At 37.8% G+C, this 71,097-nt stretch overlaps 6 protein-coding genes and 2 long non-coding RNA genes across 17 annotated transcripts in view; 4 read left to right on the plus strand and 4 right to left on the minus strand.

Moving 5' to 3' along the window:
* Positions 1-304: 304 nt before the first annotated feature.
* On the plus strand, positions 305-12,931 carry chkb (choline kinase beta). Of its 2 annotated transcripts, none has more exons than XM_046863839.1 (12): positions 305-352; positions 1,646-1,942; positions 2,847-2,955; positions 3,058-3,171; positions 6,443-6,576; positions 6,664-6,768; positions 8,401-8,459; positions 8,653-8,740; positions 9,036-9,144; positions 10,014-10,105; positions 10,253-10,334; positions 11,241-12,931. In XM_046863839.1, exons 1-12 carry the CDS (start codon positions 339-341, stop codon positions 11,295-11,297), a joined length of 1,260 nt encoding a protein of 419 aa, XP_046719795.1. In that variant the 5' UTR covers positions 305-338; the 3' UTR covers positions 11,298-12,931. The 2 variants fall into 2 exon arrangements, with proteins under 2 accessions (XP_046719795.1, XP_046719796.1); XM_046863840.1 differs by having other exon boundaries at positions 8,674-8,740.
* A 1,623-nt stretch (positions 12,932-14,554) lies between these two features.
* On the plus strand, positions 14,555-18,261 carry LOC124396012 (kelch-like protein diablo). The gene is given in 5 exon segments (XM_046864943.1): positions 14,555-14,675; positions 15,767-16,486; positions 16,606-16,906; positions 17,224-17,277; positions 17,280-18,261. Coding segments are annotated over 5 exon segments (1,449 nt in total). The 5' UTR covers positions 14,555-14,585; the 3' UTR covers positions 17,564-18,261.
* Positions 18,262-18,963: 702 nt separating this feature from the next.
* On the plus strand, positions 18,964-28,128 carry cpt1b (carnitine palmitoyltransferase 1B (muscle)). Of its 2 annotated transcripts, none has more exons than XM_046865181.1 (19): positions 18,964-19,258; positions 20,701-20,873; positions 21,060-21,199; positions 21,487-21,658; positions 21,793-21,894; positions 22,000-22,137; positions 22,355-22,432; positions 22,523-22,630; positions 22,735-22,819; positions 23,930-24,125; positions 24,400-24,585; positions 24,774-24,879; positions 25,602-25,718; positions 25,874-26,038; positions 26,136-26,270; positions 26,531-26,683; positions 26,778-26,891; positions 27,012-27,104; positions 27,825-28,128. In XM_046865181.1, exons 2-19 carry the CDS (start codon positions 20,733-20,735, stop codon positions 27,906-27,908), a joined length of 2,313 nt encoding a protein of 770 aa, XP_046721137.1. In that variant the 5' UTR covers positions 18,964-19,258; positions 20,701-20,732; the 3' UTR covers positions 27,909-28,128. The 2 variants fall into 2 exon arrangements, with proteins under 2 accessions (XP_046721137.1, XP_046721136.1); XM_046865180.1 differs by having other exon boundaries at positions 18,965-19,258; positions 20,725-20,873.
* Positions 28,129-29,350: 1,222 nt separating this feature from the next.
* sephs1 (selenophosphate synthetase 1) lies at positions 29,351-35,148 on the minus strand. Of its 3 annotated transcripts, none has more exons than XM_046865202.1 (9): positions 34,831-35,148; positions 32,616-32,865; positions 32,317-32,420; positions 32,045-32,152; positions 31,803-31,957; positions 31,603-31,693; positions 31,282-31,381; positions 30,988-31,200; positions 29,351-30,359 (listed from the first exon to the last, which is right to left on the minus strand). In XM_046865202.1, exons 2-9 carry the CDS (start codon positions 32,806-32,808, stop codon positions 30,145-30,147), a joined length of 1,179 nt encoding a protein of 392 aa, XP_046721158.1. In that variant the 5' UTR covers positions 32,809-32,865; positions 34,831-35,148; the 3' UTR covers positions 29,351-30,144. The 3 variants fall into 3 exon arrangements, with proteins under 3 accessions (XP_046721158.1, XP_046721159.1, XP_046721160.1); XM_046865203.1 differs by lacking the exon at positions 34,831-35,148 and adding an exon at positions 33,961-34,777; XM_046865204.1 differs by lacking the exon at positions 34,831-35,148 and adding an exon at positions 32,972-32,995.
* Positions 35,149-39,930: 4,782 nt separating this feature from the next.
* Positions 39,931-40,734, minus strand: LOC124395359. The gene is made up of 2 exons (XR_006927614.1): positions 40,159-40,734; positions 39,931-40,048 (listed from the first exon to the last, which is right to left on the minus strand). It is a non-coding gene; the product is annotated as an uncharacterized LOC124395359 (long non-coding RNA).
* A 3,437-nt stretch (positions 40,735-44,171) lies between these two features.
* LOC124395358 lies at positions 44,172-49,235 on the minus strand. Of its 2 annotated transcripts, XR_006927613.1 has the most exons (4): positions 49,006-49,235; positions 46,286-46,376; positions 46,145-46,198; positions 44,172-44,690 (listed from the first exon to the last, which is right to left on the minus strand). It is a non-coding gene; the product is annotated as an uncharacterized LOC124395358 (long non-coding RNA). The 2 variants fall into 2 exon arrangements; XR_006927612.1 differs by lacking the exon at positions 49,006-49,235 and having other exon boundaries at positions 46,286-47,983.
* Positions 49,236-54,608: 5,373 nt separating this feature from the next.
* bend7 (BEN domain containing 7) lies at positions 54,609-63,738 on the minus strand. 4 transcript variants are annotated; one of them, XM_046864629.1, is made up of 9 exons: positions 63,321-63,735; positions 62,045-62,125; positions 61,696-61,965; positions 61,156-61,287; positions 60,788-61,071; positions 60,471-60,696; positions 56,213-56,326; positions 56,072-56,125; positions 54,609-55,718 (listed from the first exon to the last, which is right to left on the minus strand). In XM_046864629.1, the coding sequence occupies exons 1-9, from the start codon at positions 63,382-63,384 to the stop codon at positions 55,684-55,686; spliced, it is 1,260 nt and encodes a 419-aa protein (XP_046720585.1). In that variant the 5' UTR covers positions 63,385-63,735; the 3' UTR covers positions 54,609-55,683. The 4 variants fall into 4 exon arrangements, 3 of the variants coding, with proteins under 3 accessions (XP_046720585.1, XP_046720586.1, XP_046720587.1); XM_046864630.1 differs by having other exon boundaries at positions 62,045-62,160; XM_046864631.1 differs by having other exon boundaries at positions 62,045-62,163; positions 63,321-63,378.
* A 1,275-nt stretch (positions 63,739-65,013) lies between these two features.
* The window catches only part of prpf18 (PRP18 pre-mRNA processing factor 18 homolog (yeast)), an 11,393-nt gene continuing 5,309 nt past the window's right edge, over positions 65,014-71,097 (plus strand). Inside the window, exons 1-6 of one of the 2 annotated variants that reach the window (XM_046865087.1) lie at positions 65,014-65,198; positions 67,570-67,647; positions 67,832-67,858; positions 70,365-70,475; positions 70,563-70,676; positions 70,767-70,913. In XM_046865087.1, the coding sequence (XP_046721043.1) occupies positions 65,133-65,198; positions 67,570-67,647; positions 67,832-67,858; positions 70,365-70,475; positions 70,563-70,676; positions 70,767-70,913 (543 nt within the window). In that variant the 5' untranslated portion in view covers positions 65,014-65,132. The remainder of the gene's footprint in view (positions 65,199-67,569; positions 67,648-67,831; positions 67,859-70,364; positions 70,476-70,562; positions 70,677-70,766; positions 70,914-71,097) is intronic. The other variant, XM_046865088.1, reaches the window with a different exon arrangement.

Consider the following 71,097-nt stretch of genomic DNA (forward strand, 5'->3'; position numbering starts at 1 on the left):
TTTAAATATTTCTCCCAAGATATTCATGCGATTGACACCAAACGTGGTCAACATGATGCCGAGACATTGTAGATGATAAATTGCAAAGGGATTTTTGATACCTCGAACGCTGTTCCCATGGCAACGCGTCAAACTTTACTTTCATTTTCAGGCGTATTTAAGCTCTTGGCATGCACTTTGGGTGCCTTTACATGCTCGAAAACACTGGAAATTTGGCACACACGTCACAGTCGTCTGCTATTAGGACCGGTCAAAGGCTGAAACATAGGCGTGGCAGTAAGGCTCTGTAGCGCCCCCTGTAATGCAAAAACAAACATCGGTGCACAGATCGGGCAAACATGTACGAGAGTTGGTATGTATATAGATCTCATCGACCCGAACAACTTTCCCAATCAAACCTATGAGCTCTGCCCAACAGGGAGTCGGCCATTTTGGGTTGTTTTATAAGTGCGGTGAACTTTTAAATACTCCTCCTAGGATATTCATGCCATTGACACCAAACGTGGTGAACATGATGCCGAGACATTGTAGATGATAAATTGCAAAGGGATTTTTGATATCTCGAACGCTGTTCCCATGGCAACGCGTCAAACTTTACTTTTATTTCAGGCATATTTAAGGCTTTTGGCGTGCTTAGATTAACTTGAAATTTGACACATACATCAAATTTATCGGCTGTTAAGTGTGGACAAAAAGGTCGGACAACGGTGTGTCTCTTAAGTGGCTCACTAGCGCCCCAGTTTGTCTAAAATGTGGGGTTTCTTTTACCTACAGTCCCCAAATGGTCAGTAACAACATAAAATAGTCCACTGATATTTACCCACTTGATGCACTTGCCCACCGTGCATTGTTTTCTGGGAGGCACCGTATAGCGATACACAGTAATAATGATACATTTACAATTTTACATTGTTGAAATACTTGGTGTAAAGTAATAGACTGCTTAGTGAAAAATATAATTAAATGTTATTAAAAATATAATACATATTCGAATGTAAAACTCCCACTATCATTTTTTTATATTAAACACTATAAACATTATTTCTCGGGCTATATTCTCGCCTGCGTGAAAAAAAAGGCGGTGCTTGTCTTCTTGCGGCATCCAATCACTGATTGGTATTCGCGAAGAGTTGGACATTTGCGCGATTTGATTGGACCAAATTCGTGTCAGTCATCCAGCGCTAATATCTGATGACCGACAAAACCTTAGGCGACGGTTGAAACCCAAACGGCTTTGTGTTTGACTTAGAAGTGCACTTCCGGTAGCGTAGTGTATAACAAATGTTATATCTGCTAAGTAGGACGCATATGTAGGGAACAAGGAGACAATTGGGACTGAACCAAAAGCCGGAAGTGAGTAAATCGGTGTGGTATTAGATAGAGTGTGTTGTATGTGTAAGTGTGGGGCTATAAAGCGGTTTTTTATGAGTTTGATATTTGTACTGGAGTCATAATGATTGTTATATGGATTATTAAATGTTATAAAGGTGACGTGGAGTTTTATAGACCCGGTTATTTTAAGGGATTATAATTTGGCACATGGCAGCCAGAGCAACTCCTGGATTCAGATGAACTTTGCCTCAGTCTACGTGAAGCTCTTTAACGGTTCTCCTGGTGACCCTAAGTGATTTTCTCTCCTCATTAGCAGTGTTCAGTTGAGCCTTTTCCGGGACATAATGCAGGCCGGACAAAGCTTTACAGCGTGTGCAGGAGATGGAGCCTCATCCAAATCCGCTGTTAACGGTCAGGTGGAAAACCCTGCCATCAGAGAGCTTCTGGACGCCAACGGGGAAGAGGATTCCGAAGCGGAATCGTACCTCGAAGGTAGGACCGAGGGGTTGGACCGGGAAACGAGGAACCGAGCGTTCACGTGGTGTCGGAGCTTTCTGTCCGGGGCGTGGAAGACCATCACTGAGGAGGATTTCGAGATCAGCATCGTAAGGTATGGAAACACAAAGCCTGAATAGGGCTGGAGCAATATATCGTTTGTATCACGATATTTTTAATTCCTGTGAACCAGATGGGAATCAGTAGACATTCAGAATGTCAATATATATATAACCTTATTCCATGTTTGGTCAGGAGATCTAAAGGGAGAGGTCTGGAAAACAGAGTCTGATTAAATGTATAGTATAAAATATCGAATCGAGGTTTTAGCAGGACACCGAATGTTCACCAAATGTAGTGTCACCTTTGGAGCCCGGCCTGGGTGTGGAGTCTGCAGGTCAGAATCTGGTGACCTCTGTACCTGGACACCTGTAATTAGGACGAGAGATCTTCTCACTGTTTACTTTTTAACGATCACTTTTCACAATGAAACAGTTTAACCGTGGTTCTCAGAGTGGGTACATCCTGTGAAGCACATCCAAGACCTCAGTATTGCTCAGTATGCTTGTTTCTTAGGACTTGATTACATTCTAGTAATGGTTTAAATCGGGGTCTCCAACCACCAGGCCGCAGACCGGCACTGGACAGTAGATCATTTGGTACTGGGCTTCATAGAAAAACGTTTAAATTTTAGTTTTTGTTTCATTTCATGGTCGGCTGTTTGACGAATTTATCTAAGCATTGAAATAATAAGCTCCTACTGATTCTGCATTAGAATGGGGTTACATTTTAATTTTATATGTAAAAATTAAATGGATAATTAGATCATGTATGATGGTAATACAACACGTTCGTTATTGCACATAACAACGAATTTGTATTTTAAGAAACAGGTCTGTGCATTTATTTTATTTTTTTGGTATTTAAAAATGCCACATCACCAGGAAGTTTAATTACATTGTGCAACATACCACATGACAAATAACCTTGATAACATCAATATGTGTGTTTGTTGGCAGTGGTGGACTCAGCAATTTGCTCTACAAGTGCAGCTTACCCGATCATGTGAATCCTATCGATGCCGAACCTTCACCGGTGCTGCTACGCATCTACGGGGCCATTTTACAGGTGAATCGAATAGTTTAGCAATAACATTTTAATCACCGATAATAAAGACATTTTTGTTAGTTATATAGATGTGTACACGGTGTGTTTTTGTGTATTTGACAGGGAGTGGACTCCTTGGTGTCTGAGAGTGTGATGTTTGCCATTCTGGCAGAGCGTAAGTTGGGTCCTCGTCTCTATGGCATCTTCCCAGAGGGACGTTTAGAAGAGTATCTTCCTGTGAGTCCGGTTTCACACAAACCACAGGGAGAAATTCCATTCGGTGAACTGTTCAATCAAATCAACACACACACACACACACACACACACACACACAGACGCTTCACAATAAACTTGCACACAATGTACTATGTGTGCATTCACAACTATTGCACCAACAGTTCAAAGGGCTTTTTTTTTTTTTTTTTTTTTTGTTTGGCTGGCAGCAGATGTAAAGTCTGCTTCACAACAGTTTCACAACAGACATTGTCTCAAAGCCGCTTTACAGAAATCAACAGTCAAGCTGAACGGTGTGCATTTATCCCTTGATGAGCAAGACTGTGGCAAGAAAAAAACTCCCTTAGAAGTAATGAGGAAGAAACCACTTGAGGACTCTTACTAAGTGCACTTGTGCTTTCTCTTCTTATTTAATAGCTTTTTCAATTGTTTCATATGTTACATTATAGATTTATTTTCTCTCCATTTCAGTATAAATGAGCAGGAATAACTTTTATTTCATAACACAGGTTGTTTTTATATATATATATATATATATATATATATATATATATATATATATATATATATATATATATATATATATATATATATATATATATATATATATATAAAATATATATATATATATATATATATATATATATATATATATATATATATATATATATATATATATATATACACACACACACACACACACAGTACAGACCAAAAGTTTGGACACACCTTCTCATTCAAAGAGTTTTCTTTATTTTCATGACTATGAAAATTGTAGATTCACACTGAAGGCATCAAAACTATGAATTAAAACATGTGGAATTATATATGGAATTATATACAGTTGTGTTCAAAATTATTCAACCCCCACTGAAATTGATTGTTTTGGTCGGTTTGACATTGATTATGATCATTCAGTCATCCTGCTTACAATTAAATCAAAGAGGCACGTGTAGGTCAGACAAATATAACATAACATTTATAATGAAATAACCACAAATGTCTTTTCTGAGCTCACATCATTATCAGTTTTATTCAACCCCCAAGTGACATTCAATCTTAGTACTTAGTACAACATCCTTTTACAGTTATAACAGCTTTTAAACGTGAAGCATAGCTTGACACAAGTGTCTTGCAGCGATCTACGGGTATCTTCGCCCATTCATCATGGGCAAAAGCCTCCAGTTCAGTCACATTCTTAGGCTTGCACTGCAACTGCTTTCTTTAAGTCCCACCAGAGGTTCTCAATCGGATTTATGTCTGGTGACTGCGATGGCCACTTCAAAATGTTCCAGCCTTTAATCTGCAACCATGCTCTAGTGGACTTGGAGGTATGCTTGGGATCATTGTCCTGTTGAAAGGTCCAACGTCTTCCAAGCCTCAGGTTTGTGACGGACTGCATCACATTGTCATCCAATATCTCCTGGTACTGAAGAGAATTCATGGTACCTTGCACACGCTGAAGCTTCCCAGTACCTGCAGAAGCAAAACAGCCCCAAAGCATGATTGACCCCCCGCCATGCTTCACAGTAGGCAAGGTGTTCTTTTCTTCATAGGCCTTGTTCTTCCTCCTCCAAACATAGCGTTGATCCATGGGCCCAAACAGTTCTAATTTTGTTTCATCAGTCCACAGAACACTATCCCAAAACTTCTGTGGTTTGTCCACATGACTTTTGGCATACTGCAGTCGACTCTTCTTATTCTTTGGGGACAGCAAGGGGGTGCGCCTGGGAGTTCTGGCATGGAGGCCTTCATTACGCAGGGTGCGCCGTATTGTCTGAGCAGAAACTTCAGTACCCACATCTGACAAATCTTTTCTCAGTTCCTCAGCAGTCACACGGGGACTTTTCTCCACTCTACGCTTCAGGTAGCGCACAGCAGTCGAAGTCAGCATCTTCTTTCTGCCACGACCAGGTAGCGTTTCAACAGTGCCCTTTGCCTTGAATTTGCGAATGATGCTTCCTATGGTGTCTCTTGGTATGTTTAACATCTTTGCAATCTTCTTATAGCCATTGCCCTTCCTGTGAAGAGTAATCACCTGTTCTCTTGTCTTCCTGGACCATTCTCTTGACCTCACCATGTTTGTAACCACACCAGTAAATGTCTAGAAGGAGCTGAGTATCACAGTCATTTTAAAGCTGCCTAATTGGTGCTTATTAGGCTTTATTGCTGCTCCCTGATATCCACAGGTGTTTTCAATACCTGATTGAAAACACTTCATTGAACCTCTGTTCTTCAGAGTGGTAGTCTTTAAGGGGTTGAATAATTATGTCAATGAAGAATTCACAAAAGAAACATTTACTACTGTATTACAAAACTAATTGATGTCATTTTAGTTGCATATGGTTCTTTAAGAAGTCCTTGTAGGATTTCATTCTGAATACAATTACAAATGTACACTAAATTCCCTAAAAGCATTTACAGCATTGGGGGTTGAATAATTTTGAACACAACTGTACATAACAAAAAAGTGTGAAACAACTGAAAAATGTCATATTCTAGGTTATTCAAAGTAGCCACCTTTTGCTTTGATTACTGCTTTGCACACTTTTGGCATTCTCTTGATGAGCTTCAAGAGGTAGTCACCTGAAATGGTCTTCCAACAGTCTTGAAGGAGTTCCCCGAGAGATGCTTGACACTTGTTGGCCCTTTTGCCTTCACTCTGCGGTCCAGCTCACCCCTAAACCATCTCGATTGGGTTCAGGTCCGGTGACTGTGGAGGCCAGGTCATCTGGCGCAGCACCCCATCACTCTCCTTCTTGGTCAAATAGCCCTTGATGCCTTCAGTGTGACTCTACAATTTTCATAGTCATGAAAATAAAGAAAACTCTTTGAATGAGAAGGTGTGTCCAAACTTTTGGTCTGTACTGTATATATATAAGTGTAGCTAAGATCTGTTGAAACAACCAACCACTGGAGATCTCCTAAACTGCTGTGTTTAGATACAGCATCATTGCTTCACATCTAATCCAGATGATAATTAAGGCTTACTGTGAGATTCGAAGGTGCTGTATGTCCTGGAACTGTAATTGGACTTGTAGGTGTAAATGCTATGGCATTATTAAAGAATAAACTAAACGTAACCTGTATTACACAAATGTTCCCGGTTAAATAGTGATGACTGAATTCACATTATTTTTAACAGACAGATTTAAAGAACTGTCAGGATGTATTGAAGCCCCTGAGACAATATACAAAAGTCTAGCTGTCCTGATTTACTAATCTTAATGTGCATTTGAAAAAACGTTAACTCAAGTGTGTTTCCGCGGCCCAGAGTAAGCGCCTGTGCACGGAGCAGCTGCAACACCCAGGTATCTCGGCTGTTATAGCCAACAAGATGGCCCGTTTCCACCGTATGGTCATGCCCTTCAATAAGGAGCCCAAATGGCTGTTCACGACTATGGAGAGGTAAATGCAGCCCTCGGGCCAATGATAGAATCATTTACACTGATTTTCGAAAGGTTTTGCAAAGACTCGATTTCTTTTCTGCCTTAGGTACATGGAGCAAATCGGCACTATTACGTTCGTGCGTGAAGCTCACATCAAGAAGTTCAAGAAACTGATGAAGTACGATCTTCCGGCCGAGCTGGTGAATCTGAGGTGAGAGGAAAGGAGGGAAGAATGAACAAACGGAGAGAGAGAAACTAAACGAATGGTTGAGATGGCACTGTGTGATATGAGAACTATGCCACCAAACCAGCTCATTAATAATTGTGGAAGACAAAAACCTATAAATGGTACAATTTTAAAAGCTTAAACTGATCTAAAATTGAATAGGCATAGGTTATTACACTAATTTTTTACATAATGTGAGAGTGAGTGTGTGGGACGGATTATGCTATGTGAGTGTGTGTAGATTCTGCTCATACTCGGCCTTCTCATAGACTCGCACTGAGACTCATTGTATGTGTACCATGCAAGAATCGAACTATTGTTCACGATCGCTGCTTATAGTGTGTGAGTGGAGTAAGTGTTCATGAGTGTGTGTAGCTCTGTTTCTGTAGAAAGCTTTTCAAGAACCCAAGGGCTTGTCAACATCAGCCACACTTTCCATCAAGTGATCTTGTGTTCATTTCAGTTCCATGGCTGTATAAAGTTCTTTCTGTTTCCTCTGAATATTTTTGCTGACTAGGCACTACTTGTTTGTTAGCGAACGAATGATTATCAGAAATGTTGCACTGATATTTATTTATCAATGACATTAAATATCTATATATAGATTGTAGGGGCCATAATTATGATCTTAATAAAATGTATGAAGACTTATTTATTTAAATGTCATTTTGTTTCTGTGAGATCGTCCTCTAAGTAGGCATTAGAAAATACGCTTATAAAAGGATATACCACCCCTGAGAGGTGGGGGGTGCTGGTGCAAGAGCATACAGATTTTTGATCGCGCACATGGAATAATGAGCACAAACGTACAAAGTTGTATCATTTGTTTGTTTTGTTTCTTTACTTTAAGGTGGACAAAAAAAAAAAAAAAAAGCGGAGAGATAAAAGTGGTGACATTGTTTTTAACGACTACAAAGACAATGAATATGTAATGTGTATATCTAAGGCCAGGGTTGTGAATGTGTACATTTATTTATTTATATAAGTTGCACTACATAAGGGCATCTGCCAAATACCCTACATGTGAATGTATTGGCAACAGTGTTTGAATATTATTATTTGTTGATATTGATTGAGATTTTAAAAGTGTATTTCCAGGCAGAATAAGTCATTTCAAATCCAACCATTTCAAATCTGTCTAAGAACAACAACAAAGCAACGTCCATGTCGATGCAAATAACGTTCCCGTTTGCACGTGCAGCTTGCTTTCTATAACAGCAGCACCTAGAGTTCAGCAGCTCTATTGTAAGACATGCATGTTGGAGTCAACATTCCTAATTCTATAAATGTAATGTTTATAATCGTGTTTATTGCGCAACGTGTATTAATTTGGAATGGTTTGAACATTACACATTAACATGAAATCGAGTGATTTTTTTTTAAACACCAGCAATACAAGTGTTCCTTTATCAGATGTTCTGTTATCATTTGATACTGTAATTACTCATCCTAATTAGCACCTTCTCTGCCTTTTTTTTATTTTTTATTTTTTTGCTCCAAACTGTGTATGGTGTCATGACAGCTTACACACTGGTATGTGAGATGATGTGCTAGAAAGTGCTATTAACATAATAATAATGTTTTTTTTTTTTTTTTTCTTTTTCTTTTTTTTTTAAGAGCACTACTGGAAGAGACTCCATCACCTGTGGTTTTCTGTCACAATGATGTACAAGAAGGTGAGTCTCTCTTTCTCTCTGTAGAACAATAGTAGAACAATATCTATCATGCATACACTTATTTTACCATACATTTTATTCACCGATCTATCTAATCTAAGTGGGTGCTACATGTGTCATTCATTAAACACTGCACTGTTATCACCAACATATACAATTCACTTTCCCATGATTTACCTCTTTCTTTTTTGAGGAAACATCCTGATGTTGGAAGGCCACAATCAGGATTCCTCTGATCAACTGATGCTTATCGACTTCGAGTACAGCAGCTATAATTACAGGTGAACCTGATTTAAGAAAAATTCTCCATGCAATACATCACCACTTTATTGCTAAAATGATTGCAGTGTATTGTGTTTGAAATGTATGCATGTTTGTAGACTCCAGAGTTTGTTAGAGAACATTCTCAAATAAACAGTATCAAGAAGGCCAAGGAGCTATCATGATAAGTCCAAGAGAATGAGTAATTATGCAAGGCACTGTATTATATTGTTGTTTATTATTATTATTAATATTATTATTATTATTAGTTTTTAACTTGTCTCCAACTGCTCTATTTTTGTCTATCTGGTGCAGAGGCTTTGACTTTGGGAATCATTTCTGTGAGTGGGTATATGACTACACATATGACAAGTGGCCTTTCTATAAAGCAAACCTGGAAAATTACCCAAACAGAGAACAGCAGGTGAGTCTTTATCATGTTGTGCATTTTTATTTTTAGCAGCTTGATCATCTCCTTTGTGCTTGTGTGTGCCTTCATGATTATATAGAATAGACTAATTAATTGTTCAATTTTTATTTATTTATTTATTATTCCTTTTTTTTTTTTCTTTTTTTTTTTTTTTTTTTTTTTTTCTCAGTTAGTGATTGGATAATCCTTAAATCTTACAATTTGATTCATTGTTGATTCAGGTTTTCATTAAGCAGTAATAAAATTCTAGACTAAAGTGCTAGCTCAATGGTTAAGATTCTGTTTTAATGATTAGAAGGTGATGGGTTCCAGCCCCCCTTGCACTGGAAAGCTGCCACTCTTGGGGCCCTTAGAGCAAGGCACTTAATAAGTAAAAGTAAAAAAAATATATATTTTTATTCTTAATTTAAAAAAAAAAAATAAACAGGGCTCTCACAATAATGTGGCAAATCTTTTTATATTTAATTTTTTAGCTTTTGAAGTGTGTGAATTGCCCCACCGTTTTCCCCCCACACACCTTTTATATAGGACAAATGCATTATTAATTATGTATTATTTGCAATATTTTTAACAGAATTAAGTTAATGCTGTTTTTAGTCTTAGTGGGTTTTTTGCCACTGAATTTCTTTATTTTAAATAATGTTCAATAATGTTCAATATTTTAAATAAAAATGCATATATGATTTTGATCATGCTGACATTTTCAAATAAAGAAATAAAATCATTAGAAATGTTTGCTACTGTTAACAGACAGATTCGGTCGATACAGGCTTTTTAAATCGATAATTTTTATCACGTATTATTATTATTATTATTATTACACGCTACTCCTCTCACCACACCCTTTCCGCTTCACTTTTCAGCTGCACTTCTTCAGAAACTATTTGTTTGAGAACGAAGATACTGCACATGACAACCAAGCCAAGATGGAACAGATGATTATTGAAGCAAACAGGTATGATTTGGCTCTTTAAGTAAAGTAAAGCTGCTGCTCTGTATTCTCATGCACTTGATCATCTTCTTGAAGATCATTTATATTTATTTAATAATCCCATTAAAATAACTAATTATCTCTTACTCTTATTCATGTCCCCATATGCAGGTTTGCCCTTGCTTCTCATTTCTTCTGGGGTCTGTGGTCCATTATTCAAGCCAGAATTTCCAAGATTGAGTTTGGATACATGGTGGGTCATTTGCAATTCATTATTTAAAAAGCCAAAAAGAAAAAAAGAAAACCTAGTTTTATATTTATTTGCAATATGTTCTTCAGTTCAGACATTTTGGCCATGGTAATTATTCAAAATTATTCAATAATAAATAAATATATATAAATGTATATATTTATGTACATTTATAAATGTATATATTTAATGTGTGTGTATATATATATATATATATATATATATATATATATATATATATATATATATATATATAAAATAACATTTTAATTTTGATCATGAAATCATACAATTTAGTTTAGAATTTTTTTTTTTTTTTTTTTTTTTTTTTTTAAGAAAAAAGCTCATCTTAGAGAATCAGGAACAAAAAAAAATATTAAATCTGAATATTAAATCCTGACCCCTGGTTCTTATCCCACAAACTTTAAACTTTGTGTCATTCTGAACTCGATAGTGAAGTTGCTTTGATGTCATTGAACGACACTGTAAGGCAATAGAAATCTAAATAAATGATATAAACAAATTAATATAATATATATATATATATCGACCGTGTGTTGATCCTGTAACATTTAGCAGGAGCTGAATGTGAAGATGAACGTGCTGTAGCCCTGGTGGTCAGGTCTTTGGAGAAGCACGGTGCAGCGAGTTCTGGAAATTTCTTCCAGTGTCATACGCTGTGATCTGGTGATTTATTGTGTTGTACTGAACGATGTTCTGTGTGATTTAAGGACTCAATGGTGCAATGTTTAGAGGAGTGGTTAAGGGATGTGTGCTTTCTGTAGCTTTTCTAGGAATAATTAGCCTGATGTTTTCCATGTATAAATGTGGAACATTAAATATATGTATAAAATGCATCATGTTCTAAATCTCACTGTATCTGTCTGCTTTTTTTTTCTTCGGCTTCAGGATTACGCCCTGCACAGGTTTGATTCATACTTCAAGCAGAAAAAGCTCTTCGCCTAATCAGCGTTTGGAGAAGGTTCCTGGATGGGATCACAACTTATGAGCTCACCTTTTATTATTTTTAATTTTTTTTTAATTTTTATTTTTTTAACTAATACTGAAAATAACTTTTGCTGTGAAATAGGGGTTGGTTATATTTTACTTCATAATTTCCTCAACATTATCTGCTTTAATGTTCTCTAATTATCTTGCTTTGGAACACCAATCTCCACAATCTCCATAGCAACAGATGCAAATCTAACCCAAACTCTTGTGTGTACAGTACATGATTGATTTTGTATTGTTTTTTTTTTTTTTTATTTTGTTTTTTTTTTTAACACTGATGAACCTTCTGAATCTTGAAAGTTAACTGTGAGTCTGTGTTTGTGAGAAAGTTTGTTGTTTGTGGAGAACTGCACAGCCCAGCGCGTACCTTAACCACATCTCATTATGGATATATTTTTATTTCTTCCGGCTAGTCTCTTTCTGATCGAGTATTAAGAAGCCCAAATCATGTGTTTCCGCATTGATTGTGTTGTCAGTGATAATATAAGGACCAGGCACACATTCATATAATTCTGTTGCTTTTTCTGGCTACTACACCTACATGTAGTAGTACATTGTGCTTTGTCCAGTAGATAAAAACAAAATCATGTAAATTTAAGCACATTCTTGGCTCTTTGCTTTAAGTGACTCAAATGGTTGAAGCTTTCATCAGAAATGTGCAGGAAGTACTTATGCAACTGGTAGAATGAACTAAAAAGAGACAAAAAAAAAAAAAAAAAAAGCAAACTCCTGAATTTGTCAGGGTTTAGTGGATTATTGCTGCATTAACGATTAACTTGCACTGAAAACTGCTGTGGTTCCTACAGAAGTTGTAACTGTTTCTAATTGTGGTTGTGAAGGAGCATGTAAAGGTCCTGCACTCAGATCTACATCTGCAAGTCAGTGTTTACACCACAATACTTTTAGTAAAGTAATTCGAACTGAAGTGTTATCTTTTATTGGAAGTTTCTTTTCTTTTTTTTTTGTCTTCTGTCCTGTCTGCTTGCATTCTACTTAGGACTGAACTGCATGCTTTGTTGTAACTTACTAAGATTTTTGTCAAATTATTGTAGTGTTTGTAGCTCTTTATTGAGGTGGTGTTGTTTTTTAAATGTGCAGTGTTTGTTTGATTATTTATTGACCTCTCAGTCATTCAAAGCAGATCAATACTGGATCAAACAAACATATGTAATTCCCAGAATGTTGACTGTCCATTATTTCTGTTTTTTGACTGTTTAAGAGGTTTCCATTTGAAGAGGAAGCAGTTTGGCTAATATGCATTAAATAAATAAAACAAAGAATACTGTATTACTCTATATCGCATGTTAGACCATACTCATACTCTTAGTGTGTCCCTTTCTTTACTTTCCATCATTAGGTCTAATGATTTTATTGATTTATCTCATTTATGTTGGTCTTCAAGGACTTTAACAGTATAGAGCTGGGTCCATTTTCATTTATTCTTATGGTTTTTTTTTTGTTAAAATTCCTTGAAAAATGCTTATTTTGGTCTGTAATACACTTGTGTTCTGTGAATTTGCAGTTTTGCTTTATTAGGGTACTGCAGCCACTGAAACTCTAACTACAAAATAAAACTATTTGAAAACTAACTTTTTGTGTGAATGTCATTCATACTGTTTTTTTTACATCAACAGTTTATCATCAGCTTCATTCCTGCTTTTCATTCTATTAAAATATTATATTATAAACTAAAAAATCTAAGCTAATGAGCTGCTTAAAATGCAATTTAATGTCACCACTAGTACTGTATATTATGCAGGTTCTTTATATTCACATGTTTAAAGCACATGTATAACAAATTGCTGCACTAAGTCCAATGCTTCAGACAATACTGTTAACACATGCACACTTTTTACAAGACTGCAGGATAGAGGTACACTATATGGGCAAAATTATTGGAACACCTGACCTTTCCTGTCGTAAGTAGTCCTCAAAACTGTTACCGCAATGCTGGAGGTGATACCACAAGATGTATTTGGATGTGATATAATACAATTTTACGTTCACTTGAACTTTGAAACCCAAACCTGTTCCAGCATGGCAATGCCCCTGTGCATAAAGCGAGCTTCTTGAAGATCTAGTTTAAATGGTTTGGAGTGGAAGATCTTGAGTGGCCTGCTATAAAGCTCTGATATCAACCCTACTGAACAACTTTGGGACGAATTGGAACACTGACTGCACCTCAATAAAGTGTATGTTTTAAGCTTTAATTCAAAAAGGCCCAGAAAAAATCATCAGATTTGCTAATAATCAGTTTCAAACATATCAACAGTCACCACAAAAGCATGATTGCCTTTCTATTTTAGCTGACATCAACAAATAGTCAGCAGTAACTGTAAGCTAAACCTTAAGCACCTTTCAGGTCCCAAAGCGACTGTAGAGCTACACTGAAATGGGAAAACCTTGTTTATAGATCCTTGTGATAGAATAAAATGTAGGGGACATGAGTAGATCCACATTAGTGTATTAGGTAGGTGGTTAGGCATGCTGGTGGGGATTTTGCCTGTGGAAGGAAGAAAGATTAGATTTTTGAGGCAGCCGCACTTCCTGTGTTGTACAGCCGAGATGAACGGACAGAAAGGAAATGCAGCATCTATAGATTGGAAAGTAGTTTTCAGGTTTTTAACGGAAGCAAAAGGCTTTATAAAAATAGTGGGAAAAATGTTTCTTTTATTTTTCTGTGGGTTTTTTCAGTCTTGAGAACTGTGCTCCAATATGGCTGTGTCTGGTCCTGTTTCAATCCAATGCTATGGGCAGTGAGCTTCCTAAAATAGCTCTGCTCCTCCTGCTTCAGCTCAATAAACACACTGTGCAACTCAGACTAAGCTGAATAATGGAAAGAAACCTTCAAAACAAACAGGCCTAGTTTACAAGAGAGACCAGAGGATCGACTGACCTCCAAAAAGGGGACTGAGTAAGGCAGACTGGCTTTATTGTGACAGTGGCTCTTAATCTTTATCGGAGCCTGCCAAGATATCACTTAAACGGGAACTTTTTGTTCATCATATGCACTAGAAAAGTTAAAAGTAAAAAAAAAAGACTATGCATACTCTCTGGAAGACTCTTTCAACACTATTCCTAGGTCTGCTCTCATGGATAAAGTGCAGTTTTGACTATATTCAAAGATGTTTTGGGTTCAAGAGTGATTTAACATGGATTATGAAAGGTCAGAACAGAGTTACAGCATTGTCTCATTCTAATGTTGATAAAATAAGGAGTCCGCCTGATGACAACCAAACAGACATGTGGAAAAGGAACCCGGAAGCTAGGACATATTGTTACCATGGAAATGGACCCATGTTTACCATCCAGACCAGCATGTACCTTTTTTATGTGAGTCTCCACACAAATATACTTTCAATTTCTTTTGAAATTACCACTTTCTGTCAAGAATCTCTCTCTCTCTTTTGTTATATATAGACCATATGAGTTCAAGCATAATGGCCTATTTAAACCTTATCTAACACTCTTCATTTTAACACACTTAAGGCTTCAGTTTGTCCTTCTTTGGAAGCCTGAAAAATTCTATGCAGGTCTCTTGAGCTATGCAGTGGAAAAATATCATTGGGAGTTCACAATTATGAATCTCTGACAAGGTTACAGCCGTCTGGTGAATAAAAACAACACTGCTTTCTTCTAAATGTGTTCTGCAACATAAGGAGCATTTTGGATGCAGTCTTTACTATAAAATCAATAAGTATAAAATGTGTGGAAAATAAGGATTGTGATTGATCATATACAAATCTATAGTATGCTGGTCAGATTTTATTTTTATAAACGTTACAACTTTTTATATAAAGAGTTTTTCTTTGCATTGTCATAGCCTACATAATGTACACAACCAGGCATAATATTATGACATTATAACATTATAACTGGTGAAGTGAATAACACTGATTATGTCTTCATCAAGGCACCTGTTAATGGGTGGGATATTAGGCAGCAAGTGAACATTTTGTCCACTAAGTTGATGTGTTAAAAGCAGGAAACATTAGCAAGAGTAAGGATTTGAGTGAGTTTGACTAATGGTCAAATTGTGATGTCTAGAAGACTGGATCAGAGCATATCCAAAACTGCAGCACTTGTGGGATGTTCCTGGTCTGCAGTGGGCAGTATTTAGCAAAAGTGGTCCACAGAAAGAACCATGGTGAACTGGTGACAGGGTCATTGGCGTCCGAGGTTTATTGATGCACATGGAGAGTGCGCTGGTCCGATCCAACAAACGAGCTCCTGTAGCTCAAATTGCTGAAGAAGTTAATGCTGTTAATGTCTCGTGGGTCAGGACTGTTTTAGCAGCACAAGAGGGTCCAACATAATATTAGGCAGGTGTTTATATTGTTATGCCTACTTGTTTGCCATAAAGTTGTGCCTGTTTAGTGTATATCCTTTGCTCAGAGCTGTATATTTTTTATTGTATCTCTCAGGTTGACATTGAGAGGCTGGCGGACTGCAGTGAGTACTTCAGGGCTCTCTACAACTCCTGCATGAGAGAAAGTGCAGAGCATCTAGTAGACCTGTCCCACGTGCCCTCCATAGTGTTTCACAACCTCCTACAATTCTGCTTCCTACAAAGATTCTGCATTCCCCACAATCTTCTAGAGGAGCATTTACGCATCAGCACGTATCTGTTGGTCCCTAGTTTTACTCATCGCCTGCTGTTGTCTCTGTCCGAAATCCTCTCTGAGCAATCATTTCTGGATTACCTACAGCTGGCTGAGGAATTGGGAAGTGTTGAGCTTCGTGAAACCGTGCTGATGTACCTGAGCACAAACCTTTTAGAGCTTCCTCACTTGAGCAGGGACTTGGACCTCCATCTACAGCAGGAGATACTTCAGATCAGGTCGAAAGGCTCACCTCAGCTGTGCTGCCTCAGGAAAGAGAATCTGATTTCACGAAACAATCAGGAAACAGAGTCTGCAAGGAAGCTTTTCAGGCTGGATGCGGATGAGGGGAAATGGAGTGCTGTGTCAGATTTGCCATTTAGTGCAGATAAGTGGTGCTTCACCACAGCAGTACTGTTTAACTACCTCTACCTCATTGGTGGGTTCCGGCACCACAAAAAGAGGGGATATGAGTTCAAGATGGCCTCCTTCCGATATAATCCTTTAACAGATAAATGGGTACCGACAGCCCCTTTAATCAAGGTATTGTGTCAATTAGGATCACTACAAATATAAACATATGAACCCCATATATATTGTAATGTGTCCTCAGTCATTTATTTCCCTTTGAATGAAGATGAGCTGTGTGTGTATTCTCTTAGCACAGGCGCCACTTCAGTGCAGCGGTGTGTGAGGGCCATATCTACGCTGTAGGGGGCTGGTATCTGGACTCCCTGGTGGCTCCTGACTCCAGCACAGGAGTGTATACAGCAGTGGAGCGATATGACCCTTGGACAGATTCATGGGCTTTTGTCTCTTCGCTCCCTCTCTCTGACTTTCAGTTCACTCTTTCTCTCTCCCATGATTCCCCTCTCACCACCAGCCTAGGAACAAGCCTCTATGTGCTGGGGAACATCCAGAGAACTGGAGAGAAACTAATATTATGTTATGATACAACTCAAGGTATGTCAAACCTTAATTATCTTTAATGTAAAGTCATAATATTAATAATATTTTCCACATTTGCTGCTCTTTTGAAGGTCATTGGTTCATTCCTAAGTTTAGGCAACTATATGTGCAGAGTATATGTTCTTCATATGCTTCTTAGCTATTAAAGAATGTGTGTGAGATTCACTGAAATGGACTGGTGTCCTATCAAAGGTCTATAGACTTAGGTGTCCCTGCTCCAGTGTCTTTGACCAGTGAATAACAATAACTGTAGATGATTGTATAAATGATGGATAAATCTTGTCCTCCTAAATACTTTATCTCTTCTTCAGACTGCTGGAGTGAGTTGCTCCCTACCCTCACACGCACCGATGCAGATATGCCCACCTCCACTTCCTGGGATCCACCAACAGGCTGATTGTAATAGGTGGAAACAATGTTGAAACTGTGGTCACATCATTTTGTGTGGAGAACCGGAAATGGGGTCTCATCAGAAGCATGGAGAAAACGGCTTTAATTGGGCAGGGCACAGTGTTCAATGAAGATGTCTACATGTCAGGACATCAGGAGGACACAATCTATCGGCTAAACATACACACTCTGTCCCTGTCCACCCTTCCCTCGCTTCCTGTCTGTACTTGCTATGAGAGCTTTTTCCATCTCTTTTTCTGAATCATTAAACGAGAAGCATTCGAGTCAAACCACTTTTAATTTTATAGCTATACAAATGGATGCTAGCGCAGTGGTACTACATGCAGTAGTATGTGGCTAATGTGTCCTATTACTGATAGTCGGCGCACATGTCGCGGGTAAGTCCAGAGATGTTAATCAAGATTGCAGACAAGTTTGCATGGAACAGTGTGTGGTGATTAAGTTTATTGAATTAAGGCGTAAAACCCGCCGATAGCTACAAAAGACTTCAAGCAGTGTATGGTGATGAGAGGCTCAGCCCCAGTAAGACATTTGAATGGTGCAAACGTTTCAAAGATGGCCATACATCTGTCAGTGACGATTCCGGTTGTGGTGGTTCCCTGGTACGAAGTGAAGCAGGCTATCCTATGATGGTTCAGGAGGACAGCTAGGATGGTTCATAAATAAAGCAGAGGAGGATGTCAAAAAATAGATGCAGTTTCCTCTCCTTGAAATTTGTTAATTAGTTCAAAAACTCAAATGTCCTGGTTTGGCTTGACTGCCTCTATACCCTTCCAGTGCCTGTGTATTTGGTACTTTGGTTAATACACTATTTCCAAACGTTTACAGACACCTGTTCATACGTGTGTTATGTACTTTTTGAGCATCGTTTTGAGCATCATTTAGTCCCAATTTGCTCTTATAATTCTCTCCACTCTTCTGGGAAGACAGATTTCAGAATGTGTTTGTGGACATTTGTGTTTATCAGCCACAAGGGTGTTAGTAAAGTCAGGTACTGATGTGGGTAACGTGAGAAGGCCTGGGGTGCAGTCAGCATTCTAAATCATCTCAAATGTGTTCAGTAGGGTTGAGCTCAGAGCTCTATAGAAGGCCACTCACACTCTTCCACTCCAAACCATGTAAATAATATCTTCATGTTATTCATGCTGGAACAGGATTGGGTTTTCAAGTTAAAGTGAAAGCAAAATGTAATTATACCGTATCCAAAGACACCTTATATAATTGTGTGCCTCCAGCTTTGTGGTAACAGTTTGGAGAAGAACTACATATGGCAGGAAAAGTCAGGTGTCCCGATACTTTTTTCCATATAAAGTAGTATGTTCTGGATGTGTCTATTTATTTAGAGATGCTGTTAGAACACTCACTGGAATTAAATATTTCTTGCAGATGGTCATATAACAGTTGCCAGTTAATAGTAAATAAAAATAATTACATTTTCCAACCTCAAATGTTTGCCCTGAGTGATTGTGCATGTTACCTAATACACCCGCGAGCCTTATTTTGTATACAGCAGATGGGAAAACACCACTACACAACACTGGGAAATTTAGGCATGAGTATGATTATATGCAGTACTGTTTTGTGCAGTCACTAGCATAGCATAGTGTGAGCCACATAGGTGTCTGGTTACAAACACACTCTCAGACACACACACACACACACACACACACACACACGCAAATACAGTGATCCAGAGAGAGCAGGGGCAAGAAGATTGTGACTGAAGGAACAGAAGGTAGACACAGAGAACATGAGAGACAGAAGAAACTAATTTGACTAAAAGTGGGAGTTGAATTTTCTCCCACAGTCTCCCTGAGGAGATTTTTTTGAAGGTCATCAGGGTCAACCTGTGGTACAGAGCTGTTCTCCTAACAAGCCAAAGGAAACTGAGCTCCTCAGCTATTGTGATTCACCAGTGCACAGCTTTAAATAAAGGTAAAACTGCTGGGTTTATTTATAATCTTTATTACTATGCATAAAGTTGTACAAATGTCAGGGATGTATTTCCTGTCTGTTTTATTTTATAATAAGGTGACAGTTATTTAAGGTTGCATGCAGACCATTTGTTATTGTATTACCAATATATTATATTATATCATATATATATATATATATATATATATATATATATATATATATATATATATATATATATACCAATATTCTATTTTTTTTTTATTGAAACATTTTTTTAGTACATTATTAGTGTCTAATGTCTAATTTCTGCTGACACATGTTTTTATAAATGAAATAATTAATCACACTTTAATAGACATATGTGTCGTTTCTTATTTCTTGTACTGTAATATGCTGAATAATCAGAAGTAAAAGCTATTTTAGTGTGAGACAGCTCTTCATCTGTGTCTCCTCCAGCAGTCGTTTGTACTGGGCATGTGCGTCAGCTTCTCTATTTCTGACTGTTCAACTTTGCCCCAGTTTGACTGCTTCTAGTCACACGACATGGAAAAAAAGTGCTCACGATTTCCCCTATCACAAAAAGCGTAACCTGCGGTGGCAACATACCTGGCTGCAGAAAAATATCCCTATTAATCCCAGATTTGTTGACTTTTCGTTCAACTCATTGCAGATATTATAATGTTAAGGAAAAGGTGATCAAGCTTCATATTAAATATTATATGATCCTGGACTCGACTAGACATCCAATAATTCAATATAGTTTTCCTTTCTTTTTTTTTTAGTTCTAACTTATTTGTCATATTTAAAGATACCTAATGATTATAATTTATAGATTTTAAAAATTACAATATTCTGTAGTTAGGTTTTTTCTCATTTTCCCCCCAAAACACGATTGCTGGTTAAATACCCTATACTGTTCACTGTTCACAGCCTAAATGTTTAAGTTTATTAAAGTATGCATAAGTAAAAAGATAAGGAAAATACTATTATTACCCATTAAAAGTGGAATTTGCTAAATGCTAAATGTTCCAGCATGATACAACTGAGTATTTAACATGCTGCCCTGTGAGGTGGAATGTATATAAGGCTGAGCAGGCCAAGGTGACCTTGATTTTGGCTTAATATGACAAGAGATGTGATTATGAATGGACTTCATTTTTATTTTTTAATATCAGACACAAAAACTGCTGATCAGCTGGTTGTATGTTCATTGGGAACTAAAATGACATCTGCATATAAAATCTTACTGTATATTTTTTTATTTGATAAGCAAGTGCATTTGATAGTCCACATTTCACATTCAAACATGATCTCTACAATCACAAATGCACTATATAGTGAATAAAGTGTGGTTGCTGGCAGTTGTAAGAAAGTTTTTGTCCCCTAGAATTCCAATGTGGCCTTGACACCATGTGCTAGGCTGTAACTAATAATCATGTCGTGATTTACTTGTGACTCAGTTAATAGCCGTCCCATTTGTTCAGCACGTGCCATGGCAGAGGCGCACCAGGCGGTGGCCTTCCAGTTCACCGTCACACCAGAGGGTATTGACCTGCGTCTCAGCCGTGAGGCGCTCAAACACATCTACCTGGCTGGAGTGACGTCATGGAGAAAACGTGCAATTCTGTTCCGAGTGAGTGGGCTTATAGAGGCCTGTCCATGACCACACTCATGGTGGTATCATGGTGTATCCTGTTATAAACATTCTCTCTTCCTTTCTTCATGAATTGCTATTACTCTGATGTAATGCGAAACATTGGTGCCTGGCTGCATCCACAATCATATCATTATGACTATATTTTTGTGCATGTGTGAACAGAATGGCATCCGAATGGGGGTCTATCCAGCCAGTCCCTCAAGCTGGTTATTTGTGGTAATTGCGATAATGAGTTCCATGTATGCCAGACTGGATCCATCCATGGGGATGATTAACAGCATCAAAAAGGTTTTACCTGCAAGGTCCGTATATTACAGTTATATAACTGTATTTTATATATATATAGTTATATAATGTCTAATGAATTTATATCAGTGAAACATTATTTTTATTTGTACAGTTAACATATATCCATGTGACCACTGGATACTTACATAAAGATTAACATTAGGCCTATAGACCTCTTCAAATTCTCAAATATTGTCAATCATAATAATTAGAGACATTTATAAAGTTAACATAAAAGTTACACTCAGACACACTTATTTAAATACATCTAAATATGTTAATGGTGTTTGTCTCTCTGTAGTGATCGTCTCACAGCTCAAACTCAGACGGTGTTGAGCACAATCCTGTTTGCCACAGGACTGTGGTTCTCTCTGATTATGCTGCTGCGATACACCCTGAAACTTCTGCTCTCCTACCATGGCTGGATCTTTGAGCCACATGGCAAATTGAGCATGTCTACCAAACTTTGGATAGTAAATACACATGCACACATATTAAATAAGTAAACATTTGTAAAGGAAGAATAATCCCTGGCATCTTTTGTTTCATTGTTTGAAGTAGATTTGTGTAAAAACGTCTTTGATATAAGGTATGTTTTGTGCTTTAGAGCCTGTTAAAGCTGTTTTCTGGTCGCCGGCCGTTACTCTACAGTTTCCAGGGCTCTTTGCCTAGGCTGCCCGTTCCCAGCATTGATGACACCATCCAGAGGGTGAGAAGCTGCTCTTGGTTCACTTAGGCATTGCATACAATATTTCTGTATTTTATATAAACAATGCATTTGCAAATATTCTACACTACCCTTCCTATCTTTTAGTATCTTGAGTCAGTCCGCCCCCTACTGGAGGATGACAGATATAAACAGATGGAAATTGTGGCCAACGACTTCAAAAAGGACCAAGCCCCTAAACTACAAAAATATCTAAAGATAAAGTCCTGGTGGGCCAACAATTATGTAAGTACATAAAAGTTGACTTTTTGATTAAAAATGCAGTTTTTGCATGTTTGTATATTGTTTCTGGGTAAAATTTTTTTTTACTGAAAAGTAATCCTTTGTTATTAAAAGATTATTGTAAAACTTGAAAAACATTTAAACATTACAAGCTTTAATTAATTGCACTTTGGATGAGTGTGAAAATGCAGAATGACTCCATGCTGTGTTTTCTATCAAGGTGAGTGACTGGTGGGAGGAGTACATCTACCTGAGGGGCCGGGGACCAATCATGGTGAACAGTAACTTCTACACCATGGTGAGAAGAAGACAAAAACATGATTCAAAAGCCTTGCAGTGATTTTTTTTACAGTTATGCATTTTAACAGCTCACTTCTGTGTGTCTCAGGATCTGCTGTACATGATCCCCACTCACAGGCAGTCAGCTCGAGCAGGAAACGTGGTCCATGCTATCCTGCAATATCGGCGCAAACTAGAGCGAGGAGAACATGCTCCGGTACACATACACAAAATTCCTTTGGCTGACACGTCACCCAGTATAGACGTATTAATGAATTAATTATGGCTATATTTGTATCTGACTCTGTTTTGTCCTGGCAGATGAGAGCTCTAGGGGTGGTGCCCATGTGCTCCTATCAGTATGAGAGAATGTTTAACACCACTCGAATCCCTGGCATTGAAACAGGTAATGAGCTGTTCTTCCAATATTAAAGCAAATATTTTGGTCAGGTACTGTCATCGCTAATTAAAATCAAAATGAACAGATTTAGTAATACCAATCAAAAAGAATAGACTAAGTGTAGAATCCAGGCTTGTGATGTCAAAGAATTGGGCTTTATTTCTGTAAAAATCAAAGTGCCCAAAATCATAGTAAACACACTCTTTTCTACTCTTTCCTACAGGTTAGGTAACACCCTCTTTTTTTTATTTGTAAACGTTTACCTCATCTGCCAACATTATCTTTAAACTTCTCTGTACTTTACTGTAATTTTAATGACATAATGGTGGCAATTCCCACCCATCTTTATTTTTTTTTCAATATCAAAAGTAAATTTGTGACTCAACCATAGTCCAGGCCTTGGCCTGTTCTTGACCTCCAAACATGAAATTATTGCACCTGGTATATAAGCTAATGCTTTCACACATTTTCACATGATAATCACTTACTTTGGATATATTGATTATTAAAAAAAATAAGTAAAATTAATAGCAATAAAAAAAATATAACAAATAACGATGAAAACATACCACAATTATATACCAAATAAATATGCATAATATACATACATATATAAATATACCCCATAAAATATACTAAATTAATAATCATTAACCTGTGACCAGACATGGAATTTTATCACAAAGAGGTTTTTTCTAAAAAGCTTCATCAGAACTACTGAATAGTGGGAATAGTCCCTACCATATAAACACTCTATGGGTCATTATTGATGGCATTACTGTTTAATAATGAGCCATTTATGATGACAAAAATTAACATTTTTCTAGCGTCTATTATCATTTGGGATCAGCATTATAATTGTTGTCTGGTAAAACTTTACATCTGATTCCTGATGCAAGGGACATATTATGCTTACAAAGTTTCAAACAATAATTCATATTTAGTAAAACATTTATTCTTGTGTGGTTTGTGGGAATACTGGGCATGAGGCAGAACCAAATCCTGGTTTTGGTGTTTGGTCTTTCAGATTGTTCCTCATGTTTGGTTAAATGTCTTCATATCTGTGATTGTACAGACACGAAACCCTACAATGATCCTTCAATATTGTCTCCTCAGACTGTATTCAGCACCTGAGGAACAGGAAGCACCTGGTTGTGTATCACAGAGGACGCTTCTTTAAAGTGTGGATGTACTATGGTGGTCGTCATCTCTTGCCTGCCGAGTTGGAGCAGCAGTTTCAGCGTATTCTGAATGACACCACGGAGCCTCACGCTGGAGAACTCAAACTGGCCTCGCTCACTGCTGGGAATAGGTAAACATTACTCTCTGTCACACTCACTTGTTTTATTTGTGTATCTTTTCCTAGAGTGTTTTAGATTTAAGGGTCATAAGACATTTTCTTGCATCTGAAATAAATGAGAAATGTATGCCCTCTTATTTCCAGTCACATTGCAACCTTAATGATTGCAATAATAATAATAATTGAAATGTTTATACATTGTCAATTATACAACCATAATCTATACCAACATCCAAAGTGCTTTACCATATTAGTCTTTTCATACTCTTAAAATACATCCCTGTAGAGTCCCATGGGCCAAAGCACGACACAAATACTTCAGTGGTGGTGTAAATAAGACGTCTCTGGATGCCATCGAGACGGCTGCTTTTTTCCTCACTCTGGATGATGAAGCACATGGATATGACGCTGAAAATCCAAGGTCAATGGATCTCTATGCCAAGTCCCTTCTACATGGAAAGTGCTATGACAGGTATGGGTGCAATTTATTGTTTGTGTTTTATGCTTCACACGAGATGATTCATGTGGGTGAAAGGTCTCCTGCAGTCAGCGTACTGTATTGCGTTGAGCAAGACGGAAGATATATTTAGACACATAACATTGGATGACCTCTTGTAGAAGTGCAGTACACTAAGACTCCTCACTGCTCTTCTTTCCCAGGTGGTTCGATAAATCCTTCACCCTTGTTGTCTACAAAAATGGTAAAATAGGGGTGAATACTGAGCACTCATGGGCAGACGCTCCCATTGTTGGACACATGTGGGAGGTAAGTAGGACAGTGCAATAGCCAAGAACCAAGAACAGCCTGAAATGTTGATGTTTTTTTGGGAACCTTCGAAAATTTTAGGAAATGTTAGCTTGAAAAATATGCACAATATACTGTATTTAGCAAATACAGCGATCATTTGTATACATATTTAATACTTTATACTTTGCTGACATATTTTTTATTCAACTACCAAAATCATAACATATAAATAGATACCTATTTCTTTGCCTTTATATTACCAAGTATATACAGCTCATATGCCTAAAATGCATAGCGTTAATTATGATAAATTTTCAGTGAATTTATATTATTTAAACCCAATTTTGCCACAGTGTTTTCCTACATTCTAGTTAGTCAGCAGTTTATTAGAGATTAGCCACCGATCTGAGAGGGCTATTTTATGTTATGTTATGGGCTAGTTAGCTAAGTTGCTATTAAACCTGACCAATTTTCACAGAATAGGCATGCACACTAGCCTACTGAGTTCAGTGATAATGTTAATCTAAATGTTTGACATGCAGTAGATGGTGTTTTTGACATGACATTATACTTAGCATTACATTAGCTAGAAAATATGTACATACTAGATTGCTTGGCTGGCAACAATAGCACAATTATTTAGGTGTTTAGGTCTCTGCACATTTCGGTGTTTTTTTTCTCGTGCCCGTGATTAGGGGTTCAAATAGACACTTAATAAACATGTTCTGTGGGATTCGTAGGATATTTTGGCTACTGACTTTCTCCGCTTGGGCTACACTGAAGAGGGACACTGCAGAGGAGACATTAACAAAGAGTTAGCTCCACCAACCAGGCTGCATTGGGACATTCAAAAAGAGGTATGAATGGATGAATGGATGGATGGATGGATGGATGGATGAATGAAGGAATGAATGGGAAAAACTATACAAGAAAACTTCAAATGAAGCAAATAACAATTCAAGTTTGCTTTGCTGTAGGTTGTAACTTAGTGCTTTGACTGTCACCCTGTCAGTGTCAGGAGATTATTGAGGCATCGTATTCAGTAGCCAAGGAGCTCTCTGATGATGTGGATTTCTGTGCCTGTCTATTCGAGGAGTTTGGAAAAGGCCTGATTAAGAAATGCAGAACAAGTCCTGATGCTTTCATCCAACTAGCGCTACAGCTTGCTCACTACAGGGTACAACCTAATCACACGTACACTGCTTTCTGAGTAATATTTGCAGTATTAGGGTGATTTGTGTCTCATTGGTTTTACTGTCTTGCCTTTGGAGTAGGATAAAGGTGCATTCTGTCTTACGTACGAGTCCTCAATGACACGCATGTTCCGGGAGGGACGGACTGAGACGGTGCGCTCCTGCACCATAGAATCCACTGCCTTTGTACGAGCAATGGAGGACAAGACCTCCACGGTAAGACCATGCATCAGTACATCAGTATTGTCACACTCATGAGAAAAATCAAAACACAATCAACCATTGAATATGTTCCTCAAATATAGCCTATGATATACCATTTGTCCAGTATTTATTATTTATTTGTTTTTTTGTGTCAGTGGGTTTTCGACCGGATCTGATAATGTAATGTAATCTGCTTTAGTCAACAAATGAAGGACTTTTAGGAGACATACTAGTTTCATACATTTGTGTGCTTGGTGCTTTTTCTTAAGCAGAATGAACAACGTCTGGCGCTATTCCGAACAGCAGCAGAAAAACACCAGAACATGTACCGTCTGGCCATGACAGGAGCTGGTATCGACCGCCATCTTTTCTGCCTCTACGTCGTCTCCAAATTACTGGACATAAAATCACCTTTCCTTAATCAAGTAAAACCAGTGAAATAAATTAAATGGATTTAATTTCCATATCAAGCTGAACTGAGGACAGAGTAAGAGCTGAATGTGATTGTATGTTCTATAGGTTCTTTCAGAACCTTGGCGTCTCTCCACCAGCCAGACGCCACAGCAACAGCTCAACCTTGTTGATATCCTGAAGTTCCCGAAATATGTAGGAGCAGGTGGTGGCTTTGGCCCTGTAAGTGTTTTATTCATTAATAATATTCCTTCATGATTCAAACACAGCGTACAGTGTTTTCCAGTCTTCACTTTCACAACTTTATTTAAAGCTCACATAACCTAAATGGTGTGCTTGTAGGTTGCTGATGATGGGTATGGAGTTTCTTATATTATTGTTGGGGAAAATCTCATCACATTCCACATTTCCAGCAAGTTCTCCAGTCCAGAAACAGTAAGACAAAACACAAACACACACACATATACACATTATTCTTGTAAGAACCTTCCATGAGCACTAGTAATGCATCTAATAAATGCTCTGCCTACAATAATCAAAAATAATACCCTGGATCATATATTTTCAATGAAAGCTGCAAGTATTCTAATAGTTTTATCAACAAACCAAATATCACCATTAGGCCAAAATTTTTATTTATTGCTATCTGTGTGAGAACATGTTCTCCCCTCCAAGATATAAAATGATGCCCCCTGTATTCTATTTGAGTCTCAGGACATGCCTCGTTCTCAGTAGTGTTGTGATGCGCCATATTCACGTAGCAGCAGCGGTGCTGAGAGAAGGCGCTCGAGAAACGGTTTAGCGAGAAGAAATCAATCTATATATAAAATATTGGTCACGATATATAAAAGTATTGTGCATCTACTAATAATTATATATAAATAAATTTGGTTTTACAGACCCAATGTTAAAAATGACTTGTATCCAATGCAATTTTTTAAATTGATGCATCAGTTTAGTTTTGTTTGTTATGTACGTTTAGCTTCAGCATGTGCTTTTTTTCTATCTATGTAGAGCTTTTCATGTTTTCTGTGTGTCTGAGGGGACTGCTGACTCTAAATTTCTCCTAGGTATGAATGTGTGTGTGGTCCCTTGTGATGGAAAGGTGTCCCATTCTGGTTGTACGTCTGATTCAGGCTGTCACTCTGTCCACAGGACTCTCATCGTTTTGGCCGGAACATCAGGCAGGCCATGCTGGACATAAGAACGCTGTTCAACCAAAAGGAGAAGGCCAAGTGAAGGCACCGAGACTGTGCGCGCACACACACACACACACACACACACACACACACACACACACACACACACACACACACACAGCTGGTCCAAAATACCACTTCAAGCAATCAGGATGAACCTGCTGAAAAAAGCCAAATGTAAAAATATTGTACAGACATTTATATGTAATAAATAATATTGTGACATTTATATTTACCAAACTTAAATATATATTTATTTTCTTCTTCTTCTTCTTCTTTCGGCTGCTCCCATTAGGGGTCGCCACAGCGGATCTTCCGTCTCCATACCCCTCTGTCCTCTACATCTGCCTCTTTCAAACCAACCACCTTCATGTCTTCCCTCACCACATCCATAAACCTCCTCCTTGGCCTTACTGGCTCCATCCTCAGCATTCTCCTACCGCTATATTATCCATGTCCCTCTTCTGCACATGTCCAAACCATCTCAATCTTATTTAAATGTGTATTCAACTTCCAGCTTCACGTTCATCACTCTATCAGAAACTCTCTTCACCTCCACTACACTCTTACTGTACACTTTCTTCATAATCACCCCTACACTATTTATTTTTCCATCCACTCCATGATAGAACAGTTTACCCCCCCTCCAATGTTCCTGGCCTTACTCCTGTTCCACTTGGTCTCCTGAACACACATCATATCTACCTTTCTCCTCTGAACCATATGAGCCAAGTCTCTTCCTTTATCATAGTACCAACATTTAAAGTACCAACCCAAACCTCCACTCTCCTACACTCCTCCTTTTCCTCCTCTCCTTCGGCCAAAAGTAGCCCAATTTCCACCGGTACTGTTGGCTAACAATACCCGTGGGGTCGTTGGTAACTGGGGATTTGACCGATCCAGTATGAAATTCTGATTTGAAATCCGCTTTTTTGATTTGGCATGTTTTATGCTGGATGCCCTTCCAAACACAACCCTCACCATTTATCTGGGCTTGGGACCGGCGTTACATATATATTTCTTTTATTTTATTTAATATATTTACAAATATATAAACTAGGGCTAAAACTGACATATCGTGAAAAAATAGATGCTGGCATAAGGCTTAAAAGATACATTTGCAGCCCTGAGTAACATGCTGATGACATGTATAATTGTAAATATTTGTATGTTAATAAGCATGCTGATTCCTTTAACAGGTGACAAAATAGGATCATGATCCACTACTTGATTCATGCATACTGTAATAAATAAATAAATGGATGACGTATTTAAGTACAAGTAAAGATGTAAAGAGTTTCCTACTATGTATTACTACCCGCTTCAAAGCACTTTGATTGCACAGATAATAAAAAAAAGCATAAATAAATATAAATGTAATAAAGTTTTTTTCTGGAAATGGTTCTGTATGCTGTGCTACTGGTCATGTATTCATGTACTGCTATTTCTTCCAAACAAACAGAGGCACACATTTCCAAGAAATAAAAAAAAAAGATCAGATTTATTCAAGGGGCATAAAGATATATGTTACTGTTGGTGAATCAAAAAAAAAAAAAAGGGAAGAGAGCGCGACATAGAGGGGGAATAATAGGGTTTTGTATAGGGGAATATAAAAACTCTATCACAGAAGAACTGAATTCTGTTCTAAACAGTGAACGTCTTACAATATATAAACTGCATCGACACTGTTTACATTCATCACCATTATAGGCAGACACGGTACACCTTGAAAGATAGGGGACAGTGTTTAATCACTTCTGATTCTTTCAGCCCGTTAAAAAAAAAAAAACAGGCATGGGTCACTTTATTTAGATTAGTCCAGGGACATATTATACAAAAGTAAAAAAAAAAAAACCACTCACTTTGTCTATCGCTCAACATATTGGCTACAGTCTGAACTACTGCTGGCACGTGGAGCGTCCAAAGCAAAACAATATATATTGCTATAATGTACGCTTGTCAGTGGGCCATTATGGGTGAACTGGGGCATAATTTCCAATTGAAAAGGAGTAGAAGAGATTCATAATGAACCACAGTATCAGATTATCACCATACTCTTCATTCACTGTAGAAGCTGCCATAAAATTGGGTGCTTCTGTGACATTTTGTAACAGAAAACATACTGATGCAAAAAAAATTCCCTGTTACTTTTTTTTTTTAACTCTTAAGTGTGTCCATGTAGTATCTGCCGGAAGGTCATAGTGGGCAGTTGGTGTGTTTCTACGCTGTGGTGGTGCTAGAGCGTGCTAAATGTTCAAGAGTTGTGGGGGTCAGCTTTAGGATGTTGTTCCCGGGGTGGTGTTGACGTTCTGCGTGGCCACCTGGGGTGCAACCTCGATGATGCGGGGTTTGTCGATAATGCGGGCTGTGCGGTTGCCTTTCTCTACGATGCCGATGATCCAGGCCTGGTGTCCCTCACCGTATTTTGGAGATTTGATCTCTGCGCAGAAGCGAGCGGCTTGCTCACGCGGGAGACAGATCAGCAGACCTCCTGGAGGCGAGAAAAACCCAGACAAAAAAGAAACTGAACTGTGTGTTTAAAAAAAGCTGAATTAAATCAAGGCTTTGTGGTTTATTTATTTATTTATTTTAAGAGGCAAATTTATTAATTTTAACAACAAATTTCTAATTCAAATATAATGCAAGTAGGCCTGAAACGATTTCTCAATTAACTCAAGTAATTTAAATACAAAATAATAATAATCGAGGCAAATTCTTTGCATCAATGCTTCGATTCGGTTATTTAACTACACAAGAAGCATTGTGTTTCCCACACGGACCATTATTACTGACGCACCACCTGCTAAAGTCTAGACCGCTCTGGACAGGTAACACAGAAGACAATGCAGAATGTACTTTCTCAGAGTATTTGGAAATTGATTTTTATATTTTAATGATTTTTTATTTCTGTTTGCATTTGGTTTGTAATATGGTTTAAATAAAAAAAATATTTTTTATTAAAATAAAAATGTAATGCACTAGGGTTTAAATTTCACAGATATTATCTGCAGCCCACACATGCAAGTAGGTGTTGGTGGTGATGTGTTGGTCACGCTCACGGACACCATATTGGTGAATAAAACAATTTTATTTCTAAATAAAGCTAAAAGATCTCTGACCTGAGGTCTCCGGGCAGGTGCCGTGCATTAGGCCGAACATGTTCCCGCAGGCTTTGCTGACGGCAGCCATCTTGGCGAGGACGGGTAGGTTATGGATGACGAAGGAGACTTCGGTGCGCTGCTGTCTGGCGAGGTTCTGCGCATGACCCAAAATGCCGAAGCCCGTGATGTCGGTGGCCGCGTGTGCGTTGAACGTGTGCATCAGACCTGCCGCTGGAGACGGAATGGAGAGTCAGCACGAGTGTGTTTCACTTGGTGTGTGAATGCTGTGATTTGTAAGTGCCCTGTACTGACCTGTTCTGTTAAGCCTGGCCATGTTTAACATGGCCTCCTGATAGGCTAGCTCCACATCCTCTTGTGTCACTACTAGCTTGATCTTGTTCCATTTCTCTGGCTGGAACACACAATAAACCACCACATATTTGAATGTTAATCATCGTTGTACTTCATAAATGACCTAGATCACTATTATTTACAATATAATAAACTTCAGATGTTATTCTCATCATGTTATAAACATTAAAACCAGCTGGCACCAAAATATATAGAGTACGATTTCATACGAGTTTGCATGAGTTTCCATTGCATATGAGGATAAAGATAATAAACACTCACGATGTCCAGCCACTGGTGCACTGCGACTGCTACTTGAGTGCCGAGAGGTTTGGTAAGAACCAACACATCACCTGGCACTGCATTGTCTGGCCTTTAACACAAAAAGAGACACATGAGATACTAATGCATGGATCGTATAATGACAATCAGCTGAAGCAATGAGATGGAAAAGAAAGGGAAGCAGATAGAGAAAAGCTCACATGATGAACTCGTTCGGTTGGCACACTGTTGTGGCCACGCCTCCAAGTACAATCCAGGGGTTCACAACTGTCTGACCGCCGGTCACTGAGGTGCCTGCCTCCTCTGCTGCATCCTTAAAACCTTGGATGATAAGCGGCATCACCTTGTCCCTCTCCTTCACAAAGGCACATCAGAAATTACATCAGAGTAAAATCACTCGTGGGAATCGTTTTTAACGTTCTTGAATGTTTCCACGTCTTACCTTTTCTGAGAGTTTGTTACTAACACCCAACAACATCAACATGTTATCACACTCGGTAACCCCCATGGCGTACAGGTCACTCAAGACGTTAGCACATGCAATTCTGCCCTGCGGGGGACGACATTACACTGTGTATATTACTTCTGTCATTTACATTCAAACGGATTGTTTCTCCAACATAACATTTATTCCTTTATATTGCACACATTATTGTGTCAACCATTTTACAAATCATCATTAAAGGAGCTTTTTTAAGAGTACAAAAACGCTACCATCATGTAAGGGTCGTCCACTATAGGGTAGATGTAGTCTGTGGTCTGTACTAGTGAAAGGCCGCCGTGTCTCAGAGGAATCACACAGGTGTCCATGCCGATGCCTGTATCACATCACAATTTGTCAAAACCCCAATCGCATCAGTCCAAATGCTCATAGAACACAATAATAATTTCAAAATGGTATAAGATTCAGTCCCAGACAAGCAATACACAACTAATAACCTTATTAATACATACTCTATTATGACTTAATACTCTACCAAGACTTCAGAAAAGTAATGTGTACAGTTACAAACCCAGTCTGGGCATAACGGCCCCAAGGAACTGCTCGTCCTCCTGATAATGGTTCTCCTGCAAAGACTCCAGAAGTTTTTGAAGTACATCCTGAGGAACTTTGCAGCCGGTGCCTTTAAGCTCTGTGAAGCGCGTTAATCTGAAGTTCTTGTCCAATTCGTAACTCTCTGGGTTAAAAGCCTCCCGCACTGACATGGTGGAGAGATTTACCGGAGCCCACACCCGTCTACACAACACCTTACTGAACAGCAGCTGGAAACAGAGAGAAGAAAAAGGGGATGAGAGAACAGAACAAAAAAACACAACTCACGATTCTGTCCTTCACATACAATTAACACAGGCAAAGCTGTGACTTTACATCGATCGAGAATCAAGACAACGGTTTCGCAACAGAAAGGTCATATCAGGGATTTCCTGAAAGAAAAAAAAAAAAAAGAAATGAAAGTATATAATCACTGTAGTATACGTGAAACACAGAAAACTTCAGAAAGCGCTGTTATGACAAACCACAACACGTCATCATTGACTGCTTTCCTACAGCTGCCCAGATATTTATATTAAAATATGCAAAATATAATAATAATTATTGATTTTTTTTAAAATACATTCCTGATACTTTTTTAACTTTTTTTAAAGCATTTAGAAATATGAATGTTAAGTAGTTTCAATTAGGGGACGTATTTAAGACCAAACAAATGCATAAACAAATAGATGAATAGTATGTTACTTTAAAAAAAAGTTTTAAGCCACACCCCCTCAGTGTACAGTGGATTTTTGCATCCTAATTTACATAAATAATTAGCATATTCATTCTGGATGAGTAAAGTGTTAAAATCATTTAATTTTGAATTTCTTTTCTTTGTTCTCTATGATAAAGTTGTAAAAATATCAAAACAGGTGACAGTGACAAGAGGCTTTGGAGTAACTGAGTGTTCAGGCAGGTAGGACTGAAGTCCCAAACCACTACTTCTTTCGGCTTCTCCCATTAGAGGTCACCACAGCGGATCATCCGTCTCCATACCCCCCTGTCCTCTACATCTGCCTCTTTCAACCCAACTACCTGCATGTCTTCCCTCAACACATCCATAAACCTCCTGCTTGGTCTTCCTCTTTTCCTCGTTCCTGGTGGCTCCATCCTCAGCATTCTCCTACTGATATACCCCATGTCCCTCCTCTGCACATGTCCAAACCATCTCAAACACACCTCCCTCACCTTGTCTACAAAATGTCCTACATGCTTTGTCCCAAACTAAATACAGGAATTTACATTTGTGTAGGAAAAAACTAATTTTAAATAGTGCTTTCCTTAGTTTATATCAAAGTCGTGATATAAATTGTGTGATGAACCTTTTTGGCATCTTTGTGTGCGTGTTTTCATCCTCAGCACCACATGTTCCTCCACAAGGAGTCTCGTGAATATCTTATTTAAAATAAAAGCTTTGGCAGGATAAAAGAGATGAAGTGGATTATAAAGATGCATCCTTGACCTTTTTGATGATTACAGATGTGCGGCTTGTGCACACGCGCGCGCTCTCACACACACACAAGTCAGAAGAAAGACGAGAACGAGACCAGTGAAGTCCAGCCTCTAGTCTACTCCCCTTTAAAAACGCGCGCGCACAGGCACACACAAACACACCTGTTTCAGCGCCCTTAGAAACACACACACACTTTCAATGCTCCTTGCACTTATGTACAGTTTACGAATGCGCATATATTTACAGTGTTTCGCTTTCTGATTTATATGCATGCACGCATAAACACACTCTCGCTCGCGCGCGCTAAAAGTGTTGATCTGAGCTCTGCAGTTTACTCGTGTTTCTACTGAAGGAGTGAAATGAAGATGCATTAGATACTTTGTGTGTGTGTGTGTGTGTGTGTGTGTCGCTACACGTGTGCGTTAATAAAAACCCCCTCTATCCGCGCCTAATCAAACTTTTTTTTACAGGTCTCGTGCACGACCGAGAGGCTGCAACTGTTTATAAAATGTCGGCGGCGGAAAAAAAATTAACCCTTAAGGCCCCCCACGCCATTGGAGGTGCGTCGAAGTCAAAATAACGCACGCCAGCGACAGTCCCGCGCGCTCTGCGCCATTCCCGTACACTCCGGCGCGTTCGGGGACGCCTAAACGAGCTCCCACGACACTTTGAGCGGTGTGCCGCGGTTTTATTTGTACCTCATTTCCCCTTTAATTGTGCAGCTACGTTTACTGCTTACCGGTTTCGCTTTAGTGGCGCCTCCCGATAGAAGAAAAGGCGACGCTCCCACAATGCATTGCGCGCACAACGGGCGCCCTTGGCGGCCGCCTGATAAGAAATAAAAGGCGACTCGTGGCGTGTACCGCCGTTGACCGGGTAACGTTCACGACACGCTCGGCAAGGTTTAGCTGCGAGGACAAGAAATATACTCTTCGAAGCCCGGGTTCAGGGGCACACGAGTCGAGCCGAAGAGGGATGACGGTAAACAATCCGGAGCACAAAGGGTCCTAATATGGCGCTTTGGCGCCGTGACGTCCCCTTTAAGGGCGTTTGAAGTGTGGCGACGGAAAGTAAAAAAAACACCATGTACCTTTAATTGGGTCTTTTGTCCATTATTCATTAGGTTCAGGCAGAGGTTGAGTGAACAATCATGACAACAATAATTACATTTTCTTTATATATATAAAATTTCCAGTAATATTGTATTGAAAATCCGAGAGTTAACTGTTATGGTCTTTACATTTATAATGAGGAATATAATTAATTATTATACATAAGAATTAGCCAGATATGGCCAATTATATTTGTATTTTACATATAAAAACTTAATAATAATTATATAACAAACTATATATATATATATATATATAATCTTTAAAAAATTAATATAATTAAAGAATACGTCTCCCAGAATAAGCATTACAAACTACGTATACCTGAACTCTCTTTGTCATGTTACATCTATTTGTGATATTAATGTTGTTATATATATATATATATATATATATATATATATATATATATATATATATATATATATATATAGTATCGAAAAGTATATAGTAATATTCACAATAGAATATAGATAACATATCAAATGTTGAAAGTGAGACATTTTGAAATATATATATATATATATGTATAGTATCGAAAAGTCCAGAGATTTTTCTTATAGTCTATACATTTATATTATACAAAATATTTTATGGTAAACTTGTAAAAAAAACATATAAAACTTAATAATAATTATATAACATCATCTATATGTCATCTTTAACAATGTAATATAAATAAAGAATACTTTCCCAACTATGCTTTACAGACTACCTATTTATAATAATAAGCAAAATAAAGAAATAATGTGTATGTTTCCTGTTACTGCATTTATTTATGTGATATTAATGTTGTAATGTTCTATATAATTGTGTTATATAAGATTTTTGGACTGTTTTACACTGATACAAACCCTCACCATTGCTCTGGAGGACAATCTCACCCGGATGTTGTAGATTTTAACCGGTGCTGCTGCTGTAATCATAAACACTGTCCTCACTGTGCTCATCCCAGAACATTTATTCATCGTCTGCTCATAAAAATCATACAAACTCGATTCCAAAAAAGTTGGGACACTGTCCAAATTGTGAATAAAAACAGAATGCAATGATGTGGAATTTTTACATTTCAGAATACAACATGACATATCAAATGTTTAAACTGGGAAAATGTATCATTTTAAGGGAAAAATAAGTTGATTTTAAATTTCATGGCATCAACACTTCTCAAAAAAGTTGGGACAAGGCCATGTTTACCACTGTGTGGCATCCCCTCTTCTTTTTATAACAGTCTGCAAACGTACGGGGACTGAGAAGACAAGTTGCTCAAGTTTAGGAAAAGGAATGTTGTCCCATTCTTACAGGCTTCAACTGTCTTAGGTCTTCTTTGTCGCATCTTCCTCTTTATGATGCAGCAAATGTTTTCTATGGGTGAAAGATCTGGACTGCAGGATGGCCATTTCAGTACCCGGATCCTTCTTCTATGCAGCCATTATGTTGTAATTGATGCAGTATATGGTCTGGCATTGTCATGTTGAAAAATGCAAGGTCTTTCCCGAAAAAGACGATGTCTGGATGGGAGCATATGTTGTTCTAGAACTTGGATATACCTTTCAGCATTGATGGTGCTTTTCCAGATGTGTAAGCTGCCCATGCCACACGCACTCATGCAACCCCATACTATCAGAGATGCAGGCTTCTGAACTGAGCGCTGATAACAACTTGGGTTGTCCTTATCCTCTTTAGTCCGGATGACATGGCATCCCAGTTTTTCAAAAAGAACTTCAAATTTTGATTCGTCTGACCACAGAACAGTTTTCCACTTTGCCACAGTCTATTTTAAATCAGCCTTGGCTCAGAGAAAACGCCTGCGCTCCTGGATCATGTTTAGATATGGCTTCTTTTTTGACCTATAGAGTTTTAGCCGGCAACAGCGAATAGCAGGGTGGAATGTGTTCACAGATAATGTTTTCTGGAAGTATTCCTAAACCCATGTTGTGATTTCCATTACAGTAGTATTCCTGTATGTGATGCAGTGCCGTCTAAGGGCCCGAAGATCACAGGCATCCAGTATGGTTTTCCGGCCTTGACCCTTACGCATAGAGATTGTTCCAGATTCTCTGAATCTTTGGATGATATGATGCACTGTAGATGATGATAACTTTAAACTCTTTGCAATTTTTTCTTTGAGAAACTCCTTTCTGATATTACTCCACTATTTTTCGCCGCAGCATTGGGGGAATTGGTGATCCTCTGCCCATCTTGACTTCTGAGAGACACTGCCACTCTGAGAGGCTCTTTTTATACCCAATCATGTTGCCCATTGACCTAATAAGTTGCAAATTTGTCCTTCAGGTGTTCCTTATATGTACATTTAACTTTTCTGGCCGCTTATTCCTACCTGTCCCAACTTTTTTGGAATGTGTAGCTCTCATGAAATCCAAAATGAGCCAATATTTGGCATGACATTTCAAAATGTCTCACTTTCAACATTTGATATGTTATCTATATTCTATTGTGAATATTACTATATACTTTTCGATACTATATATATATATATATATATATATATATATATATATATATATATATATATATATATATATATATGCTCATTAGAAACAAATTCGTGTCTACGATCTGAAGTGAGATGAAATCTACACCCTCCAGGGTTTAGAGGTTTCCTGTTTAACCTATGTGAGAGGAATGGGCACCTTGGCCTTTCTAAAAGACTATACAGTAGGGGTCACCAACATGGTGCCCGCGGACACCAGGTCGCTTGCAAGGACCACATGAGTCACCCAGGGGCCTTTTCTAAAGAATAGCTGTTTCCTATCTTGTTAAATCATTGTTGATAATTATTGTGAGAACATGATCAGTGTCTTCAAATAGATCAGGGGTGTCAAACTCAGTAGAACTACAAACTACAAATCCGTGCCGATGTACAATTATATCCGGGGAGGTGATTTTATATAGATCTATTATTATTGTTATTAATGGTCCGGCGATGTGAAGCGCTGGTAACACAAACTACAGATCCCATAATGCAGCGCTTCAGCTGCCTTACCGAACACTAGACCACCTGGGAACATTCCAGCGTCAATCAAGTCGAGCTTCTGTTGATGTATTTAACCCTTTTTGTAAAGTTATTGTGAAACAGCGCCCCACAGTGGTGAAGAGAAAATTTGATTCTGAAAACAGAGCCTTTCAAAACCAATGAGATTCTGAGTAGATGTTTACTGACACTGCCGGTAAACACGTGTGTCTTATATGTGGAGCGAATGTGGCTGTAATTAAGGAATGAAGAAGGTGTAAGACGTCTGGTGTTTGACAGGATATATTTATATGGAGAGCAAAATATTTTAAGGTATTCAAAGTTTAAGATTATTTTTTATAAAATGGCATAAGACAGGGGTGTCAAACTCAATTTACCCTTAATTATATGTTATTATTAATAATTAATGATATTCATTTATGTCAGGGGTGTCAAACTCAATTGCACAGGGGGGCAAAACTCAAAGCACACTTTAGGTCGCGGGTAAAACATTTATTTAACACACTAAAACAATGTTTTTTGAACATAAATATGAATAAAAAAAAAAGACAGGAATATTATTCCAGAATAAATAAACTTAAACTTTAAATAACTTAAAATCTTTTGCTCTCCATTAATATATCTCGTGTCGAAATTATAGAAGTTAGAAATATGAACATGTTGCGAAAAAACCCTAAAAAAAAAAAAGGGCTTTTAAATAAACATTTAGATTTCTTTGCTCTTATGCAATTTTATAAAAAAAATAAACAAACTTTAAATTACTTAAAATATTTTGCTCTCCATAAAAATATCTCCTGTCAAACACCAGACGTCTCACAGCTTCATCATGCAGCTCTTCAGAAACTTCTCCCTCAGTAAATAAGCGGCTAATGTGACTCTGATTTCTCCTCTGTTTTCACACCAGCTTCACTTTGTGAATTTGCTCTGGTGAAAAACGTCTGCTGAAATGTCAGATTCTTCTTTAACTCTTCTACTTTCAATTCAGTTCCTTAATTACAGCCACATTCGCTCCACAAATAAGACACAAGTGTTTACAGGTGTTGTGCCTAATTCAGACCCCCGGTCTGAAATCAACCCCCCTTCGCGTGCACGCGGACAGTACCGTCGTGTTTCCTGTAGATGGCACTAAAAACACGGAAGATTGAGTCAAATGTTTTTCTGATCCTCACGCTAAAAGATCAATTTGTAGAAAACGTATACAGCTTCCTGTAAATGGCAGAATAAACTCAGGAATGTAATCATTTGCTTTTAAAACCACCTGCGTGAATTCTAACCGCGTATTTATTTTGCGTGAATACCTAGACTCACTAAAATTACTCGGATACACGAGTAAAAAAAAATATTTAAAAAGTTAATTTCATTTTATTAACATGGACATAACCTGACCCCCACCTTGCTGTGATACACCTACACAATTAATAATGTATGTGTAAAATATTACATTCAATCTAACAACATGTACAGCTGTATTATTTAGGGGGATATTATTTAGGCAAGCTGAATGTAAACCCCCTGCCTGAATTCTACCCCCCGCCCCTCTATTTTTTTTCCCCTCATACTCAGAGTTACCAAACTTTCTGTGATAAACCTACACAAGTAATAATACTTAATGCACAAAGTTTTGTTCGATTTATACAGACAGCTCTATTTTTCAAAATGTCCAAATATCTCGAGCTCATGCATGTAAACTTACAAAACCATACAAAATAAAAATCCACTAATAGAAGAGGTGTATAAAAAGTGTTACTCCTTTATTTCTACTTTTGACCAGCATGACACAAAAAGTGCACTTGTGATGTCGCCTGGATACATGATTGGTGGTACCACCGATTGCAGCAGTCACAGGCAATCTGAAATGTAGAGAAGACATCATTTTCTTCAAGGCACTAGACAGACACTGTAACCAATTATTAAATTGTGATAATAGTGAATAATCTTGCCCATAGAAAACAGTAAATACCCAGTTATTATCACCACTTTTCTTCCCACAGACATGGCACAGCTGGCTCAGGTCATCTAAAATAACCAATTTAAGTGAGAAGATTATATGATTTGCATTGAATGTACAGTCAGTGAATGTACATTCAAAATGTACATTGCAAAAGAAAATATATCCTATTTCAACCAAACGTACAGGTAAATTTCTGCCAAACAAGCAGGTAGTCAAATGAGTTGGTGAGGATGATGGCAGATATGTGTGGTGATTAAGAATGATGTGCAGTTAATGACTAGGGAAGAAATGTAGAGTGTAGAAGAGGCAGGCATTCTTACTGCTGAACAGTTGTGCTCCTTTTTTTTTTTTTAAAGGCTGCTATGATTTTTTCAGGATTCATTTAAGAATGTAAAAAAAAAACAGCATTCATCTAAAATGGAAATCTTTTCTGAAATTATAGGCCTTTACAATCACTTTTTATTTAATTAACACGTCCTTGCTGAAAAAAAAGTAGGCTTTATTTTCAAAACAAAAAAAAAACATTCAGCACTGACCCAAACGTGTAGCGTATTTTCTTAAAAAAAAAAAAAATAAATAAAAATAATAAAATGTTATATATATATATATATATATATATATATATATATATATATATATATATACATATATATACATATATAATCAGCACAACTGTTTCCACCATTGATAATAAATTAGAATATTAGAATTAATTCTAAAGGTTTGTGTGAAATAGAGGGGCGGGGGGTAGAATTCAGGCAAGGGGTTTACAATCAGCTTGCCTAATTAATACCTCCCTAAATAATACAGCTGTCCACGTTATTAGATTAAATGTAGTATTTTACACATACATTATTAATTGTGTGGGTGTATCACAGCAAGGTGGGGGGTCTGGTTATGTCCATGTTAATAAAATGAAATTAACTATTTAAACTTGTGTATCCGAGTAATTTTAGTGAGTCTAGGTATTCACGCAAAATAAATACGCGGTTAGAATTCACGTGTAGGTGTTTTTAAAAGCAAATAATTACATTCCTGAGTTTATTCTGCCATCTACAGGAAGCTGTATACGTTTTCTCCAAATTTATTTTTTGGCGTTAGGATCAGGAAAACATTTGACCCAACCTTCCGTGTTTTTAGTGCCATCTACAGGAAATACGACGGTACTGTCCGCGTGCACGCGAAGGGGGGGTTGATTTCAGACCGGAGGTCTAAATTAGGCACAACACCTGTTGTGTCAGTAAACATCTACTCAGAATCCCATTGGTTTTGAAACGCTCCGTTTTCAGAATCAATTTTTCTCTTCACCACTGTGGGGCGCTGTTTCACAATAACTTAACAATAGGGTTAAATACATCAACAGAAGCTCGACTTGATTGACGCTGGAATGTTCCCATGTAGTCTAGCGTTCGGTAAGGCAGCTGAAGCGCTGCATTATGGGATCTGTAGTTTGTGTTATCAGCGCTTCATATCGCTGGGTTATTAATAACAATAATAATAGATCTATATAAAATCATCTCGCTTGATATAATTGTACGTCGGGCCGGATTTGGCCCGCGGGCCTGAGTTTGACACCCCTGGCATATGAGCAAAGAAATCTGATTGTTATGATTTGTTGTTATTTTAATGTTTACTTAAAAGCACAATTATTTTTTTTTTTCAGGGGGTTTATTTGCAGCATGTTCATATTTCTTATTTGTAATTTTGACAGGAGATATTTTTATGGAGAGCAAAATATTTTAAATTATTTAAAGTTTAAGTTTATTTATTCTGGAATAATATTCCAGTTTTTTTTTTTATTCATATTTATGTTTAAAAAAACATTGTTTTAATGTGTTAAATAAATGTTTATTCTGTTCAGCCTGCGACCTTGCTTTGAGTTTTGGCCCAATGTGCAATTGAGTTAAACATAGATAAATATCATTAATTATTAATAATAACATAATTAAAGGTAAATTGAGCAAGTTTGTTATTTCAAACTGGTAGTACTTCACGTTAATCGGAACCCAAGAAGTAGCTCTCAGTGTCAAAAAGGTTGATGACCCCTGCTGTAGATTATGTATCTCTTGTAACAGTGAAGTAAAATGTTTGTTAGAATACTGTTAGACATGTGACAATCCAGTGCCGTGTACTGATATCAAGGCTGATACAAATGCAGGATTTGCTGTTAAATCAGATTAATATTTGTCTGATCCACAGACTATTTTATGATTTTCTGCTTGAACACAGGATACAGCTTGTCACATGAACCCACCATTATACCTCCGATGTTACACATTACAGAGGCTTGCAGAGTCGACACAGTCACCAATATGATGTCGGAATCCAATTAGTATGAGGTGTTTGCCAATCCCCAGGGCTCTGATATCAATATCATTGCAAATGGAAAAATTTGGATCAGTACATATGCTTACATAAATATCACATGCTGTACATATGCTACATATTTATCTGCACTATTTCATTTGCTACTTTTTGCACTTCTGGTAGATGCCAAACTGCATTTCGTTGCTGTGTACCTGTACTATGCAATGACGATCGATCGATCGATCGATCTATCTATCTAGATGTGAGGTCCAGTTAACAGCTAAAACAGGTAGAAGTAATAACTACTTTTTACTTAAGTACATGTCAGAGCCAAGACTTCTTTACTTTCACTTGAGTAAAAAAGTATAACTTTTTTGTTTTACTTAAGTAAAGGATGTGTGTACTTTTGCCACCTCTCACTAATACTCTAACGCATTACATTTTAAATGGAGGAGGTGGAGCTGGAGGTAGCAGAGTTGAAGATGTTGAGGTTTTTTCGTTGGGAGTGACGACGATGGACAGGATTAGAAACGAGTTTATTAGAGGGACAGCACATGTAGGACATTAAAGGGACAAGGTGAGGGAGGTGTGTTTGAGATGGTTTGGACATGTGCAGAGGAGGGACATGGGGTATATCAGTAGGAGAATGCTGAGGATGGAGCCACCAGGAAGGAGGAAAAGAGTAAGGCCAAGGAGAAGGTTTATGGATGTGGTGAGGGAAGACATGCAGGTAGTTGGGTTGAAAGAGGCAGATGTAGAGGACAGGGGCGTATAGAGACGGATGATCCGCTGTGGTGACCCCTAATGGGTCACTGTGGGCGTGTTTCTGTTTATTCAGGTCTGTGCGGCAGTAATGGTGAGTCGAGGCAAGAGCAAGACGAGTTTCTCAAAGTGGAAATATGCTCATTATTTCACTTTAGTTGCGCATAAAGACAAAAACTTTTTGGTCAAATGTTTTTCTGGTTCGAAGCTCGTATCTACTGCGATAAACAGCAACTCCAATCTGTCGAAGCTCCTAAGCACCTTCTGTTGTTTCAAATAAATAAGCACACATTTGTTATTAAAAATATTTGTTTGTTAAAAATAAAGGTTAGTTTAGTAGCCACAGTGGCATTTCTGTTATCTCTTAGCATTATAAAAAAATAAAAACGTTGTATTGCGAGGAAAAATGCTGTTTTTTTTGTTTGTTCGTTTGTTTTTACTTTTTTATGGAATAAACAACAGCAGATTTTGCACTTTGAATACACACAGCTTACTTTACATAAGTTGGTGACATGCAACTCTTAATTTGTGGTTAGCTTGAAAATTGCTCATAGATTTCATTTGTAAACAGCTTTTATACTTTTAATGTTGTTTTTTTTACTACATATCATTTTATGGTCATCAATAATAGCAGTTTTTTGGTGATGAGTTTCTCCAAATTGATTCTGAATAATTCAGATTGCTTTCATTTATTTATTTCAAAATGTTTTGTGTTATGTTGTACATTGTTGATAGTTTTCATACCTGAGCTGTGAAAGGAACATTTGTAAGGACTCAACACAACAGCTTTTAAGAAGCAGAAGCCACTTTAGTTTTTTGTTCTGAATATATTATTCAGCTTGTTTTGTTATTTATTTCAGTGCTGGTCTGACTTAAATAAAATAGTGTTTAAAAATGACTTTGTGTTTAAGTCAGTTTTGTGTTTGTAGACCATAACGCATAAAAGGGCATTAATGGGAACATTAAAGAACGTTCTTTAAAAAATTAACTAAAAAGTTACTTTAAACAGTAATGCATTACTTTTTGGTGTAAGTAATCAACAAAGTAATTGAATGAAGTAACTAGTAAGTGTAACTAGTTACCATTTCTTAGTAAACACTGGTAAAAAATACATTATACATTATACCTCCAACCAAATGATCCATGACCCGCCATCCACATACAATTATACCCACACAGGATATATTTTTGTATTGAAACATAAAAATATAATAATCGATGTCCTGCATGTATGGACGCCAGAGAGTTTGGGAGGTTTTGGTTGTTTAATAAGCAAGTTCTTCCTGTCCTTGTAGAAAATCGCATATTTTCTTTTGTCTATATCTATCAAGCCCTTGCATTAGGAACAAAATGACCTTGAGGACTTTGATAGTTCTTTAAACATCACTGGAACATGGTGCAGTCCAAACTGCATGAACTCCATGAGAAAAAGTCATCTTAAGCATTTTGCACATCGACCTGACAATCAGCACCTAGAGTAAAGAGCAGATAGCATGTAAACATGAAATAAAATACACCACACACCTGCCCAGAACAGTTATTATTATTATTACTATTACTATTATTATGTATTATTACACATTTTAAATGACGATATGTTTTTCACACGCAACATCAAATCACAAATAAAAAACCTGTGAAAGTGCATATCTACATGTTAGGTCCTGGAAATTAACGTGATTTTATCTAATAAATAAAACCGGTCGTAAAATACATACTATATTTGTATATTTTATATGTGTGGAAAAAAAATAAAAGAATCATGTAAAAAGAAAATCTATATATCTACCGTAATTTCCGGACTATAAAGCGCACCCATATATAAGCCGAAACTGAATTTTACAAATATTTTTATTTTTAACATAAAAAAGCCGTACCTGTTTATAAGCCATCTACACTAATTAACTTTACACAGGCTTTAACGAAAGACACGTTACACACGGTTTAACAGTTAAAATATGTTGCGCTTCCTTTAGGAGCATAGCGGTATTCTGGGAATAGACTGCCACTGCATTTTGCCGGTATTACTGCGTGTGTATAAGACTGAGGAATATGTCCTTATTATTTTCTGATGCTCATTTCTAAGTTTCTTTGACTAACCCACAAATAAAAAACGTTTTTTCTCCCGATGTCGTGCAGCTCAGAACACAGGTGAGGTGCGTTTTTTCGTTTTAGTTCGGAAATTTCATTGGTCTAATGTTATGGGGTTCAGTTTTTTGGCTTTAAGTTTGTGAACCCAGGAAAAATCCATATATTAGCCGCTTCGTTGTTTAAGCTGCGGGGTTCAAAACGTGGGAAAAAGTAGCGGCTTATGGTCCGAAAAATACGGTATATAAAATCAATAAATTGAGATCACATAAATTGTAATTATAATTAAGCTTCTGATATAAATATCAGCTGTGAAAATACACAAATCATTAAAAAAAAGTCAAGTCAAAAACAAACATGAAAATATAATGACTCACATGAAAAAATAAAGTGTATTATATTTGGAAAGTGAAAAAACAAAGACTTGTGAAATAAATCGCCTTAAAAAACATGTACCATGTGTAAAATGTCTCATAAAACATAACGTCTGAAACTATGAAAAACCATATGTGTAAAATTCACACGTGGAGTTCATGTGATTAAATGAAAGTTTAATAAAGATATTTATCCTTGATAAAGTAACTAAAGTACTGTAACTATCATGTTAAATGTATAACGTAAGTCGTCACTGAATAGATTAATAATATCTGATGTATAAAAACCAGAAAAAAAACCCATGTTATTTACAATACAATTAAACCAAAATGTTTTTTCCAATGTTGTGATCAGGAATAAATGTTTGTGGGATTAAAAATGTCCAAGTTTCCACCTCCACCACATTAGTCTTCTCCACTATATTTGTGTGCACAGTCTCTGTATGAAGTTTCTTTTTCTGTACCTGTTTTATATGTGCATGTCCTGTTAGTCTCCTCACTGTCTGCAGTCGTCTCCGCTGTTGAACCACACACAATTCATGTATTGCAGTTACTAACAAAAAGGTCATCAGCAATCAGAGGAAATAAAGTGGACATTCACTGACCTCTTTTTAAGCGCCTTCGAGCCAGCTGGATTTGGTTGTTAGGAATCTGGACCCAGTCTCGTGGACCAGGAAGTTTCTCGATTCAGAGAAACTGGTAAAGGTACACTGATTAATATTTGTGTTGTATTTTGTGTTACAAATAAATTTGGGAGCTGCTTTAATAACATGGAGGTTCTAGTGAGGGCAAAGGGGAGGAAGCCGCCAACTGTTGGCCAGTTGGGAACAACTAATCATTAATTATCATTTACATTACAAACTCCAGGACCAAATGAGTTAATGGATGTATCAATATTTTGCATGTTTTATTAAATCTGCTGGACTAATGTGGATAAATGCCTTTGGTCACTGTGTAATCTGGAGGGCGGGGCTTAGTGTATAAGGGATTGGATGGGAGGTGGAGTCAAAAAGAGCACAATTCTTTTCAGTGGTTTTATATTTTGTTTTTAACAATTTTTAACCAGGTTGAATAACAATTGTTTTAATATCTCTCTTGTACAAGATTGTATATTTTCTGCAATAAAGTATTAAATAAAATTTTATAAAATTCCAGATAAATTGATTATAAGCAATTTAGCTACTGATGGAATTTTGTTCAACTATGCACATCATTAGGCAAGTCGAGGTTTATTTTACTCATTTGCATTCCTGTAATATTTATTGTACTGAAGAAAAAAAATAATAAAAATAAAACTTTTGAATCTGATTGGTCAAAAGCTGTTAATTAGTTTTCTCCAAGAATATTACAGCATTATAGCATTACAGTATCATTTCTGTAGTAATAAATGGTTTAGAGTATGTAAGAAAAAATAATGAGGACAACGAAGATCGTAATGAAGAAGTTTATAACAGCGTAGCAGTGACAAAATACATAAAGCACTTTGGGTTCATCAGAGTCAGAAAGAACCCAGAGCAAACTCTGCCCAGATATTTTATATTGTTCTTCCCTTTAAAGTATAGACCGGAGTTTTCCTTTAAATGTAAATTAAATGTAGGACATGCATAAGGGAACAGCTGGCTGGGTGATCGAGACGGAGGTCACTGTTGTTTACACCTTTGCTGGTGCCGGCCCCCCAGCGGGTCAGGATAGGTTATTGTTTAAATGATAATCATGGTCTCAGGCATCTTTTGGTTAAAGATGGTCCTTGATGGCTTGCTGTCTCTCCCAGACTGATTCAATTGAGACTATGATTAGGATTGATTCAACTGAAATTCTATGTCAAACTACATAACTACTTTTTATCAATTTTAAGCCATTTTGCAGATGAGCTGAATTTGATATATAGTGTGGGGTGGAATCAGGTTCGAGGCAGTCTGTAATTCTTACAAGTATGAAATGCAATTTGGTAATAAACACAGTACTAGTTGGTACATTGATGTGGTATCAATCTATCTATCTATCTATCTATCTATCTATCTATCTATCTATCTATCTATCTATCTATCTATCTATATTCATATTTTTATATGTAATTATTTATATTAATTCAGTAATAATTTTAACAAATATGAAAAAGAATAAGCCCATTTTATCCAACTCTAATGGTTCTCAACTTTTTTTTTTTTTACAGTATATTTAGATACGTTGCCATTAATAGCTGAAAATATAGATATAATTTAAAGATTGCAATAGATAACATCTAAATACAGCTGGAAAAGGAAGAGTTTATATATACAGTACAGACCAAAAGTTTGGACACACCTTCTCATTCAAAGAGTTTTCTTTATTTTCATGACTATGAAAATTGTAGAGTCACACTGAAGGCATCAAGGGCTATTTGACCAAGAAGGAGAGTGATGGGGTGCTGCGCCAGATGACCTGGCCTCCACAGTCACCGGACCTGAACCCAATCGAGATGGTTTAGGGGTGAGCTGGACCGCAGAGTGAAGGCAAAAGGGCCAACAAGTGCCAAGCATCTCTCGGGGAACTCCTTCAAGACTGTTGGAAGACCATTTCAGGTGACTACCTCTTGAAGCTCATCAAGAGAATGCCAAGAGTGTGCAAAGCAGTAATCAAAGCAAAAGGTGGCTACTTTGAAGAACCTAGAATATGACATTTTTCAGTTGTTTCACACTTTTTTGTTATGTATATAATTCCACATGTGTTAATTCATAGTTTTGATGCCTTCAGTGTGAATCTACAATTTTCATAGTCATGAAAATAAAGAAAACTCTTTGAATGAGAAGGTGTGTCCAAACTTTTGGTCTGTACTGTATATATTTGTTAAGATGTATGTGCATAGATGCACCATCTTGGCAACATCTATTATCTAATCTTCAACCTTGATCAGAAGATGGGTAGACAAAACACACAACAGTTTGTGCTATATAAATATAATTAGATTGATCAACATTTTTATTGAGGTGATTTTTTACATTATTTTTTTAATAGTAGGCTGATAATTCCTTCGGGTGATATATTTTGTGCTTTTAGTTTAAATAATTATTTGATTCATTGATTTGTTGGTTGGTTAGTTATTTGGTTGATTAAATCATTAATTTATTCGCTCATTCATACTCCAAATTTTCTATCTCACCCTCGGTTTAAGTGATGAAAAACAAAACAAAAGCAAACAGTGCACTACATTATTGAATCTAGTCGGCGCGCTCCCAGATCCTCGTGCCCGCGCATTTAAAATCCATCCTGTAGGACACACACACACACACACACACACTTTGAGGGGTTATTTGTACATTTCCCCTTTAATTGTGCAGCTACTTACCGGTTAAATAAATAAATAAATAAATAAATAAATAAATAAATAAATAAAAGGCGACTCGTGGCGTGTTCCGCTGTTGACCGGGTAACTTTCACGACACGCTCGGCAAGGTTTAGCCGCGAGGACGAGAAATATACTCTTCGAAGCCCGGGTTCAGGGGCACACGAGTCGAGCCGGAGAGGGATAACGGTAAACAATCCGGAGCACAAAGGGTCCTAATATGGCGCTTTGGCGCCGTGACGTCCCCTTTAAGGGCGTCTGAAGTGTGGCGACGGAAAGTAAAAAAAACGCCATGTACCTTTAATTGGGTCTTTTGTCCATTATTCATTAGGTTCAGGCAGAGGTTGAGTGAACAATCATGACAACAATAATTAAATTTTCTTTATATATATATATATATATATATATATATATATATATATATATATATATATATATATATATAAATTCCAGTAATATTGTATAAAAAAATCCCAGAGATCACTCTTATGGTTTATACATATATAATTAGGAACATAATTAATTGCTATACATAAGAATTATTAATTTGCCAATTATATTTTTATTTTACATAAAAAAAAGATTTTACATAGATGTAACATGACAAAGAGAGCTTGGTTTATTATTTTGCTTATTATAAATACGTAGTTTGTAATGCTTATTCTGGGAGACGTATTCTTCAACAATTGAATATAATTAAAGAATCGTCTCCCAGAATAAGCATTACAAACTACATATTTATAATAAGCAAAATAATAAACCAAGCTCTCTTTGTCATGTTACATCTATTAGTGATATTAATATTGTAATGTTCTATATTTGTGTCATATACGATTTCTGGATCGTTCGACACTGATGGTTGAAAGATCTGCACTTCCCAAACCCTCCCCGTTGCTCTGATAGACAATCTCATCTGGATGGATTGGGTCTTTTGATTATTTTTCTATACCTTACACAACACACACACACACACACACACACACACACACACACACACACACACACACACACACACACACCACCCTGCCAGATAACCCTCCTTGGCCTCCCTGGTTGACTTCACAAAGACCCTTAAACAATAAAACAATTCACTCTCGAAACTCTGCCCCAGTACATCTGTGTATGACACACACACACACACACACACACACACACACACACACACACACATATATATATATATATATATATATATATATATATATATATATATATATATATATATATATATATATATATATATATATATATATATATATATATATATATATATATGTATATATATATATATATATATATATATATATATATATATATATATATATATATATATATATATATATATATATATATATATATATATATATATATATATATATATATATATATATATATATATATATATATATATATATATATATATATATATATATATATATTCACCACAAGGAGCATTCTTTAATTAATTAAACAATAAATAAAATGTTCCACATTCAATGACATAAACCGATATATTGTATGTATTTTCTCCTCAACAATAGTTACACTTTAAAGGTTTTTTAATGCAAATCTGCTTTATTGCTGTCTTTTCTTTTAGGGCTTGATGTCAAAGTTGATGTAAAGTTACCTGCTCTTTACTTGAATTCCTTGATGGAGGGAGTATTTTGAGAAGCTGATGAATGGTTGGGGAGTGGGTGAAGCAGGAGGTGAATAGGATTAGTAAGGAGGAAGTGATAGCAGCAATTAAGAGTATGAAGAGTGGAAAGTCAGTTGAACCAGATGACATACCAGTAGAAGCATGAAGATATTTAATAGAGATGGCAGTGGAGTTTTTAACCAGATTGTTTAACAAGATTCTGTAAGGTGAGAGGATGCGTGAGGAATGGAGAAGGAGTGTGCTGGTACTGTTTTTCAAGAACAAAGGAGATGTGCAGACCTGCAGTAACTACAGGGGAATTAAGTTGATCAGTCACACCATGAAGTTATGGGAAAGAGTAGTGGAAGCCAGGCTGAGAGAAGAGGTGACTATCTGTGAGCAGCAGAATGGTTTCATTCAGAGGAAGAGCACCACAGACGCATTATTTGTTTGGGAATGTTGATGGAGAAGTATAGAGAAGGTCAGAAGGAGTTGCATTGTGTGTTTGTGGATTTAGAGAAAGCGTACGACAGGGTGCCGAGAGAGGAGTTGTGGTATTGTACGAGGAAGTCATGTGTGTCAGAGAATTTTGTGAGGGTGGTGCAGGACATGTATGATGACAGTGTGACAGCAGTGAAGTGTGCAGTGGGAACGACAGACTGGTTCAAGGTGGCGGTTGGACTGTATCAAAGATCGGCTCTGAGCCCTTTTTTGTTTGCAGCGGTGATGGACAGGTTGACGGAAGAGGTCAGACAGGAGTCTCCATGGACTATGATGTTTGCAGATGATATTGTGATTAGTGGTGAGAGTAGGGAGCAGGTTGAGAAGAGCCTGGAGAGGTGGAGGTATGTGCTGAGAGAAAGGGGAACGAAAGTCAGTAGGAGTAAGACAGAGTACATGTGTGTGAATGAGAGGGAGGGCAGTGGAGTGGTGTGGTTGCAGGGAGAAGAGGTGGAGAAGGTGGAGGAGTTCAGGTACCTGGGGTCAACAGTGCAAAGTAATGGAGAGTGTGTTAGAGAAGTGAAGAAAAGACTGCAGGCAGGGTGGAGTGGGTGAAGAAGAGTGGCAGGAGTGATTTGTGAAAGGAAAAGTTTTTAGGACTGTGGTAAGATCTGTGATGTTCTATGGTTTAGAGACAGTGGCATTGAGTAAAAGACAGGAAGTGGAGCTGGAGGTAGCAGAGCTGAAGATGTGGTTTTCATTGGGAGTGACGAGGATGGCCAGGATTAGAAACGAGTTTCTAGAACAGACCAAATAATTATAACGTTAATTCCATTACTGTCAATTCAGCAAGTTAATTTAAATATTTATGAGTAAATATAATGGGTTATAATTACTCATAAATATTTCCTTTTGCTTTTATGAGCTAAATTTGCTACATTTTATATATATTATTATATATTGTGGCTGAATGAATGAGCACAAATGTCCAACAAGCACACAAAATCTAGTAGAACAACAAAAGGGAAACAAATGTCGAATAGAATACTTAAAAGCACATACTCTTATAGCCAGATGTCCACAAACTTTTGTCCATATAGTCAATATTTCTTTAATTCTTTAAGATATATATATATATATATATATATATATATATATATATATATATATATATATATATATACATATATATATATATATATATATATATATATATATATATATATATATATATATATATATATATATATATATATATATATATATATATATATATATATATATATATATATATATATTCACCACAAGGAGCATTCTTTAATTAATTAAACAATAAATAAAATGTTCCACATTCAATGACATAAACCGATATATTGTATGTATTTTCTCCTCAACAATAGTTACACTTTAAAGGTTTTTTAATGCAAATCTGCTTTATTGCTGTCTTTTCTTTTAGGGCTTGATGTCAAAGTTGATGTAAAGTTACCTGCTCTTTACTTGAATTCCTTGATGGAGGGAGTATTTTGAGAAGCTGATGAATGGTTGGGGAGTGGGTGAAGCAGGAGGTGAATAGGATTAGTAAGGAGGAAGTGATAGCAGCAATTAAGAGTATGAAGAGTGGAAAGTCAGTTGAACCAGATGACATACCAGTAGAAGCATGAAGATATTTAATAGAGATGGCAGTGGAGTTTTTAACCAGATTGTTTAACAAGATTCTGTAAGGTGAGAGGATGCGTGAGGAATGGAGAAGGAGTGTGCTGGTACTGTTTTTCAAGAACAAAGGAGATGTGCAGACCTGCAGTAACTACAGGGGAATTAAGTTGATCAGTCACACCATGAAGTTATGGGAAAGAGTAGTGGAAGCCAGGCTGAGAGAAGAGGTGACTATCTGTGAGCAGCAGAATGGTTTCATTCAGAGGAAGAGCACCACAGACGCATTATTTGTTTGGGAATGTTGATGGAGAAGTATAGAGAAGGTCAGAAGGAGTTGCATTGTGTGTTTGTGGATTTAGAGAAAGCGTACGACAGGGTGCCGAGAGAGGAGTTGTGGTATTGTACGAGGAAGTCATGTGTGTCAGAGAATTTTGTGAGGGTGGTGCAGGACATGTATGATGACAGTGTGACAGCAGTGAAGTGTGCAGTGGGAACGACAGACTGGTTCAAGGTGGCGGTTGGACTGTATCAAAGATCGGCTCTGAGCCCTTTTTTTTGTTTGCAGCGGTGATGGACAGGTTGACGGAAGAGGTCAGACAGGAGTCTCCATGGACTATGATGTTTGCAGATGATATTGTGATTAGTGGTGAGAGTAGGGAGCAGGTTGAGAAGAGCCTGGAGAGGTGGAGGTATGTGCTGAGAGAAAGGGGAACGAAAGTCAGTAGGAGTAAGACAGAGTACATGTGTGTGAATGAGAGGGAGGGCAGTGGAGTGGTGTGGTTGCAGGGAGAAGAGGTGGAGAAGGTGGAGGAGTTCAGGTACCTGGGGTCAACAGTGCAAAGTAATGGAGAGTGTGTTAGAGAAGTGAAGAAAAGACTGCAGGCAGGGTGGAGTGGGTGAAGAAGAGTGGCAGGAGTGATTTGTGAAAGGAAAAGTTTTTAGGACTGTGGTAAGATCTGTGATGTTCTATGGTTTAGAGACAGTGGCATTGAGTAAAAGACAGGAAGTGGAGCTGGAGGTAGCAGAGCTGAAGATGTGGTTTTCATTGGGAGTGACGAGGATGGCCAGGATTAGAAACGAGTTTCTAGAACAGACCAAATAATTATAACGTTAATTCCATTACTGTCAATTCAGCAAGTTAATTTAAATATTTATGAGTAAATATAATGGGTTATAATTACTCATAAATATTTCCTTTTGCTTTTATGAGCTAAATTTGCTACATTTTATATATATTATTATATATTGTGGCTGAATGAATGAGCACAAATGTCCAACAAGCACACAAAATCTAGTAGAACAACAAAAGGGAAACAAATGTCGAATAGAATACTTAAAAGCACATACTCTTATAGCCAGATGTCCACAAACTTTTGTCCATATAGTCAATATTTCTTTAATTCTTTAAGATATATATATATATATATATATATATATATATATATATATATATATATATATATATATATACATATATATATATATATATATATATATATATATATATATATATATATATATATATATATATATATATATATATATATATATATATATATATATATATATATATATATATATATATATAGAAAGGGTTTCTTCCTCATGTTGCCTTGTTGAGACAGCAATGGGACCTGTGAAATGCTCATAGAAACAAATTCTACATCTGGATTGATGTAAAACTGCATTGTGATCATGTCTAAGATCTGAAGTGAAATGAAATCTACACTCTCCAGGGTTTTCTACTGTTTAACCTATGTAATGTGAGAGGAATGGGCACCTTGGACTTTCTAAAAGACTATACAGTAAGGTTCATCAATGTTAAAAGATAATTAAAAACCCTTGACAAAATGGTTAGTTTATTTATTTTTTTCTTTTCTGGCCATTTTAAACAACTTGACATCTCATAATCTGTGCGCACATTACAACAATCAATGAAGAAGTTAAAATCCATGTGACTAAGATGTGGGACATAATTCACACATATTACAAAAACACATTCTCTTACGTAGAGAGGAATTTAGCACAAGCCATTTGGCACAGCTTTTAGGGTTACCATACTTATACACTGTCTACAGAGCAAAGAGAATGTTAAAAACTCTAGCAAAAATGGTACAATATACTGTAGATTATGTAACTCTTGTAACAGTGACGTAAAATGTTTGTTAGAATACTGTTAGACATGTGACAATCCAGTGCCGTGTACTGATATCAAGGCTGATACAAATGCAGGATTTGCTGTTAAATCAGATGATTAATATTTGTCTGATCCACATTATATTTTATGATCTTCTGCTTGAACACAGGATACAGCTTGTCACATGAACCCACCATTATACCTTTGATGTTACACATTACAGAGGCTTGCAGAGTCGACACAGTCACCAATTTGATGTCGGAATCAAATTGGTATGAGGTGTTTGCCATTTCCCAGGGCTCTGATATCAATATCATTGCAAATGGAAAAATTTGGATCGGTGCATCCTCTACTGTGGAGGATCATACTTCATACAGCAGAATGATTTAAAGGCACACAGTCATTTATTGTTTTTTTTTCAACATCAGAGCTTTTTTTTGTGAAGTGCTTCAATGAGGTAAAGGAAGTAAAAAATACATTATACATTATGCCTCCAACCAGATGATCAATGACCTGCCATTCACATACATTTAAACCCACACAATTTCACAGGAAATATTTTTGTATTCAAACATAAAAATATAATAATCAATGTCCTGCATGTATGGACGCCAGAGAGTTTGGGAGGTTTCGGTTGTTGAATGAGCAAGTTCTTCCTGTCCTTGAAGAAAATTGCACAATTTTCTTTTGTCTATATCTATCAAGCCCTTGCATGAGAAACAAAATGACCTTGAGGCCTTTGATAGTTCTTTAAACATCACTGGAACATGGTGCAGTCCAAACTGCTTGAACTCCATGAGAAAAAATAGTCATCTTAAGCATTTTGCACATCGACCTGACAATCAGCACCTAGAGCAGATAGCATGTAAACATGAAATACACCACACACTAGCCCAGAACTCAACAGTTATTATTAATATTACTATTATGTTTATCAGATGTCACAGTTTTATCTCTAAATAAATTTGTAGATCAGGAGATGAGATTCTCTATTTTTAAAGAAAATCAGGGATGGGGTATCAAAGTCGTCCTTAAAAATCACATACATTTTAAGTGACAATATGTTTTTCACACGCAACATCAAATCACACATATAAACCTGTATATCTATATAAAATCACCACAATCACCACCTACACCACATTAGTCTTCTCCACTATATTTGTGTGCACAGTCTCTGTATGAAGTTTATTTTTCTGTACCTGTTTTATATGTGCATGTCCTGTTGGTCTCCTCACTGTCTGCAGTCGTCTCCGCTGTTGAACCACACACAATTCATGTATTGCAGTTACTAACAAAAAGGTCATCAGCAATCAGAGGAAATAAAGTGGACGTTCACCAACCTCTTTTTAAGCGCCTTCGAGCCAGCTTGATTTGGTCTTGAAGAATCTGGACCCAGTCTCGTGGACCAGGAAGTTTCTCGATTCGGTTCGCTGTGCAGTATTTTTCTGTGAACACTACATTCAGACATTGGTGTCAAAATAAGATATATTATATAACACATCAGTTCACAAACAGAATTATGTTAAAGGTACACTGATCAATATTTGTGTTGTATTTTGTGTTACAAAAGAATTTGGCAGCTGCTTTAATAAGATGAAGGTTCTACTGAGGACAAAGGGGAGGAAGCCGCCAACTGTTGACCAGTTAAGAACAACTAATCATTAATTATCATTTACATTACAAACTTCAGGACCAAATGAGTTAATGGATGTGTCAGTATTTTGCATGTTTTTATTAAATCATCAATGAAATTCTAGGATAAAGTGTAGTAATAATTTCATTTACTTCATTGTTATCAGGGATTCCCCTGCCACGCCCCCTTTGGCGGCTGTCATGCGGCCGCTACCTCTGCCGCTTCCGGCTTTAATTCCAAACAACCGGGTCCTCGTTATCTACTCACCTATTTAAACGCCCGTTCCAGAGTCACCAGTCGTTGGTTTTTAAAGGTCATGCTATGGATCTACCGACTGCCAGATTTTCCCACTGGTCCCTCCGTGGACTGTCTCCGCTCTGTGGATCATCTCCGCTCCGTGGATCATCTCCGGTCCGCTCCGTGGATCATCGCCACTCCGCACTGTGGATCATCTTCGCTCCGTTCCGTGGATCATCTCCGCTCCGTTCCGTGGATCATCTCATCTCCGTTCCATGGATCATCTCCCTTCTGTGGACTATCTCTGTTCCGTGAATTATCTCCACTACACTCCGTAGATCATCCCTGCATCACGGAATGAGGTTTCGTAACTCTAACTAACGTCATGATAGAGCTACTCCCGCTTCCGGCTCGTGGTCCGTGCCCTGACAGATAAACCGACCTAAACCGAAAAAAGAAAGGGAGAAATCGCTCTACCGCGATAGATCGGCAGCCCGTTTCCGCTTCGGATTTCACCTGGAAGCACGCTGCCACTTCTCGCAGATCATGCTTGCCGGCTCGGGATCATACAAGCCCACCTTCATGAACACGATGGCCTTTCCGCCTCTTTTCTCCGGCAATGCGGCCGAGTGGAGAATGCAGCCGAGTGGCGCGGCTTTCTGGAAAGCACCTGCGTATATATCGGGACACAGTCATCCCAATTCCCCACCGAGCGAGCCAAAATCACTTTTTTTATTTTCCTCCTGTCTGGAGCTGCTCTCTCTCGAGCCGGTAAGCTGTGGAGCGATAAAGGAGGCGATTTTGGCTCATATGGCAATTTCATTGGGCTATTCCTGGGGATGTTCGGGATGACAGTGGCGGTCCTGCACATCGGCTCACTTCAATGTTTCGACCTCTTGGCCTCTGGCCTCCACTGAGGACGTCGCTCGGCCTCTGGACTCCACTGAGGGCATCGTCCTGCTCCTGATCCCCGCAGAGGGCGTCGTGTAGAGTGCAGTAATAATTTCATCTACTTCATTGTTATCAGGAATTCCCCTGCCACGCCCCCTTTGGCGGCTGTCATGCGGCCGCTACCTCTGTCGCTTCCGGCTTTGATTCCAAACACCTGGTCCTCGTTATCTACTCACCTATTTAAACGCTCGTTCCAGAGTCAGCAGTCGTCAGTTCTTAAAGGTCATGCTACGGATCTCCGACTGCCAGCTTTTCCTGCTGGTCCCTCCGTGGACTGTCTCTGCTCTGTGGATCATCTCCGTTTCGTGGATCATCTCCGCTCTGTTCTGTGGATCATCTCATCTTCGTTCTGTGGATCATCTCCCTTCCATGGACTATCTCTGTTCCATGGATTATCTCAGCTCCGCTCCATAGATCATCCCCGCATCACGGACCAAACCCGCATGACGTTTCATAACTCTTACTAACGTCATGATAGAGCTACTCCTGCTTCCGGCTCGTGGTCTGTATAATTGCTAATAATGTGAAGTTTTGCCTTTTCTGGTTCTCTAACATGACAAGGTAAGAAACCATCTGTTTATATCTGCTATGACGAACATGATAGAAGAAACTAGCTTACATCTTGGTATTTCCTCAACATTAAATGTTAACGTTGTTAATGTTAAATGTGTTATGATTTTACTACTACTAATAATTTAATTTTAATAATATATATTATTTGTTAAGGATAGTAACAGCATCACACCTCCCAGTTGTGTTAGGTTCCCTACACATTGTATTAATAATGTTGTATCATATGTGTAAGTGTAAATACTCATGGCAACATATTTTGTTTACGGAATATAAATGAATTCACCCAAATATGGTTACTGTTTGTTTAAATCAAACACCTTTAGTAGTATACCCATGCAAACCAAGACTATTTCAATATAAACATTATAACAGTATTACTGGGAAAATATATTAAACTGCATATATGTGTCAGGGTACGGACCACGAGTCAGATGCGGAAGTAACTCAATCATAGTTTACTGAGTGATGTACACACACACACCCTCACACACACACAAACAAACACACACACACATACACACACACATACGCACAGAAGTTAGAGAGATTACGAACCGCATGGCTGGTTTAGTCCGTAATGCCGGTATAATCCGTTACGGAGGGTTAATCCACGGAACGGGTAAAATCCAAGGAAAGGGTAGAAACCATGGAACGTGTAGAATCCACAGCGGGTATAGTCCACAGCGAAGGTACCTTAAAGTGTGAGAGCCCCTTCGGAGGATCTTTGAACTGCGATGTCACCTTCAGATGAGCTTTGAAGCATGACGTCGCCTTCGGAGGGGCTTTAAAGGGCCCTTGGGAAACCGTGGGACTGCAACGTCAATTGTGGAGGAAATGTGAAACGCGATGGCGCATTCGGAAGTGTTTGGAAGTGCTACTTCGCTCCTAGAGAGGTCTTGGATTGCGTCGTCACCCTCGGGTGGACTTTGGGGCACAACAGCTCTATCGGCGGGACCTTGAGGAGCGGCATCGCCATTAGAAGAACTTTGAACCTAAACGTCACCCTCAGAGAGACTTTGGAGTGCGACGGTGCTTTTGGGGGAGCTTTGACTCGTGACGTCGCCCTCAGAGTCTGGGACCGCGACATCACTTTCATAGGGTCTGTGGAGCGTGACAGCGTTTTCAGAGGAGCATGAAAGCATTACGTCGCCTTCAGAGGGGCCTTCAGAGGGACCTTGGGCAGCGACGGTGCTTCCGGAAGGGTCTCGGAGCGCGGTGCCACTTTCGGGGACTTCACACGCAATAGCGCTCCTAGATAGACTTGGCAGCACAATGTCGCCTTCAGGGAATCTTGGACGCGCACCAGTGCTGTCGCCTCTAGAAGGACCTTGAAGCGTAATGACGCTCACAGCGGAATATTGATACTCGCCTGCGTCCTCGGAGTGAAGTGGAAGCTTGCCGGCACTTGCGGATAGACCTGGAGGCGGCTTGGAGACACGATGTCGCCTTCAGAGGGACTTGGAGACGAGACGTCGCCTTTGGAGGGACTTGGAGGCGAGACGTTGCCTTCAGAGAAGCTTGGAGGCGAGACGTCACCTTTGAGGGAGCTCGGCGGCAAGATGTCGCCTTCGGAGGAGCTTGGAGGCGAGACGTTGCCTTTGGAGGAGCTTGTCATCCTGAACATCCCCAACAATTGCACCGATGAAATTGGCATATGAGCCAAAATCGCCTCCATTAGCGCTCCACAGCTTACTGGCCCGAAAGAGAGAGTCCCCAGATAGGAGAGAAATAAAAAATGCAATCTTGGCTCGCTCAGTGGGGAATTGGGATGACTGTGCTCAGAGAAATGAGCAGGTGCTAAACAGGAAGTCGCTCCATTCTGACGCATTTCCGGAGAAGCGAGCCGGGAAATTCTAAGCGGAGCCTGGCTGCCGGTTCATCACGGGATAGTGATTTCTTCCTTTTTGTTTTTCGGTTTTCGGACCTTCTGTCGGGGTACGGACCATGAGTCGGATGAACGGAGGAACCAGGTCAATATCTGTAGTCATCGAGTAGGTCTGACACAAGTAAGATGGAAACGAAAGCTTATATAAGGGAATCGGTAACGAGTGTCAGGTGTCTGTAATCAAAGCCGGGAGCGGCAGAGAGAGCGGCAGCATGATGGCTGCCGAGGGGGGCGTGGCAGGTGGATCCCTGACAATATGATAGTCTAATTGTTAAAATGTTTCTGATTATTTTTATCCCATGTACTAATGTTCACTCACCCTTAATGGCTCCCACTATGTTCTGGTCCAGTCCTTTCCTCTGGTCGTTCAGACCTCTCTTCCGCTTGCCATTGGGCAGTGAGTTAGCAAGAGTGGCATCATCAAAGAAGGCACAGACCAGTTTGCGGAAAAGTAGACTGCCTGAACGTGTGTAGTTCAACAAGATGGAATCCAACTGTGCCTTCGGGATGAACACTTCATATTCTTCTGCCAACTGCACCTCCAGCTATTAAAACAGAAACAACTCAGATATTTCATATTGTACATGTTTTATTACATGCAATAAATATATACAACATTGACACACTGATCTGTACCTCTGTGCAATTCTGATCTCTGTTCAGACAGTACTGAGCTGATGATGGAGGATTAGATACGGGTGTTGATGGAGGAGATGGCACAGGTCTCTCTTTTTGTTCTTCTTCTTTATTTTTAGGGCAAATCTCCTCAAATGATTTGGCAACAATGTGAGTGTGTATGGACGAGGGAGTTTTTGTGGGTGGGGTTAACGCTATTATTCTTTGCACTGTTCTCCTCCTAAGAGATCTCTTCCTGCTGGTGGGAGATGCTCTGGCTACACCATGCTGTTTTTCTGGTGGTCCTAGGTTCAGAGAACACAGGCTAATAGGGGAATGTACAAGAAAACAAGATGTCATCAGTGTAATGTGTATGTGTAATGCTTTACCTCTTTGAGTCTGCATGAGTTTTCTCATTGTGCGTAACTCCAGCAGGATGGCATGCAGTGTGCTCTTACAATTGCACATGCAACAGCTGGACTCTGTCATCATGCTGGCAGGCACATGGGGCAGAGCCGAGTCTGAAGGCAGAACACACACACACACACACACACACACACACACACACACACACACACACACACACACACACACACTTCTGAACAGTGATGCAAGGACACTAGACAAAGGGCTCGTTACTTTGTGTGTGTGGCTGCATGAGAAAGAGAACTGTCTAGACAGTCTAGACGATATTCTGAATTGCACACCTCAGGTTCAGGCATTAAACCTCTTTGTCATTTTATTTTGCCTTCGGTGTGAATCATGCTGGAGGTGCAGTGCTTCTCCATCTAACACACAGTGAAGCATCAAGTGTTATACACCAACAATTTGCTATACAAATTGTTGGTTTGTAAAATACTTTTTGATACCTGAATGCTAAGTTAGATATAGTACTCTGAACTATTGTACTAATCGGCTATGAGACCCACCTCGGATTTTGCTCTGGTCCATTTGCATTTTCTGGGTTTTGGATCGTGTATCATACTGACTGTGCGACACTGAGTTCCAGCCATGCTCTGGCTCTTCAGGGCCTTGCTTGCGACTCGAAGTCAAGCTCAAACCATCTTCTTGTGGCTCCTCTTTAAGTGTTTCCCCCTCTCTTCCAACTCTCTGGTACACCCGGCCTGCCTTATCACTCAGCAGCCGCATCATGCCTGTTATCTGCTTCTTAATCTCCATGCCTTCCTCACCTAGCCATGCTGAGGAAGATGGAGATGAAAGCTTCAGCACCAATCACTTAGAAACTGTAGTAGCATAACATTATGTATAATAGCATACTTTCATTCTCAGAGGCATCCAGAGGTTTGCTGTCCATGTCCATGTCCATGTACTCCACTGTGTCAGGGTTATGTCCGTAGTCTAGAAGAAGACTCACTTAGAATGATCTTGCAAAACTACTAGGACATTATAAAAACAATGCCAGCACATAAAATTAAAAACTTTTCCTAGTTGTTAATGTAATCTTAATAACATTGAGTGTGTGTGTGTGTGTGTGTGTGTGTGTGTGTGTGTGTGTGTGAGAGGGACAATTTAACTGTTTTCATTTTTAAAATACTATAGATTTATTTTTCCAAGACATGTGCTTGAACTTACAGAGTACAAAATACTTTCACGTCAAATATTGCCATTGTGCCTAACTCTAATTGTTCTCAACTTTTTTTTTTCACAGTATATTTTTAGACGTTGTCATTATTAGCTGAAAATATGGATATAATTTAAAGATTGCAATAGATAACATAAAAATACAGCTAGAAAAGGAAGAGTTTATAAATATATATATATATATATATATATATATATATATATATATATATATATATATTTGTTAAGATGTATGTGCATAGATTCACCGGCTTGGCAACATCTATTATCTAATCTTCAACCTTGATCAGAAGATGGGTAATCAAAATACACAACAGTTTGTGCTATACATTGAGGTGACTTTTTACATTTTTTTTTAACTACAGCTTCGGTTTAAGTGATAAAAACAACAAAAACTAAAAACTAATACAAGCAGTTTTATGCACTACATTATTGAATGACGCAATCTAGTCGGCGCGATCCCTGATTCTCGTGCCCGCGCAGTTAAAATCCCACCTGTAGGCAGTCTGTTGCTTTTCAGAGGTCACACACACACACACACACACACACACACACACACACACACACATATATATATATATATATATATATATATATATATATATATATATATATATATATATGTGTGTGTGTGTGTGTGTGTGTATGCATGCATGCATACACACACACACACACACACACATACATACATACATACATACATATATCTTTAAAATGAATATATATCAATAAAAGTAAGGGTGTTTGAAGCAGGCATGTGGTGTAATATATAGATTTTCATTATTGGAGCTTATTATATGGTAATAAACAGAGACGACAGTAATGAAGGCTGTGTGACAGACGTTCATGCTTTTGTGGACATTTGGGATCTGGAATCTGGGATTGGACCTGCAGTGTGTTATTCCCATCTTTGTGTTTGATTTGATTCTGCTAGTAAAGAGAAATCTCTTACCTGAGTCACTGATCAGTTTAAAGCTTTGTGATTTTCGGCTCCGTCTCCTTTCCGCCAGCTCCATGTTTCAGATCAGGAGAAGATCCAGAGGACGCAGGGAGGATTTAATCACGGAGAATAATTACACTCCATCACTCCTAATCCTGTGCCCAGTGTGTGGAATAAGAGCTGAGGATGGAAGAGCTCTCGTTTTCCCCCCACATGAACAGGAGACAGTGTATCAGGTCATGGGGGATGAGAAGAGCTCGGTACCGCTCGTTTGGGATGCAAATAAAATAAACCGGTTAATTTTCTTTATTTTAATTCGTCGCATCTGGTCCTTTGCGCCACCTGACGGCCGCTAATATTCTGTGGGGCGCAAATATGAAGGTCCGAGATTTGCATTGAAGTGGACAGTGATGCAGAGACAAGAAAACACACACACACACACACACAGACACACACAGACACACACACACACACACACACACACACACACACACACACACACACACACCTGTTAACCAAGAAAAACTTTTCCTCTCTCAGACCATTCAATTTTTTTTTTTTTTTTGTTTTTTGAATGTTTACTTATTTATTTAAAGCATTGTTGTAGAGGCTTAAGATACAAAATGCCCAATAAGATAAGAGAATATTTTAATCATGCACTAAAAACAGATAAGACAATGATTATGTGTTCAGACCACTGTTTTAAATTGTATAAACCCAGGTTTTATTATATACTATAGAAAACTGTATAAAAAAAACTGAGTATATAGGTGCATTAGTGTCTATGAATTGCAAAAAAAAGAATAAATATGCTTCCATCCAGGACTCCAGGACTTTAATATTTCATCAAGACAGTCCTAAACTACTGCATCAAATACACCATCGCTTTATAGTAGTAGTGTCCAGGTGCTAAACTCTCCTGCCTGCAGTCCAGACCTTTCAGCTACTGAAAACATATTGTACATCGTTAAGTAAAAAATACCGCAAAGAAGACCCAGGACTGTTGAGCTTCTACAATCTTGTATCTAACACCAATGGGACATTCCTTTCACAAAACTCCAGCAACTGGTCTTCTCACATACCAGACTGTAGTTAAAAGAAGAGCAAATGTCGACATAGTGGTGAACATGGCCCTGTCCCCTTTTTTTTAAAGAATGTATTATGATCATTAGATTCGAAATGACCTTACATGTTTCATAAAATTTACTTAGTTTAAACATTTGACATGTTTTCCAAGTTCTTTTGTAAATAAAATATTGGTTTATGATATTTGCAAAATCATTGCATTCTGGTTTTATTTATATTTTGTTACAGCATATATATGTTTTATATATATGTATGTGTGCACATTTGGGTGCAGTTCTAAACATGAGTTTTAGAATGACACTATAGGGAAACATTATTATTATTATTATTATTATTATTATTATTATTAGTAGTAGTAGTAGTAGTAGTAGTAGTAGTAGTAGTAGTAGTAGCAGCAGCAGTAGTAGTAGCATTATTATTATTATTATTAGTAGTAGTAGTAGTAGTAGTAGTAGTAGCAGTAGTAGTAGTATTTTTTATTATTATTATTATAATTATTATTATTAGTAAAATTATTAATAATAAAGTTCTTCATTAACATGTGACGCAATACCTAATCACTTGCACCTACACGGCTGAACCAGTAGAGGGTGCAACGCTAAAGCGCACAGAGTGTACCGGAAGCCATTTATCACAACTTCCTGTTGACTAGCTTCTAGCAGCGTGTGTATATTTTGTATCTTAGGAAGTCTTTTTCTTATGTTTAACAAGTAAATCATAGAATCGCTCTTTGGGGAAATGGACATTCTGAAGGCGGAAATTGCACGAAAGCGGAAGTTGATGGAAGAGAAGGAGCTCGTGAATGTGAGTGAGGATAAACTCCATGTTTTAGTTTTCCAGCTAGTCGTCAGTCTGGAATAGAATTCTCCAGAAATAGTCACACATTTGTTTTTAGGGCTTTTAAAGTCCACTACGTTTAAGTGCTGTCAAAATATTTTTCGCTTAAATCTGTGAATCAACCTCATTTCTGATCAAAACTACAAAATATTTGTTTTTGTAATCCATGATTTTAAATAGAGACGTCACAAATATGGGGGAAAAAACACACAAAATGATTTTTTGATCATTTATCACCGTCTTGTATGTTGTAAAGATTAGTAACAAAGCTGACTTTTATGCATTGTTAGTTTTTTGCAGCATGCTTGAGTTATTTTCATCTTTATTTCTTTTTACTGGCTGTTTATTTCCCCAATTGACTCATAATTTTTTTATCACGCCGCCATGACATACCGTATATGCATGTATTTTTGAAAGTTAATAGCGCCCCCTAATGGTAAAAGGTTAATTTTGTGGTTTTTACTATTTACCAAATGGCACCACAAGACCACGAAATACAGCTGTCGATAGAAAGCTGACGTAGCAAAAGTTTTTATTTTTTCAAAATATATGTCAAAGTAAGTTTGTTCACCAAGAATCATTCCATTAGCTGAAACACGTGGAAAGTTATCAGCAAAAGAAATCATCAGGTGGCTGAAAAAAAGCCAGAACACTGGATAAGGGTTAATAGACTCCAAGGTTCACTGGTCCTAATATAACTGCAGGACTCTATAGGTTGTTGTTTAATCAGTAATCAGCGAATTATACGTGTATAAGAGCAGAGGTACACTACATGTAGTAGATAGAGGACAGTCTTTAAGTCCTGGCATGGCTCCATAATGTGAATGTAATTCTCTTAAAATCATGTAAACGCACAAACCTTTAGATGAGATTAGATTAGATTCAGCTTGATTGTCATTGTACAAGGTACATGTACAGAGCATCTATTCAGAAGTGCACAAGGCCTATTTACAGTAAATAGCAGTAAGATAGAGTATGAGGTCATATGTACAGGGCTAACGTGGTAAATAATGTACAGAAGGTAGTAATATATGGTGTATGTATAGTAATATACAATACACTGTGCAAAGATTATGCATAGACACACATGTCAGAAGATAATATACTCAAATGACACAGTTTTGTACAAGTATGTATGATACAGTATATACAGAATGAATATGGGTGGAATATACAGTAATGCAATGATAAACATGAGCTATGGATGGTGCAAAAATGAGTAGTGGATAAGCAGCGCACAAAACACAGAAAGTGACAATGCGGTATTGGATTGTAAACATTGTATGATGATCAGCTGTTCAGTGCACAGTAACAGCCACAAGAAAAAAAACAGCTATACTTCAGTCTGTTTGTGCAGCACAGAGGCACCTGTAGCTTCTGCCCGATGGGAGAAAGGTGAATAGTCCATGGTTAGGGTGAGAGGTATCGTTGATGCCCCTCACCCTTTGCAGACAGCAAATGTCCTCCAAGGTGGGAAGCTGAGATCCAATGATTCGCAGTTTTCACCACTCTAAAGGGCTTTACGGTCTGAGACAGTGCAGCTGAGATCCAGTTAGTGAGGATGCTCTCAATGGTACAGCGGTAAAAGTTCTCCAGTATCCTGTTGCACAAACAGGACTTTTTAAGTCTCCTCAGAAAAAACAGGCACTGTTGTGCCTTTCTGATCAGGATACAACAACTGTAAAGTTTTAAGCGCTCATGAGTGAAAAATGCCGTATACTCAGAATAGTTTTAAAAATAGAATAGTTTTTTTTAATAAATTAATTAACAAGATGGAAAGTAATTGAACAGAAATGCAAATCAAAACAATAGTTAGTTTTACCTGCAAAACAGAACATCTTGATTTAGCATTTATGTTTTTTGGTTCATAAGCGTGTTGTTTTTGTTAGAATCTTCTATTGGTTACATTGTAGGCCCCTACTCTTTATATTATTTATCCGTATTTAACTAGATATTAAAATGGGTGTGTGGACTTTTACATATCCAACAAAATCATGTGTTACTGCCCAAGGATACTGAGAACATTTCCTAATTTTCGTTAGCTATCCCTTTTAGCAGTATAAAAAATGTTGTCGGATTAACTTTATTTATAGACCTCCATGTTTTCGTGCAGGTTTGAATTAAACCCAAAGATAATTGAAGTCAAGGAGTCACATTTACATACATTCAACGAACCAAGATCCTAATCTGGATGTGAACATTTACATTCCTTAGTGTTAAGAGATATATATGTAACAATTTATAATATTTTAGATCTTCTAGTTCAAGGTCTGTAGTTTGGAAACTTTTGTGTGAATCCGAATGTGTTTTATTTATGTTTACCATCATAATTTTGCAGAACACAAAGAAATACTTCAAGCGGGCTGATCTAGCCAAGAAGGAGGAGGAAGAATACTACAAAAGGTGTGGATACAATGTAAGTTAATGAACACAATGTTACTGAAATGTTTTGGATGTCAGACAGATAGCGTGGCATCATCTTTGTCTAAACTTTTCAACTTATCCTTGATAACAGAGTGTTCACTACTCATTCCTTATTCAAACCCTCTTTCTCTCGAAATCTCTGTTTTTCTCTCTGCGTCCCTCTTGCGAGTGTGCAGGTTGCTCATGAACAGCCTGTGACACAGGTATAGTGCACACTGGCAGAATGCACCAGTATGCATGACCTGTTCTGAATGTCTGCATTAGACAAAAGAACGATTTAATTGATTCTTATGTTTGTCAGTTGCCTTTGGTTTCACTGTTGCATGAAGCCCATAGAGGCATTTGCTTGAAATCCTCTAATTTGTTTTTCTCCAGTTTAACTAGTCCATTCGAGTAAGTATTTGTTTCTCAGTATGTTCTTATACTATATGGCTGCATGTTTAAAGGACACCTCATTCTCTCAACCATATGTTGAAAACACACAATTGTATAAATTGGCTTTGTATTACAGCAAAGTGGAAATAAGAGACCTGTTCCAGCAGGAAAAAGTGCACAAAGAGAGCTCTCTGGTGTGCCAAGTTTGGAGTGAAAGACCTCGAGTGTCCCGTGCATCATGTTCTGACCTCATTCCTGCTGAATATGTTTGGAATAAACTAGAACACAAACTGAACCCCAGACCTCCTCACTTATCATCATTGCCTGATTTCACTAATGCTCTTGTGGTTGACTGATCTCAAAAAGCCAATCTGCAAAATCTGGTGGAAAAGTTTATTATAACATCAAAAGGAAATGAAATCTGGAATGTTATCTTCACCAAGCACATATGGGTGTGAGAGGGTCCACAAACATTTGACTGTATACTGTATATTTATGTCTGTATAATGGAGGAATTGTGTGAAAAGCCTGCTCTGTGCGGTTCTGTTCATTTGCTTTGTCCTGTCTTGAGCAGCTGCATGTGCTAGAGATGCATATGATGTCAGACTTCAGCAAACCAGCATTACAGCAGGACTTTAGAGTAGGGATGCACCGAATATTCGGCCACCGAAAAACACGGCCGAAACAGTTTGTTGTGATGACACAAACAGAAACCGCTGCCTGCACGTGCATGTCTAAAACAACATGTCTGCGGTGTGGACGTATTTCAGTATATCTGAGAGACCCACGGATAGCGATTTGCAAAACATGTAATGACAAAATTTCGTCTGCAAAAACTTTCTCCACGTCGGGTTTAATTTGAAATCCAAACATCCGATCGCTATGCTGAATATCAGAGGAACGGAAACGCACAGAAAAGCAAAACCCCTCCGAGCATGCGCACTCCGTCTGTGGTGGACGTTTTTGAAAAGGCAGGAAGTTTCCCAGTGATAGTGTTGTATTGTTGTATCTTTAAGCAGTTGCTCTTGTTCTAAATGAACTTTGTTTTTATGAAAGAACATATTTAATTGTACAACATTTTAGCAGGACAGAGGGCCTGTACATTATTATTTAATGTACACATGAGTGCATTAAAGTTAAACATTTAAGACTAAATTTTAATTTATTTTATCCTGTGCATTGTTGCAATGTGCTATAAATAAATATTTTAATAATTTGTAATTGATTAATTCTTTGAAACTTTAATATTAATTTATGCAATTGAAATGCCTTGATTTTAGTAAGTTTAGTACACAGTCATAGACATAAATGCAATGGTAATAATAATTGCCATAATTTCTTTCGGTGTTTCGTTTTTTTCGGTTTTCGGCCTTGCTTTCCTCCTTTTTCGGTTTCGGCCAAGAATTTTTATTTCGGTGCATCCCTACTTTAGAGCATGGAGTAAAGGATGATATAAGCCTGATTTATACTTCCATTCAAACGCTGGATTTGATGGTTTGCGATTTAGATTGATTTATGTAGATTATATATTTTAACTATCGGCCAATAGTGGATTTGGTTTGAATAGTGGAATATCCAGGTTGGAACGTACTTGCCGATAACCAATTCATCAACCAGTAGTTTTTTAAATTAATACTGGATTTAAAAACTTTATTACAAAAAAAAAATCGCTGTGATTTCAGAGCTCTTGCCCTTGTGAAGACATTTAAAAATTATATTTTAAATATTAACTAAAGTAAATGAATGATTTAAAAGTATTGTTTATAGTTTGTTAATTTTAACTTTTACAAATACATTTTTAAGTTGGTATTTTTCATTTTATCTGTTAACTTAATACACTATAAACTAACATAAATGAGGTACAGCATGCAGTTTCTCTTGTCAAAACAAAGCGCATGGCATCAGTGATTCGCCTCTAGAGGCCGCTCTCGTACTGTATAATGATAGCAGACCTTCTCGGCCACCTAAGCGCAGACGCAACCTGGAAAAACTATTGGTATCCAGCAATCAACTATCGATGCCAATTAATCAGCAAAAAAAGTTGATTCGGTTGACCTCTAATTTAACTACTGATGAAATCAAGTTTTTTTCTGTAGAAAGTATGATTCTGTATAAGCTAGAAGATGAACCTGCAACAGAAACAGCAGCATCCTCATCTCACTGACATTAATCCTGAAGATGTTTCTATTTGAACAGACAACAATAAAAAATGCACAGTGTTGTCAAACTTTCATTTCATAAGAAGATCTGATGAAGCATAAACCAGGCTTTGTGTGCTTCATGAAAATAATATGAGTGAGTGGTCATTTGTGCACCTCTGTTTCTTACCTGAAGTTGGAGAACAAGCAGCAGCAAGAGGAGACGGCTCCATCTACATCCTCCAACCCTGTGTTAGAACTGGAACTCATTGAGGAGAAGTTACCCATGACCCTCTCTCGACAGGAGGTACGTGTGAACAGTTACTCATCCCGTTTGTGTTATAATGTATATGTTTATTGTAAAACAGCATATCGATCGTGCACAATCATGCAGGTGATCCGCCGTCTGAGGGAGCGTGGAGAGCCAGTGCGTCTGTTCGGAGAGACCGATTATGAAGCCTTCCAGAGGCTTCGCAAGATTGAGATCCTCGCACCAGAAGTGAACAAGGCAAGACATCACGTGTTAACTTGTTCAGCTTGTCGGATAAATTATTGGTTTTGGACACTGTGCATGTTCTGACTTTATGGCTGTGTTTAGGGGTTGAGGAATGATCTGAAGGCTGCAATGGACAAAATAGATCAGCAGTATTTGAATGAAATTGTAGGAGGACAGGAGGCTGGGGATCCAGACACACAGGATGATCTTAAAGTGCATGAGGAAAACACTACCATCGAGGAGCTGGAGGTAGGGACACCAAAAACCTCAACTTGTATGTTTAAGGGTCTCTTTGTTAAGGCAGATAGATACTTTTGGATTGCATATATATGATATTTGGATTGATCTTCCACTGCAATTAAGTAAAATTAGCTTAAAAAAATTGTTGGCTAAAGGCTAAAAAATAGAGCCGAAAACTAATTATAATTACGTT

This window comes from Silurus meridionalis, chromosome 13, assembly GCF_014805685.1.
Source record: "Silurus meridionalis isolate SWU-2019-XX chromosome 13, ASM1480568v1, whole genome shotgun sequence".
NCBI lineage: Eukaryota > Metazoa > Chordata > Actinopteri > Siluriformes > Siluridae > Silurus > Silurus meridionalis.

Excerpts from the sequence above, each read along its gene's own strand:
- sephs1 (XM_046865202.1), bottom strand. The coding sequence starts at position 32,808 with ATGTCAGTGCGGGAGGCTTTTAACCCAGAGAGTTACGAATTGGACAAG. Across the intron at positions 31,958-32,044 it reads GTAACAAACTCTCAGAAAAG|GAGAGGGACAAGGTGATGCC; the intron begins GTAAGACGTGGA and ends GCCTTTGTGAAG. Across the intron at positions 31,694-31,802 it reads CAACCGAACGAGTTCATCAT|GCCAGACAATGCAGTGCCAG; the intron begins GTGAGCTTTTCT and ends TTTGTGTTAAAG.
- cpt1b (XM_046865181.1), top strand. The coding sequence starts at position 20,733 with ATGGCAGAGGCGCACCAGGCGGTGGCCTTCCAGTTCACCGTCACACCA. Across the intron at positions 20,874-21,059 it reads AACGTGCAATTCTGTTCCGA|AATGGCATCCGAATGGGGGT; the intron begins GTGAGTGGGCTT and ends ATGTGTGAACAG. Across the intron at positions 22,138-22,354 it reads CCTGGTGGGCCAACAATTAT|GTGAGTGACTGGTGGGAGGA; the intron begins GTAAGTACATAA and ends TTTTCTATCAAG.
- bend7 (XM_046864629.1), bottom strand. The coding sequence starts at position 63,384 with ATGGAGCTGGCGGAAAGGAGACGGAGCCGAAAATCACAAAGCTTTAAA. Across the intron at positions 61,966-62,044 it reads GGATGCCTCTGAGAATGAAA|CATGGCTAGGTGAGGAAGGC; the intron begins GTATGCTATTAT and ends CATCTTCCTCAG. Across the intron at positions 55,719-56,071 it reads GACATGCACATATAAAACAG|GTGCTGATTGTCAGGTCGAT; the intron begins GTACAGAAAAAT and ends TATCTGCTCTAG.
- chkb (XM_046863839.1), top strand. Across the intron at positions 1,943-2,846 it reads TTCGAGATCAGCATCGTAAG|TGGTGGACTCAGCAATTTGC; the intron begins GTATGGAAACAC and ends GTTTGTTGGCAG. Across the intron at positions 8,460-8,652 it reads TCACAATGATGTACAAGAAG|GAAACATCCTGATGTTGGAA; the intron begins GTGAGTCTCTCT and ends TTCTTTTTTGAG.